Source organism: Scyliorhinus canicula, chromosome 18 (genome assembly GCF_902713615.1).
Source record: "Scyliorhinus canicula chromosome 18, sScyCan1.1, whole genome shotgun sequence".
NCBI classification, from domain to species: domain Eukaryota; kingdom Metazoa; phylum Chordata; class Chondrichthyes; order Carcharhiniformes; family Scyliorhinidae; genus Scyliorhinus; species Scyliorhinus canicula.
Genome location: NC_052163.1, coordinates 110,621,084 through 110,686,941, shown reverse-complemented (window position 1 = coordinate 110,686,941; position 65,858 = coordinate 110,621,084). Strand labels below are relative to the sequence as shown.

General features: G+C 46.4%; 3 protein-coding genes across 3 annotated transcripts; 1 reads left to right on the top strand and 2 right to left on the bottom strand.

Moving 5' to 3' along the window:
• Positions 1-5,408: 5,408 nt before the first annotated feature.
• LOC119953697 (proteinase-activated receptor 3-like) lies at positions 5,409-11,198 on the top strand. Its single transcript, XM_038778242.1, has 2 exons — positions 5,409-5,540; positions 9,954-11,198. Exons 1-2 carry the CDS (start codon positions 5,513-5,515, stop codon positions 10,901-10,903), a joined length of 978 nt encoding a protein of 325 aa, XP_038634170.1. The 5' UTR covers positions 5,409-5,512; the 3' UTR covers positions 10,904-11,198.
• Positions 11,199-19,162: 7,964 nt separating this feature from the next.
• Positions 19,163-20,866, bottom strand: LOC119952942 (mucin-2-like; the record flags this gene model as incomplete). The annotated part of the gene is made up of 2 exons (XM_038776579.1): positions 19,163-19,573; positions 20,231-20,866. Coding segments are annotated over 2 exons (1,047 nt in total), but the record flags the coding sequence as incomplete, so codon positions are not given.
• A 6,635-nt stretch (positions 20,867-27,501) lies between these two features.
• Positions 27,502-34,240, bottom strand: LOC119953682 (proteinase-activated receptor 3-like). Its single transcript, XM_038778209.1, has 2 exons — positions 34,159-34,240; positions 27,502-29,015 (listed from the first exon to the last, which is right to left on the bottom strand). The coding sequence occupies exons 1-2, from the start codon at positions 34,160-34,162 to the stop codon at positions 27,976-27,978; spliced, it is 1,044 nt and encodes a 347-aa protein (XP_038634137.1). The 5' UTR covers positions 34,163-34,240; the 3' UTR covers positions 27,502-27,975.
• Between the last annotated feature and the right edge of the window lie 31,618 nt (positions 34,241-65,858).

Sequence of the window (65,858 nt, the reverse complement as noted above, 5' to 3'; positions counted from 1 at the left end):
CAACTTCCTGTGTCGCTGATTGAGACATTCCGCAAATGTTCAAAGTGGAACACTCGGAGTGAGTCGCTGGCAGAAAAGTTCAGTGGGGCCGTGACCTTCAATGCCACTCGCATGGGATGTCCTCCAAGTCTGTACAGTGTGTGTTCATCATGGAGAAAGTGGTGAAGGTATCTGTGGCCTTTCACCCTCCTCAAGTTATGAGCTGCAGCTTCTGGAGACTTGTCTTTTGCAAACTTTTTTTTCTGGGGACCCATTTTTACCAACTGGCCAACCTTGGGGACCCACGCCAGCCGAACTTCGTGACCCAACATTTTCACTTACCTTTAATGCGACAGGTGAGCCTGCTTGGTTCTCACGGTCTCACTTGCTTTGTCATTCAATGTTACGTTTCTGTATGGGTTGGTTGATGTGACCATCAATTCACTCGGAACACTATTGGAAGTAAACTGTGGTTTTAATAGTCTTACAACTGTGCCTGCCTGCAACCAGAAGAACTGAGGGCAGGCTCACACGGCTGCAGCACTTTATACTTCCGGTAGTGGGAGGGGCCATGGGCGGAGCCATGGGCGGAGCCGAGGGTGGAGCCCTGTACAAGCTCCTCATCTCCCCCTATGGGCAGAGCCATGCAACGGCTCACAGACAGAGCCCACAAGGGCACAATACCATTCAATACAATACAGTGTGAATTACATTCACCACATTGGTCACTAGAGGCCCTGAAGCTCACACCAGCACTGCTTTGTCCTGCTGTGGATTCTCCTGAACAGCTCACACCACCACTGCTTTGCCCTGCTGTGGACTCTCACCATGCTCCAGCACTTACCATCCTGCAGCCCATATCATGGTGTAGCCCTTACGATGCTCCACCCCTTGCCGTGCTTCAGCCCACACAATCCAGCAACCCTTACCATCCTGCAGCTCCTACCACAGAGTACAGCAGCGCAGCAGTGTCTGACCCAGATCTTTGCAAAGACGCCACCTTATAGTACAGATTTCTAACCAGTGTGTTTTTAAATAAGAAACTGGCTCACGAATCAGGACATGTTAGTACGCAAATAAAGCAAGTGGATACAAAGACGAATGGAATGTTGTTATTTATTCCATGGAATGGAATCTACAAGTTGTGAGGTTTGGCTGCAGTTGTACAGGACCTTGTCGAGGCCACAAATGGAATACTATGTACACTTTCGGTCTCCTTATTTGGAAAAGGATATAATTGCGTGAGAAGCTGTTTAGAGAGGATTCACTCAACTGAAACCTGGGTTGGCAAGTTTATCTTGGGTAGAAAGGTTGAACAGGTAGGGTCTGTATCCACTGGACTTCAGAAGAATGAATGGTTATCTCACTGAAACGTCTAAGATCCTGAGTGGACTAGATAGGGTGAATACTGGGAGGATGTTGCCACTTGTGGGAGAGACTATAACCAGGGAACACAGTTAAATAAAGGGTCTCCTTTTAAGGCAGGGATGAGGAGAATAGTTCTCTCTCAGACAGTGCTTATTCTTAGGCAGTTTTTCCCCCATGGAGCAGTGGAGTCTGAGTCATTGAGTTAATTATAAGGCTGAGTTAGGCAGATTTTTGTTAGAGAAGGGAGTTAAGGGTTATGAGGAAAGGGAATAAGTGGAGTTGAGAAGACAACGACATCAGTCATGATTTTACTGAATGCCGGACAAGGCCAAAGGGCTGAATGGCCTACTCCTGCTCCTCAGTCCTATGTTCCCATTTCCTATGTTCTAACTCAAAACCTGCTCCAATCTCACCAATGACCCCTTTACACTTCCTTAGTGTTACAATATGGCCGGTGGTAGTAGCCAGGTTTCCCAAATCCCAAAGGGAAGCTTGGACAAGCCGTCACAACTATTTGCAGCTTGTATTTTACTACAGCGAGATATAATAATAATAATAATAATCGCTTATTGTCACGAGTAGGCTTCAGTGAAGTTACTGTGAAAAGCCCCTAGTCGCCACATTCCAGCGCCTGTTCGGGGAGGCTGGTATGGGAATTGAACCCACGCTGCTGGCCTAGTTCTGCATTACATGCCAGCTGTTTAGCCCCTGCGTTCTGAAGTCAGGAGCAAGAACTGCAAGAACAACTTTTAGAGATTTTAAACATGAAATAAAAACAATTATTAATGGAAATAAAATAAAACTTAAACACACAAGATTACATTTACACAATTAAACTAATTCTACTGACATTTCCAAAAATATTTCTGCTTAGTTAAATTCAGAGCTAAATACCCCTTTTCGGGCAGCAGTCCCTATGGATTTTTAGAACATAGAACATAGAATATACAGTACAGAAGGAGGCCATTTGGCCCATCGAGTCTGCACCGACCCAATTAAGCCCTCACTTCCACCCTATCCCCGTAACCCAATAACCCCTCCTAAGGGCAATTTAGCATGGCCAATCCACCTAATGTGCACATCTTTGGACTGTGGGAGGAAACCAGAGCACCTGGAGAAAACCCACACAGACACAGGGAGAATGTGCAGACTCTGCACAGACAGTGACCCAGTGGGGAATCGAACCTGGGAACCTGGCGCTGTGAAGCCACAGTGCTATCCACATGTGCTACCATGCTGCCCTTAACCTATAAAAATCCCAGCAAGATTATCACAAAACACCCACTGTTGCAACATGGGAAGTATTTCACAGAGGTTGTCTCACTCTCACTTGATAATGGAAATCCAAGACTTATATAAAAACCTTGCAAACAAAACTTTTTTCTCTGTGAAGGTGGCTGACGTTCATTGTGCGTCTTTCACAGCTTTCTCAAAGTATAGCACATCCTTTAGGATATCATGGACACTCCCATCCATACAGCTTCCAATCTCTCAATAAATATGTTTCTTCCTCTTTCATGTTTAAACCCATTGTTCTTAAATTTATTTGGAAGTTTCCTTACCAGGATAGGAAAAAAATTAAAGTCGGTTTTGCGGTTACTACTTTTGGGTGACTCATTTATTCATTGACAATCCTTGCCAGTTCAAAATTTTCTCTTTGAAATACAACAGCTGAAATTCCTTATCTTCTAATGCAAATTTCTATTCTTGCTACTCACTGGCATCCCATCTTAGCTTTTCTCATCTCCACTTCAACATGCTTGCTTTCACCCCAACCCCCTTTCTAACCTTGCAGTCTGCCTTCAGATTAGTTAACTTTGTCACAAATCTCCACCGTCCCCCCCCCCCCCCCCCCAACACGCACGTGCGCACACACACACATCCCTGTTTCACAGTATTCCACGGAGATAATAGAAAATATTTATTTACATTAGGAGTGAGTGGAGGTCAAAGGGATTCTCCGGGCAATTAATTTTAATGTGAGTCCTGGAACTCTTGTTAAAATCCAGCAATATAGTTGGGCAATATCAATCTGAATCCACCTTGTTAATTTCACATAAGAGGTAACAGGAATGTAGTGGGATGGGAAGGAATTTAATATTAACTCTTGGGGAGATCGCGATGCAAAGATAATCTGGTGGATACTCAATGACCGGTCTACAAAGAACAAAGAAAATTACAGCACAGGAACAGGCCCTTCGGCCCTCCCAGCCTGCGCCGATCCTGATCCTTTATCTAAACCTGTCGCCTATTTTCCAAGGATCTACTTCCCTCTGTTCCCCGCCCGTTCATATACCTGTTTAGATGCATCTTAAATGATGCTATCATGCCCGCCTCTACCATCTCCGCTGGCAAAGCGTTCCAGGCACCCACCACCCTCTATGTTGCTCAGTTATCCGAGAGTCTGTTCTCCCTCTGCCACACCATACCTTCAGAATTGTCTCTGTCCAGCAAAAGAGAGATCTTCCCGGTGAACACGCAAGGGGGAGGGGCAGTGCCGTTTAAACAAATTCCGCTACCTGGGGACCCAAGTCGCTCACGACTGGACAGGGGTTAACAAGTGGAACCTGACAAGTCTGACAGAGGAAGTTAAAAAGAACCTGCAGAGGTGGAACACACTCCCACTCTCAGAGAGTACAGGCGATCAAAATGAACGTGCTGCCCAGGTACCTCTTCCCACTTAGATCTATCCTGATCTATATCCCCAAGGCCTTTTTCAACTCACTGGAAAAACTAATTGTGGCATTTGTATGGGGCGGGGTGGGGGGGTGGGGGGGGGGGGGAGGGGAAGAATGCTAGGATCCCAAAGTAGGTCCTACAGAAAACAAAGTCCATGGGAGAGTTAGTGAAAAATGAAATGAAATTTAAATTGCTTATTGTCACGAGTAGGCTTCAAATGAAGTTACTGTGAAAAGCCCCTAGTCGCCACATTCCAGCGCCTGTTCGGGGAGGCTGGTAGGGGAAGTCCTCCCAAACTTACAATATTACCCCGAGGGGGTGACAGCAGAATGAGTAAGGGGATGGATTAAGGAGCCAGAAGCCGAGTGTGTGCGCGTAGAGCAGGCCTCCTGCAGGGGGGGCCTTGATCCGGGCCGTCTCCACGGCGGCACTCCCATCCCCACCCAAAAAACACTCCAGCAGCTCAGTGCTGGTAGCCACCCTCAAGACCTGGAACCAACTACGGCAGCAATTCGGCCTGATGGAAATGTCCGACAAAGCCCCCATCTGCAATAAGCATAGGTTTGTGCCAGCGCTCACTGACGCCACCTGTAAAAGGTGGAGACAGGTCGGGGGGGACACTGACAGTCAGGGACCTATATAGTGACGGCAGGGTCACAACACTGGACGAACTGACGGAGAGGTTCCAGCTAGCTAAGGGCAAAGAACTCAGCTACCTGCAGGCTCCATGGTGCTGTGAGGCTTCAGTGCTAACCACTCTGCCACTGTGCTGCCCCAGTTTGGAGTTTCAGCCGAAACCCCTTTTATATGCCAAACTTTGGCCAATGGATAGACTTGTGATCGGGCGGCACGTTGGCACAGTGGTTATCACTACTGCCTCACAGCGCCAGGGACCCGTGTTCAATTCCGGCCTTGGTTGACTGTGTGGAGTTTGAACTTTCTCCCCGTGTCTGCGTGGGTTTCCTCCGGGTGCTCCGGTTTCCTCCCACAGTCCAAAGATATGCAGGTTGGGTGGATTGGCCATGCTAAATTGCCTGTTAATGTTCAAAGATCAGTAAGTTAGATGGGGCAACAGGGATAGGGCGGGGGAGTGGACCTAGGGCCTAGGTAGATTACTCTTTCGGAGTGTCGGTGCAGACACGATGGGCTGAATGGCCTCGTTCTGCATTGTAGAAACTCCAGGATTCAATGGCAACGTGGCTTTCCCCGCCAACTACCTCTTCCTCTCACGTTGTTATTTCTCGTTATCCTTAATTCCACCTTTGTTCTTCCTTCCCATAATATTTATTTATTTGCATGCTCTGGCTTGCCTGTGTTCTAAAACTTGCGAACTATAAATGAAACAACCTTTACAGGAAGTTCGTCTGACTTTGCATCATCTCTGTTAAGAATCGCTTGTTGCAAAAGGTTTACTTGGTTCAATAGCAGGAGTAATGGTGACACAAGACTTCTCTCTCGCCAGCAAGTTCCAACCTGCCGTTTTGCAATGTATAATTCTCCCATATTCGATTCCGGTAGGTTTCCTGAGTAATTCTGTCCTCCAGCGGCTTTAACAGAGATTGTATTTGTCTATTTGGCTATGGAATATCAGCTTGCTGTGTCGAACAGGAAAAGAGCAATGGGCCGGGCCATGTGTTAGAAAACCCATATCTTCTCATCGCGAATGCAGTTGTTTGCGACATGATAAGTTCCTTCATTTGCTGCAATGTCTCAAGTGAAATGAGCTTAGAGTCAACCCAGGCTTTAGTGCGTGCAGCCTCCAGCATAGTGAGTGCTCTGGAATGATTGGAGAGCAAAGGAATTTCCCGGGCAGTGAGTTTTTCTGAAATTATTGATGATGGGGTAACTTCCCTTTCCAGTTCTCAGGGTGGGGACATCACTGACAAGGCGGGCATTTTATTGCCCACCCTGAGCTTCCCTTATGAAGGTGGTGGTGAGCCTCGTTCTTGAACCGCTGCAGGCCATGTGATGGAGGTTCACCCACAGTGCAGTTAGGCAGGGTGCTCCAGGATTTTACCACAGTGACTGCGAAGGAGCGGTGACGGAGTTCCAAATTGGGAAAGTGTGCGATGTAAAGAGCAGAGATTCCCATGTATGTGCTACCTTTATCCTTCCAGATGGTAGAGGTCAGGGATTTGGAAGCTGCTGCTGAAGGAGCCTTGGGGTGTCGCTGCTGTTCCTCTTGGAGACAGTATTCCCGCAACAATATTCTGGGGCTGAGGTGATTGACCATCTTCCCTTGCACCCGGTATGACTCCAGCCAGCGGAGAGTTTCCCTCCTGACCCCCGTTGACTCCAGTTTTGCGAGGGGTCCTTGATGCCACGCTCGGTCAAATGCTGCCTTGATGTTAAGGGCAGTCACTGTCACCTCACCTCTTGGGTTCAGCTCTTTTGTCCATGTTTGTACCAAAGCTGTAATGAGGTCAGGAACTGAGTGACCCTGGCGGAACCCAAACTCAGCATTAACTAAACATTTGGCAATATCCTGGATGTGGTTGAGCTTCTTGAGCATTTCTGAGCCTCTGCTTGTGTAGGTGAGTAGAGTGTTTTGAATTTCAATTCTGTGGGGATACGTTGGCAGAGTGGTAATGTCACTGGGCCACGGGCCTCTTATCCAGAGCTAATGCTCTGGGGATACAGGTTCAAATCCCACCAGGGCAGCTGGTGAAATTTAGGTTCAATTAATTAATCTGTATTGTTGCAAAAAACAATCTTGTTCACTAATAGTCTTTCGGGATAGAAATCTGCCGTCCTTACCCAGTCTGTGACCAGACCCACAGCAACGTAGTTGACTCTTAACTGCCCCTCTGAAATGGCCTCGCACTCCAATCAATTCACAGGCAATTAGGAATGGGCTAACAAATGCTGGTCTTACCAACGATGCCCACATCCAGTGAAAGATTGATGAACAAAAAAGAACATAAGAACTAGGAACAGGAGTAGGCCATCTGGCCCCTCGAGCCTGCTCCGCCATTCAATAAGATCATGGCTGATCTTTTTGTGGACTCAGCTCCACTTATCCGCCCTCTCACCGTAAGCTTTAATTCCTTTACTGTTTAAAACTCTTATCTTCCTTTGTCTTAAAAACATTTAACGAGGTAGCCTCAACTGCTTCACTGGGCAGGGAGTTCCACAGATTGAGATGAGTATACTCTGACTGTACTGGGGCATAAAGTATTTGTTTAGTTCCTTGTTCCCCATTTCCTTATTCCCCATTATAAATTCTGTCGACTCCGGGAGAAGTAATAGGCTCACATTTGTTTTTGCTCATCTTTTCCTTTTTACCTATAGAAGCTTTCACAACTCATTTTTATGTCTCTTGCAAGTTTACTCTCATATTCTATTTCCCCTTTCTTAATCTTTTTCCTGAACTTTAAAGAATTTTAAAATGCTCCTTATTCCCAGGCATCCCATCTTTTGTTACTATTTACGACTCTTCCTTTGATCCAATGCAATCCTTGGTTTCCTTCCTAGTCACAGTTTGAACACTTACCCTATGAGGTTTTGCGCACTCAAGGAGTATAACTTTGTTGCTAACTATGTATTAGTTCTTTAAGTATTCGCCAATGCCTGTCTACCATCATACCATTTAACAGTTTCCCAACTTACCACAGCCAATTTGCCTCTCAACTCCTCATGGTTTTCTTTGTTTAGGTTTAAGACCCTAGTCTCTGATTGAAACACAAAGTTAATGTAAAATTTAGCATGTTATGATCACTCTTTCCTCAAGGCACTATTAATTAGCCATTTTTCATTGGACAGTGCTAAATTTAAAATACCACATTTTAAAATCATTAATAATAATCTTTATTGTCACAAGTAGGCTTACATTAACACTGCAATGAAGTTACTGTGAAAAGCCCCTAGTTGAAACACTCTGGCGCCTGTTTGGGTACACAGAGGGATAATTCAGAATGTCCAAATTACCAAACAGCACATCTTTCAGGACTTGTGGGAGGAAACCGGAGCACCTGGAGGAGACCCATGCAGACACAGGGAGAATGTGCAGACTCCACACAGACAGTGACCAAAGTCAGGAATCAAACCTGGGACCCTGGCTCTGTGAAGCAACAGTGCTAACCACTGCTTCCTAGTTGGTCCTTCATCATTCTGTCCTTAAAAAACATCTTGCAAACATTCCAGGGATTTATTCGCCACTAAAGGTTAGGACTACTTAGGATACTCAGACTATATGTAGATTGAAAACCCCATGGTCACTGTATCACCCTTGTTAGACACACCTCTCATTCCCTGATTTATACTGTGATGTACATCGTCACAGTTGTTCGGTGGTTGGAACAAATCCCATTAATGTTTCTGCTCCGTGCTGTTTCTCAATTCCACCCAAACTGATTCTTCATCTTCATCTTTAAAGCCAAGGTCACCTGTCAATACAGCACTAATGACCTCTTTAATTAACAGAGCTGACCTACCACTTTTTCCCAGCCTCACGACTTACCTGAATGTCACAAACCCTTGGATATTAAAGTCGCAGCTTTGGTTTCCCTGTAGCCAGGATTTCGTATGGCTATCAGCCCATACACGTGGATTTCTATTTGAGCTGCCGATTCATCTGTTTTGCTGTAAATACTGCGGATATTTGGATACAGAATTCAGCTTCTTTACTATTTTTGTAAACTCTGACCCTATCTGCTGGCGCACTCTGAAGTTGGCAATTACTGACGCTTCCTGCCATATGTTGATTATCATTAACGTCCATTAGCTTCATCTATTGCCTTGTCATTTCCCTTGCATTTACCTAATCTTCCTCTACATGATTCCTTCCCTCCACTATCCAGTTTAAAACCCTCTGCATTTCCCTCGTAATGTGATTTTCTCGAACACTGGCACCCTGCACAGTTCAGGTGAAGTCCATCCCAACAGTATAGCTCCCATTTTTCCCAGTACTGGTGCCAGTTTCCCACAACCCCCATACCAGCCTTTGAGCCACGCATTAATTTCTCCAAACATATCTACCATATGTCAATTTGGACGTGGCTCAATAATAATCCTTTGAGGGTCTCCTTTTTAATTTAGTGCCTAGCTCCTCATATTCTCGATGAGGAACCTCTTTCTTAGTCTTGTCTATGTTGTTGGTGCCCCCATGGACCACGATGATGGGATTCTCTTCTTCCCACCTGTAGGTTCCAATGTCTCAAGCCCTAGCTCTGGGCAGGCAACACAGCATTCAGGATTCTCACCCACTGCCACGGAGAACTGTGTCTACTTTCTAGACTACGCTATAACCTTGCCACCACTACATTCCTTCCAACTATTCCCACTTGAATACCATCCTGCCCAATGATGGCCTATCCATACTGTAGCCCTCACTCTTGTCCATGTTGTTCAGTTGCAAGGACTGAGGCTCCTCCACCCCCACTTTCTTGATCCCCTCACTTATCTGACTCACAATCACGCCCATCTGTCCCTGACCACTGACCAAATCAGATGATCCTAACCCTAAGGCGTGTGACTGCCTTCAAGAGCAGCGTGTACAGGTATCTCTTCTCCTCCATGATTCATTCTGCAGTCTGCTCAGTCTCCATCTCATCAACTCTGAGCAGAAGGTTCTCAAGGTGCAGATATTTACTATCAATGTGTTTGCCAAGGAGTGCAGTGGAATTCAGGAGCTCCCAAATGTTGCAAGGATGAAACATCACCTGTCCTGCCATCTTTATTGTGTTCATTAGAGTTATCTTTCTTAATTCATTTATACTTAACTTTCTATCAAATTCGCTCACTCACCAAACTCCCGGCTTCACACGCTGTGCCTAAACAGCACTCAGTGCAGACAAGCAGCACTCAAAGAGCCCTGTATTTCATACTCTCTGTAAAACAATGAGTCAGCTCTGCTGGAGCTCAGACCAGTCTATGTTATCTATCTAATTAACTACTTACAGAACAACCAGTCTGCTTCACATTTTTAGGTGAAAGTGATGAGCCGTGGGCGGGAGGAGTCCTTGGAGAGAAGGCTCCAGGTTTGTCCGCAGTTATAATAAATGACCAGAACAGACCTCAACTGATCAATCCCTTCACCACAACGTTGATCCCGGCCTTTTACATCCTTGTGTTTGTCATCGGGCTCCCAGCAAATGCTCTGGCCCTTTGGATAATGGCTGCAAAAAGCAAGAAGCCTTCCACCATCTTCCTGATCAACCTGGCCACCGCCGACCTTCTGCTGATCCTGGTGCTGCCGTTCAAGATCTCCTACCACCTCCTGGGCAACGACTGGCTCTTTGGCGAGGGTCTCTGTCGGGCGATGACCGCCTTCTTCTACGGGAACATGTACTGCTCCATCCTGCTGCTCACCTTCATCAGCATCGACAGATACTTCGCTCTGGTCCACCCATTCCTCTCCAAGCGCTTCAGGGACAATAGATCTGTCTTTGGTGTTTGTGCTGCCATTTGGGTCACAGTTGTTCTCTTTGTTTTGCCTTTTCTTTCAGTTCAGCAGTCATATGAGATCCGAGATCTAAACATCACCACCTGTCATGATGTGTACCTCGAGGATAAACAGATTGTGTATTTCTATTACTGGTTAATTGTTGTGATATTAGGATTTCTCATTCCAAGCCTCACCACGATATTTTGTTACAGTGTTGTAATCAGGTCTTTAACAGTAAATGATATAAAGTACAAAAAGGCGGCAAAAATCACTCTTTTAGTACTCTTTATATACCTGGTGTGTTTCACCCCCAGTAATATAGTGTTGCTGGTACACCAATGGAGCCCTGGGCTCCATAAATATTACATGTTCTTACTGTCTCTCAGCAGCTTTAACAGCTGCTTCGACCCCTTCCTCTATTATTATATTTCTGAGGATTGTAGAAACCGAGTGAGAAAGGTGTTCAGTTTTCAGACTGTAGGCACCTGGTAATTACTTGATGAACTTGCCCTGGTTTGCTCACTTTCTGATATGCACAGAAGCACAAGGTGGGAACCATAAATTATGCCAAAATTGGACTGGGAATACCAACCCCCACACTGTAGTATGAGGGGTTAACAGTTATGGTAATGAATTAGTGATGTGCATCATGATGTAATGGTGACATCAGCGGTCATGTGCTCGAGGCCCTGTGGAGTAAATGGAATCGTCTGTATTCATGGGAGATGTACCTATTCTGTAACCTTATCTTGTATATCATGTCAATAAAGCCGTTTGAATCAGACCAGAATTGCTTGAGATAAGATAACCACATGACCAACATACGACCGCCATCAGGATTCACAGGAAGCTTCTGCTCGAGGCTGGAGAATTCCCAGTTGGGTAGAACAAAGAACAAAGTCCAATACAGCCCAGAAACATGCCCTTCGACCCTCCAAGCCTGTACCAGACATGATACCAACCTTTGCCAAAACCCTCAGCACTTCATTGTGCCGTATCCCTCTATACCCATCCTATCCATGTGTTTGTCAAGATGCCTTTTGAACGCCGTTAATGTATCTGCTTCCACAGCCTCCCCTGGCAACGCATTCCAGGCACTCACCACCCTCTGCGTAAAAAACCTGTCTTGCACATCTCCTCTAAACTTTGCCCCAAACCTATGCCCCCTGGTGACTGACCACTCCACCCTGGGAAAGAGTTCCTGGCCATCCACTCTATCCATGCCCCTCATAATCTTGTAGACCTCTATCAGGTCACCCCTCAACCTCCGTCTTTCTAATGAAAACAGTCCGAGTCCATTTAGCCTTTCCACATAGCTAACACGCTCCAGACCAGGCAACATCCTGGTAAACCTCCTCTACACCCTCTCCAAAGCCTCCACATCCTGGTAGTGTGGTGACCAGAATTGTGCGCAATATTCCAAGTGCGGCCTTCCCGAGTTTCTATACAACTACAGCATGACTTGTCAGTTTTTATACTCGATTCCCTGTCCAATGAAGGCAAGCATTCCGTATATTTTGTTGACTGCCTTGTCCGCTTGTGTTGCCACCTTCAAAGATCTGTGGACCAGCACGCCCAGATCGCTCTGACTTTCTATATTCCTAAGAGTTTTGCCATTTACAGTATATTTCTCCTCTATGTTAGACCTACCAAAATGCATTACCGCATATTTGTCCGGATTAAACTCCATTTACCATTTCTCTGTCCAAGTCTCCAACCTATCTATGTCCTGCTGTATCCTTTGACAATCCGAAACACCATCTGCCACTCCACCAACCTAAGTGTCAGCCACGAACTTACTAATCATACCGGCTACTTTTTCCTCCAAATCGTTTATGTACAGTACAAACAGCAGAGGCCCAAGCACAGATCCCTGTAGAACACCACTAGTAACAACCCTCCGAAAAACAGCCTTCTACTGCTACCCTTTGCCTTCTGTTACCAAACTAGTTCTGTATCTATCTTACCACCTCACCTCTGATCCCGTGTGACTTCACCTTTTATACCAGTCTGCCATGAGGCACCTTGTCAAAGGCTTTACTGAAGTCCATGTAGACAATATCCACCGCCCTCCCCTCATTAATCATCTTTGTCACCTCCTCAAAAAACTCGATCAAGTTAGTGAGGCACAACCTCCCCTTTACAAAACCATGCTATCGCGAATAAGTCCAGTTGTTTCCAAATGGGTATAAATCCAGTCCCTGAGAATTCTCTCCAATAATTTACCTCCTACTGACATGTGGCTCACCGGCCTATAGTTTCCAGGATTATCCCTGCTACCTTTCTTAAACACCGGACCACATTAGCTATTCTCCAGTCATCTGGGATCTCACCTGTAGCCAATGAGGATACAAAGATGTCAGTCAAGGCCCCAGCAAATTTCTTCCCTTGCTTCCCTCAGTATTCTGGGGTAGATCCCATCCGGCCCAGGAGACTTATCACCCTTAATATCTTTTAAAAGACTCAATACCTCCTATTTTCCAATGTTAACATGATCCACACTGTGCACACACCCTACCCAAGAATCATCTTCCACAAAGTCCCTTTCTTTGGTGAACACCGATGCACAGTACTCATTTAGTACCTCGTCCAGTTCCTCTGGCTCAACACATAGATCACCCCCACTGTCCTTAAGTGGTCCAATCCATTCCCTGGCCACCCTCTTGCTTTTTACATGTGAATAAAAAGCTTTGGGATTCACCTTAATCCTACTTGCCAAGAACTTTTCATGACCCCTCCTAGCTCTCCTAATTTCCCGCTTAAGTACCTCCCTACTTTTTTTATACTCCTCAAGGGTTTCGCCTTATCTCCCTTCTAGACCGTACAAAAGTCTCTTTTTTCTTTTTGACGAGGTTTACAATAACCCTCGTTATCCAAGGCTCCCTAAACTTCTCGTACTTATCCTTCGTTCTCTCAGGAACATGACTTTCCTGAATCCTCATCAACTGTCGCTTGAAAGACTCCCACATGTCCGATGTTGATTTACCATCCAACAGCCGCACCCAATCCAAATTCTTCAATTCCTTTCTAATGTAAGTTTAGCACCTTAACGCGAGGGTTACCCTCATCCCTATCCAAACGTACCCTAAAACTTACGGAGTTGTGGTCACTACTCCCAAAATGTTCCCCAACTGGAACCTCAACCACCTGTCCAGGCTCATTCCCCAATACCAGATCCAGTACTGCCCCTTCCCGAGTTGGATTATCTACATATTGCATCAAGAAGCCTTCCTGAATACACCTTACAAACTCTGCCCCATCCAAACCCCGAGCACTAAGTGAGTCCCAGTCAATATAGGGGAAATTAAAATCCCCTACCACAACTACCCTGTTACTTTTGCACCTATCCAAAATCTCTCTATCTATTTGCTCCTCTATCTCTCGCTGGCAGTTGGGGGGCCTATAATAAACCCCCCAACATTGAGATTGCCCCCTTCCTGTTCCTGAGCTCTACCCAGATTGCCTCAGTGTATGAGCCCTCCGAGGTGTCCTCCCGCAGTATGGCTATAATATTCTCCTTAACCAGTAATGCTACTCCCCCACCCCTTTTACATTCCCCTCTATCTGTCCTGAAGCATATATCCTCCAACATTCAACTGCCAATCATGCCCTTCCTTTAACCACGTTTCTGTGATAGCCACAACATCATAATTCCAAGAACTAATAAATGCTCTAAGTTCATCTGCCTTACCCGCTATACTTCTGGTCTTGAAACAGATACACTTCAAATCACTGCGTTTGAGCAGACATGGTGATGTTCTCTTATTTTTGTTCTCTATTTCCCTTTCACTTATTACACCTTCCAAGCAAACAATCTGGTTCCCACCCCCCTGCCATACTAGTTTAAATCCTCCTGAGTGACTCTAGAAAACCTCCCAGCCAGGATATTTATGCCTCTCCAGTTTAGATGCAACCCACCCTTCTTGTACAGGTCACACCTGCCCCAGAAGAGATCCCAGTTGTCCAGAAATCTGAAAGCCCTCTCCACCACCAGTTTAGCCACATATTTAGATGCTCTATCTTCCTATTTCTAGCCTCCCTGGCACGTGGCACAGGGAGTAATCCTGAGATTACAACCCTAGAGGTCCTGCTTTTTATTGCCTAACTCCCTGAACTCCTTCTGCAGGACCTCATCATTCTTCCTGCCTATGACGTTACTACCTATGTGTACTACGACCTCTGGCTGTTCACCCTCCCCCTTCAGGATGTCCTGTGTTCGTTCAGAGACATCCTTGACCCTGGCACCAGGGAAGCAATGTACCATCCTGGAGTCTCTTTCCTGTCCACAGAAGCATCTATCTGTACTCCTTACTATAGAATCCCCTGTAACTATTGCTCTCTTGCACTTTGCCCTCCCCTGCTGAGCAGCAGAGCCAGTTGTGGTGCCACTGTTCTGGCTGCTGTTGTTTTCCCCCGATAGGCTAGCCCCCCCCCAACAGTACTCAAAATGGTATACTTGTTAGAGAGGGAGACAGCCACAGGGGATTCCTGCACTGCCTGCCTGCCCTTTCTAGCAGTCACCCATCTGTCTGCCTGCACCTTGGGTGTGACCGCATCTCTATAACTCCTATCTATGATGCTGTCTTCCACCTGCATGGTCCTAAGTGCATCCAACTACTCCTCCAACCGAACCACGCGGTCTGTGAGGAGCTGCCATTGGTTACACTTTCTGCAGACGTAGTCGCTGGTAGCATCACGGATCTCCCACATCTCACAGTTCGAGTATTACGCCGTGCTGAGTGACTATTAAGCATTAGGTAACTAATTCAAAATAAATACTTAAATCGTTATTAGATTAAGTTACGATTAACTATATGGTCCCTGGCTCCAGAGTTTTACTGTAATATTAAATGCTAATCTCTGTCCTCAGGATTAGTTACTCCTTGATGGGGGAGGGGGCAAATCTCAAGGAGCCAGACCTTTTGTTGGGGGGGGTTCACTGTTAAAACAAGACTATTCATAGAGGTGCCCCTGCTCAAGCCGGAGTATGGTTACGATGGGCTCCCCCACCCGCCCCTGGACCCGCCCCACCAGCCTGAAAGTTGAGGCTGGTGCTAAATGGCCCTTAAGTGGTCAATGCTGGGTACTTTAGGGCCTCAACTGGGGCAAGGGTTGGTAGACGTGCCAAAGCCTCGGGCACTGTGAAGTTGCGGAGTGGTCGGGTGGACAGAAATCTGGTGGGCGTGCCATCCAAGAAATCTACAGCCACCCTCCACCTACAAACCCCTTGGCGGGATCCGGAAAATTCTGCCCCAACCACCAGAAGCTGATCGAATGAAAAGACTGAGAGAAGAGCAATGAAGAGAGTGGGGCAGACCAAACCAAATACAGAAAAATCTCAGGAGTGGTGGGGTTGGGGGAGTGGGGAGGTGGGGGGGGGGGGGGGGGGGGGGGGGGGCCTGGCTGGAGGGGGGAGGGGTGGTTGGCAGAAAGGTGAAGACTTCCATAAACATAAACGTGACCGTGAACGTGAGGCTCTCTTCAGTCTTCAAGACGGAAGTTTTGCCTCGGCAAGTGAGGAAGAGGATATACTGGGGCCAAAGGTCACTCTCCAGGAGACATTATCAACAAAAAGGGGGAAATCAGTCAGAAGTTGGGATATTGCAGAGGTTTGAAATGAATCCTTTGAGTCTGTAATTCAACGCAAAAGATAATGCATTGTAACCAAAGTGGATGCAGGTGGTTTTGACGATATTGCTTGTATCCACCTGACAGTGCTATTAGCACTGTGAGAAGGCAGGTGAGTACAGGTGAACTATGTCGCCCAGGCACCATGGGCCCTTCGAGAAGTTTAACAGACTCTGGGCAGGATCCTCCAATTTGGAGATTCTCCTCTCCCTCTGGAGCTGAATTGCTGCTGTTTTGGGCTCACATTGGGAGCACGAACCAGGAAGCAAGTGCCAATCCTGAGCCATGCAAGGGGATCCTTGAGCATGTGGCCTGATAGCGAGGTCCTGCGGCTGCCTCCCTCCCCATCGCAGCGCAATTCAGCTCCCCGTCCCCTCCCCGGGACTCCCCCTAAATAAAGAGCCCCCCCACAGAGACCCCCTCAATAAACAGACCTCCCCAGGAAGACCCGCTAAATAAAGAACCCCCCCCCCCCCAAGAGACATCTTAAATAAAGAGACCCACCACCTCCACAGACAAACCTAAATAAAGAAAAACCCATAACCACCCCCCCCCCCCCCACCCCCCCCACCGGACGGGAAACCCATGTCGAGAAGCCACCCCAGGAAAGAGAGCCCTGTCAGGGACCCCTCACCCCCAAGAAAAGTGAGCCCTGTTGGAAGCCCCCCCCCCCCAAGAAAAGAGAGCCCTGTTGGAAGCCCCCCCCCCCCCCCACCCCCCAAGAAAAGAGAGCCCTGTTGGAAGCTAGAGAACAATGCAGACAGAGACAGTGGAAAATACTCTGCTTTAAAACGCACCTGGGCCCAGGCAGAGGAAACAGCACCTGTCAATTCCTCAAAAGAGAAAGCCAGTCAGCTGGCTTTAAACTCCTTCAGAGCCTTGATGTGCAAGCCATTCATTCATTTCTCTTTGATATTGATTTGACTCGGCTGCGATTGACAGCTTCCTCGCACACTCAGCTGCCAGCACTATCCCATTCATCTCCCTTCATGGTTGAGTAACTTGGAAGTGGTCAGCTGTGAAACTAACAGGACATAACTCCATTTGAAATGGTCCAGAAGGTCGGCACAGTGGTTAGCACTGCTGCCTCACGGCACAGAGGACCCGGGTTCAAACCTGGCCCCAGGTCACTGCCCATGTGGAGTTTGCACATCTCCCTGTGTCTGCGTGGGTTCCACCCCACAACCCAAAAATGATGTGCAGGGTAGGTGGATTGGTCACGCTAAATAGCCCTTTAACTTGAAAAACAAATTGAGTACTCTAAATTTATTAACAAAACAGCAATAAGTGGTCCAGGAGCTGTCAATCAAAGTTGTCAGGGGTAGGGTGGGTAGGTCTTGCAAAATGCAGGTAGGGTGGCCCTCTGAGGGACTTGGGAAGCAACTCTTGGTAATTAACAAAGCAAAATGGAGCAGAATTTGAAAAAAAAAAATTCAGCAGCCAGTTTCCTGGGTATGGATTGTGATTAAGTGGAACCTCATCTTAGTTCCAAAAATATAAAACTTAAACGTTTGAACATGATCGATCCAACTCAATATTCCACCCAAATTGAACCTGCAGATCAGGTACAAAGTCATTGGGCTCGATCTAACGGAAAGGTAAGTGTCATTTGTGGCGTATTATGCTGGGAGTTTCCCACTGGCTCTGTTGGCAATTTCCCCAGCGCTATCGAACAACACTTAGGGTTCGATTGAATGACCACTCTGCACCTGAAAAGCAGCTCGGCGTGGCACAGCTTGGCTGATAGAAGTTGCAAGACCATGCTCCACGGATCTACCTGGACTTATAAGGCTTTGCGATGTAAATCCTGCCCAATACCGGTGCGATCTCTTTTTGGCAAATCTGCATTTTAAAGATAGACAGCCAGTCTCACTTTAATCTGCAGTTACGCAAGGAACCTGAGGATTTGGGACATTCCCTTTGCCTTCGAGACCTGGGGCGAGTTCCTCAGTGCACAAAACGGGGCGACCATACATTCCTTGCTGATGTTGGTGTTGGTGTTGATGTTGGTGTTGGTGTTGGTGCTGATGTTGATGTTGGTGCTGATGTTGGTGTTGGTGCTGATGTTGGTGTTGGTGTTGGTGCTGATGTTGATGTTGGTGTAGATGTTGGTGTTGGTGCTGATGTTGGTGTTGGTGTTGGTGTTGGTGTTGGTGCCGATGTTGATGTTGGTGTTGGTGTTGGTGTTGGTGTTGGTGTTGGTGTTGGTGTTGGTGTTGGTGCCGATGTTGATGTTGGTGTTGGTGTTGGTGTTGGTGTTGATGTTGATGTTGGTGTTGGTGTTGGTGCCGATGTTGATGTTGGTGTTGGTGTTGGTGTTGGTGTTGGTGTTGATGTTGATGTTGGTGTTGGTGTTGGTGCTGATGTTGATGTTGGTGTTGGTGTTGGTGTTGGTGTTGGTGTTGGTGTTGGTGTTGGTGCCGATGTTGATGTTGGTGTTGGTGTTGGTGTTGGTGTTGGTGTTGATGTTGATGTTGGTGTTGGTGTTGGTGTTGGTGTTGGTGCCGATGTTGATGTTGGTGTTGGTGCCGATGTTGATGTTGATGTTGGTGTTGGTGTTGGTGTTGGTGTTGGTGTTGGTGTTGGTGTTGGTGTTGGAGTTGGTGCCGATGTTGATGTTGGTGTTGGTGCCGATGTTGATGTTGGTGTTGGTGCCGATGTTGATGTTGATGTTGGTGTTGGTGTTGGTGTTGGTGTTGGTGTTGGTGTTGGTGTTGGTGTTGGTGTTGGTGTTGGTGTTGGTGTTGGAGTTGGTGCCGATGTTGATGTTGGTGTTGGTGCCGATGTTGATGTTGATGTTGGTATTGGTGCTGATGTTGGTGTTGGTGTTGGTGTTGGTGTTGGAGTTGGTGCTGATGTTGGTGTTGGTGTAGATGTTGGTGTTGGTGCTGATGTTGATATTGGTATTGGTGCTGGTGTTGATGTTGGTGTTGGTGCGGGTGTTGGTGTTGATGTTGGTGTTGATGTTGGTGTTGATGTTGATATTGGTATTGGTGCTGGTGTTGATGTTGGTGCTGATGTTGATGTTGTTGGTGTTGGTGTTGGTGCTGGTGTTGATGTTGGTGCTGATGTTGATGTTGTTGGTGTTGGTGCTGATTTTGGTGTTGGCGTTGGTGCTGATGTTGGTGTTGATGTTGGTGTTGATGTTGGTGTTGGTGTTGGTGCTGATGTTGGTGCTGATGTTGGTGTTGGTGTTGGTGCTGATGTTGGTGTTGGTGCTGATGTTGGTGCTGATGTTGGTGTTGGTGTTGGTGCTGATGTTGGTGTTGGTGCTGATGTTGGTGTTGATGTTGGTGTTGGTGTTGGTGCTGATGTTGATGTTGGTGTTGGTGCTGATGTTGGTGTTGGTGCTGATGTTGGTGTTGGTGTTGGTGCTGATGTTGGTGTTGGTGTTGGTGTTGGTGCTGATGTTGGTGTTGGTGCTGATGTTGGTGCTGATGTTGGAGTTGGTGCTGATGTTGGTGTTGGTGTTGGTGCTGATGTTGATGTTGGTGCTGATGTTGGTGTTGGTGCTGATGTTGGTGTTGATGTTGATGTTGGTGTTGGTGCTGATGTTGGTGTTGGTGCTGATGTTGGTGTTGGTGTTGGTGCTGATGTTGGTGTTGGTGCTGATGTTGGTGTTGATGTTGATGTTGGTGTTGATGTTGATGTTGGTGTTGGTGCTGATGTTGGTGTTGGTGTTGATGTTGGTGTTGGTGCTGATGTTGGTGTTGATGTTGATGTTGGTGTTGGTGCTGATGTTGGTGTTGATGTTGATGTTGGTGTTGGTGTTGATGTTGGTGTTGGTGTTCGTGCTGATGTTGGTGTTGATGTTGATGTTGGTGTTGGTGCTGATGTTGGTGTTGGTGTTCGTGCTGATGTTGGTGTTGGTGTTGATGTTGGTGCTGATGTTGGTGTTGATGTTGGTGTTGATGTTGATGTTGGTGTTGGTGCTGATGTTGGTGTTGGTGCTGATGTTGGTGCTGATGTTGGTGCTGATGTTGGTGTTGATGTTGGTGTTGGTGCTGATGTTGGTGTTGGAGTTGGTGCTGATGTTGATGTTGGTGTTGGTGTTCGTGCTGATGTTGGTGTTGGTGTTCGTGCTGATGTTGGTGTTGGTGCTGATGTTGGTGCTGATGTTGGTGCTGATGTTGGTGTTGATGTTGGTGTTGGTGTTCGTGCTGATGTTGGTGTTGGAGTTGGTGCTGATGTTGGTGCTGATGTTGGTGCTGATGTTAGTGTTGGTGTTGGTGCTGATGTTGGTGTTGATGTTGGTGTTGGTGCTGATGTTGGTGTTGGTGTTGATGTTAGTGTTGATGTTGGTGTTGGTGTTGGTGCTGATGTTGGTGTTGATGTTGGTGCTGATGTTGGTGTTGATGTTGGTGTTGGTGTTCGTGCTGATGTTGGTGTTGGAGTTGGTGCTGATGTTGGTGCTGATGTTGGTGTTGATGTTGGTGTTGGTGTTGATGTTGGCGTTGGTGCTGATGTTGGTGTTGATGTTGATGTTGATGTTGGTGTTGATGTTGGTGCTGATGTTGGTGTTGATGTTGGTGTTGATGTTGGTGCTGATGTTGGTGCTGATGTTGGTGTTGGTGCTGATGTTGGTGTTGGTGTTGATGTTGGTGCTGATGTTGGTGCTGATGTTGGTGTTGGTGTTGGTGTTGGTGCTGATGTTGGTGTTGATGTTGGTGTTGGTGCTGATGTTGGTATTGGTGCCGATGTTGGTGTTGATGTTGGTGTTGATGTTGGTGTTGGTGCTGATGTTGGTGTTGGTGCTGATGTTGGTGCTGATGTTGGTGTTGGTGTTGATGTTGGTGTTGATGTTGGTGTTGGTGCTGATGTTGGTGCTGATGTTGGTGCTGATGTTGGTGTTGGTGTTGATGTTGGTGTTGGTGTTGGTGTTGATGCTGATGTTGGTGTTGGTGTTGGTGTTGGTGCTGATGTTGGTGTTGATGTTGGTGTTGGTGCTGATGTTGGTGTTGGTGTTGGTGTTGGTGTTGATGCTGATGTTGGTGTTGGTGTTGGTGTTGGTGCTGATGTTGGTGCTGATGTTGGTGTTGATGTTGGTGTTGGTGCTGATGTTGGTGTTGGTGTTGATGTTGATGCTGATGTTGGTGTTGGTGTTGATGTTGGTGTTGGTGTTGATGTTGGTGTTGGTGTTGGTGTTGATGTTGATGCTGATGTTGGTGTTGGTGTTGGTGTTGATGTTGGTGTTGGTGTTGATGTTGGTGTTGGTGTTGATGTTGGTATTGGTGTTGGTGTTGATGTTGTTGCTGTTGGTGTTGGTGTTGATGTTGATGTTGGTGTTTGTGCTAATGTTGGTGTTGATGTTGATGTTGGTGCTGATTTTGGTGTTGATGTTGGTGTTGGTGTTGGTGCTGATGTTGGTGTTGGTGTTGATGTTGGTGCTGATGTTGATGTTGGTGCTGATTTTGGTGTTGATGTTGGTGTTGGTGCTGATGTTGGTGTTGGTGTTGATGTTGGTGCTGATGTTTATGTTGGTGTTGGTGTTGATGTTGGTATTGGTGCTGGTGTTGATGTTGATGGTGTTGCTGTTGGTGTTGGTGTTGATGTTGGTGTTGGTGCTGATGTTTATGTTGGTGCTGATGTTGGTGTTGGTGTTGATGTTGATGCTGAGGTTGGTATTGGTGTTGGTGTTGATGTTGGTATTGGTGCTGGTGTTGATGTTGATGGTGTTGCTGTTGGTGTTGGTGCTGATGTTGATGTTGGTGTTGATGTTGGTGCTGATGTTGGTGCTGATGTTGGTGTTGGTGTTGATGTTGGTGCTGATGTTGTGGTTTGTGTTGCTGTTGGTGTTGATGTTGATGTTGGTGTTGGTGCTGATGTTGGTGTTGGTGTTGGTGTTGATGTTGGTGTTGGTGTTCGTGCTGATGTTGGTGTTGGTGTTGATGTTGGTGCTGATGTTGGTGTTGGTGCTGATGTTGGTGTTGGTGTTGGTGTTGGTGTTGGTGTTGGTGCTGATGTTGGTGTTGGTGTTGGTGCTGATGTTGGTGTTGATGTTGGTGTTGGTATTGGTGTTGGTGCTGATGTTGGTGTTGGTGTTGGTGCTGATGTTGGTGTTGGTGCTGATGTTGGTGTTGATGTTGGTGTTGGTGCTGATGTTGATGTTGGTGTTGGTGTTGGTGCTGATGTTGGTGCTGATGTTGGTGTTGATGTTGGTGTTGGTGCTGATGTTGGTATTGGTGTTGGTGTTGGTGTTGGTGTTGGTGTTGATGTTGGTGCTGATGTTGGAGTTGGTGCTGATGTTGGTGTTGATGTTGGTGTTGGTGCTGATGTTGGTGTTGATGTTGGTGTTGGTGCTGATGTTGGTGCTGATGTTGGTGTTGGTGTTGGTGCTGATGTTGGTGCTGACATTGGTGTTGGTGTTGGAGTCGGTGTTCGAGTTGGTGCTGATGTTGGTGCTGATTTTGGTGTTGGTGTTGGTGTTGGTGTTGATGTTGGTGTTGGTGCTGATGTTGGTGCCGACTGAACTGGCTTGGGACAATTCACACCTCTTTAACCTGGAGTTACCTCTCTCTCTGCATCTTTGATGATTTGATTGCCTGCAGGTGCTCGCATTCCGGGGCATCTCTGACTGTGTCTATATAAACATTTCTGGAACAAGCCTTTCCATTCACCTGAAGAAGGAGCCGTGCTCCGAAAGCTCGTGTTTGAAACAAACCTGTTGGACTTTAACCTGGTGTTGTAAGACTTCTTACTGTGCTCACCCCAGTCCAACGCCGGCATCTCCACATCGATGTTGGTGCTGACATTGGTGTTGGTGTTGGAGTCGGTGTTGGAGTTGGTGCTGATATTGGTGCTGATTTTGGTGTTGGTGTTGGTGTTGGTGTTAGCGCTGATGTTGGTGTTCGTGCTGATGTTGGTGTTGATGTTGGTGTCGGTGTTGGTGCTGATTTTGATGTTGGTGTTGGTGTTGATGTTGGTGTTGGTGCTGATGTTGGTGTTTCATAGAATAGAACAGTACAGCACAGAACAGGCCCTTCGGCCCTCAATGTTGTGCCGAGCCATGATCACCCTACTCAAACCCACGTATCCACCCTATACCCATAACCCAACAACCCCCCCCCCCCCAACCTTACTTTGGTGTTGGTGCTGATGTTGGTGTTGGTGCTGATGTTGGTGTTGGTGTTGGTGTTGGTGTTGGTGCTGATGTTGATGCTGATGTTGGTGTTAATGTTGGTGCTAATGTTGGTGTTGATGTTGGTGTTGGTGTTGGTGCTGATGTTGGTGTTGGTGCTGATGTTGGTGTTGATGTTGGTGTTGGTGTTGGTGCTGATTTTGGTGTTGGTGTTGATGTTGGTGTTGGTGTTGGTGTTGGTGTTGATGTTGGTGTTGGTGTTGGTGTTGCTGTTGGTGTTGGTGCTGATTTTGGTGTTGGTGTTGATGTTGGTGTTGGTGTTGGTGTTGGTGTTGATGTTGGTGTTGGTGTTGGTGTTGGTGCTGATTTTGGTGTTGATGTTGGTGTAGATGTTGGTGTTGGTGCTGATGTTGGTGTTGGTGTTGGTGTTGCTGTTGGTGTTGGTGCTGATTTTGGTGTTGGTGTTGATGTTGGTGTTGATGTTGGTGTTGGTGTTGATGTTGGTGTTGGTGTTGGTGTTGGTGCTGATTTTGGTGTTGGTGTTGATGTTGGTGTTGGTGTTGGTATTGGTGTTGGTGCTAATGTTAGTGTTGATATTGGTGTTGATGTTGGAGTTGGTGCTGATGTTGGTGTTGATGTTGGTGTTGGTGTTGGTATTGGTGTTGGTGCTAATGTTAGTGTTGATATTGGTGTTGATGTTGGAGTTGGTGCTAATGTTGGTGTTGATTTTGGTGTTGGTGTTGGTATTGGTGTTGGTGCTAATGTTGGTGTTGATATTGGTGTTGATGTTGGAGTTGGTGCTGATGTTGGTGTTGATATTGGTGTTGATGTTGGGGTTGGTGTTGGTGTTGGTGCTAATGTTGGTGTTGGTGTTGATGTTGGAGTTGGTGCTGATGTTGGTGTTGGTGCTGATGTTGGTGTTGATGTTGGTGTTGGTGTTGGTGCTAATGTTGGTGTTGATATTGGTGTTGATGTTGGAGTTGGTGCTAATGTTGGTGTTGATTTTGGTGTTGGTGTTGGTGCTGATGCTGGTGTTGGCGCTGATGTTGGTGTTGATGTTGGTGCTAATGTTGGTGTTGATATTGGTGTTGATGTTGGAGTTGGTGCTAATGTTGGTGTTGATTTTGGTGTTGGTGTTGATGTTGGTGTTGGTGCTGATGTTGGTGTTGGTGTTGATGTTGGTATTGATGTTGGTGTTGATGTTGGTGCTAATGTTGGTGTTGATATTGGTGCTGATGTTGGTGTTGGTGCTGATGTTGGTGCTGATTTTGGTGTTGATGTTGGTGCTGATGTTGATGTTGGTGCTGATTTTGGTGTTGGTGTTGGTGCTAATGTTGGTGTTGGTGCTGATTTTGATGTTGGTGTTGATGTTGCTGTTGGTGTTGATGTTGGTGGTGATGTTGGTGTTGATGTTGGTGCTGATGTTGGTGTTGGTGCTAATGTTGGTGCTGATTTTGGTGTTGATGTTGGTGTTGATGCTGATGTTGGTGCTGATTTTGGTGTTGATGTTGGTGCTGATGTTGATGTTGGTGTTGGTGTTGGTGCTGATGTTGGTGCTGATGTTGGTGTTGGTGCTGATGTTGGTGCTGATGTTGGTGCTGATGTTGGTGCTGATGTTGGTGTTGGTGCTGATGTTGGTGCTGATGTTGGTGTTGGTGCTGATGTTGATGTTGGTGCTGATGTTGGTGCTGATTTTGGTGTTGATGTTGGTGCTGATGTTGATGTTGGTGTTGGTGTTGGTGCTGATGTTGGTGCTGATGTTGGTGTTGGTGCTGATGTTGGTGCTGATTTTGGTGTTGATGTTGGTGCTGATGTTGATGTTGGTGTTGGTGCTGATGTTGATGTTGATGTTGGTGTTGTTGTTGGTGCTGATTTTGGTGTTGGTGTTGGTGCTAATGTTGGTGTTGATATTGGTGCTGATGTTGGTGTTGGTGCTGATGTTGGTGCTGATTTTGGTGTTGATGTTGGTGCTGATGTTGATGTTGGTGTTGATGTTGGTGTTGTTGCTGATGTTGGTGTTGGTGCTGATGTTGGTGCTGATTTTGGTGTTGGTGTTGGAGTTGGTGCTAATGTTGGTGTTGATATTGGTGTTGATGTTGGAGTTGGTGCTGATGTTGGTGTTGGTGCTGATGTTGGTGTTGATGTTGGTGCTGATGTTGGTGTTGGTGTTGATGTTGGTGTTGGTGCTGATGTTGGTGTTGGTGTTGGTGTTGGTGTTGATGCTGATGTTGATGTTGATGCTGATGTTGGTGTTGATGTTGATGTTGATGTTGGTGTTGGTGTTGATGTTGTTGTTGATGTTGATGCTGATGTTGGTGTTGGTGTTGGTGTTGATGTTAGTGCTGATTTTGGTGTTGGCGTTGGTGCTGATGTTGGTGTTGGTGTCGTTGTTCATGTTGGTATTGGTGTTCGTGTTGATGTTGGTGTTGGTGCTGATGTTGGTATTCATGTTGATGTTGATGGTGGTGCAGGGTCCCGAGTTCAATTCCGGCCTCGATGTCTATCTGTGTGGAGTTCGCACGTTCTCCCCATGTCTGCATGGCTTTCCTCCGGATGCTCCGGTTTCCTTCCACAGTCTAAAGACAAGCAGGTAAGTTGGATCAGCCATGCTAAATCACCCTTTAGTGTCCAATAGATTGGGTGGGGTCATGCAGATCGGGTGGAGGCATGGGCCTAAGTAGGGAGCCCTTTCCAGGAACCAGTACAGACTCGATTTGCTGAATGGCCTCCTCCTGCACTCTAAATTCCATAATTATGTGTCCCAATCCACTGGAGTCATTTGAGGAAAGTTTAAACTTTTCTGATAAAATATCACTAACTCTCGGTGTGAAACACTTTAAAAACACATTTTAATAAGAACTCACATAACAGCTTGGAATAAATAAACAGAAATACATAGTCATACTAAAGCAAATTGATGCAAATTAAATATACATGATAGCCAGTCTTTAGTCAAAGGATGTGCAGGCTGGGTGGATTGATCGTGCTAAATTGCCCCTTATTGTCGAAGAATGTGCAGGCTGGGTGGATTGGCCATGCTAAATTGCCCCTTAGTATCTCGGACGTACAGATTAGATTACAGGGTTGCAGGGATAGAGCGGAGTGGGCGGAGGGGTGGACCTGGGTGGAGTGCTCTTTCGGAGGGTCGGTGCAGGCTCGATGGGCCGAATGGCCTCCTTCTGCACAGTGGGGATTCTATGATTCACAACTGTTCTTTTTTTTAAAAAACTGCAGTTTCAATTTGCTCAATTAGAACACACAGCATTAAAATTACACCAGCCGCAGGCTGCAACATTTTTACATTGATCAGTTTTCTCCAATTCTAATATGTGATAGAGATTCCTGAAAATCACGAACAAAAGTGGCTCATGTTGTAAAAAATTGATTTTTGATAAATTTGCTTTCCTTCCGTTGTGACCTTCTCAGATTCTGATTCTGCATCAATATAATCCCACCACCATGGCCTTTTTGTGTAAATGTTCTTAACCGGTCGTTGCTTCCGAGGCTATATTATTTAAAAACTGGCTTCAATTCAAAAGTAAACCAGTCTCATACAAGTTGTAGTAACAGTAAAACCCAGCACTGGACACCAGTTGTGTTTCTCCTCGTTTGCCTCTGGCGTATTGATGCAGAATTTGCAGAACTGAACAGCCCCCCCCCCCGGGTGTTTTTTGCTCCTCCACTTTGAACATAGAACATACAGCGCAGAAGGAGGCCATTCGGCCCATCGAGTCTGCACCGACTCACTTAAGCCCTCACTTCCACCCTATCCCCGTAACCCAATAACACCTTTGAATCTTTTTGGTCAACAGGCCAATTTAGCACGGCCAATCCACCTAATCTGCACATCTTTGGACTGTGGGAGGAAACCGGAGCACCCGGAGGAAACCCACGCAGACACGGGGAGAACGTGCAGACTCCACACAGACAGTGGCACAGCAGGGGAATCGAACTTGGAACCCTGGCGCTGTGAAGCCACAGTGCTATCCACTTGCGCTACCATGCTGCCCTGTACTTTATTATATAGAACCTAATGAACATCGTCAAATAAGCATTCTGGTAAATGCTAGTGTCGATTCACCACTGGAGGTGGACAGTTTGTAAAATTCACTGCAGCATATCTCTAGCACAGTGGTTAGCACTACTGTCTCATAGCGCCGGTGACCTGGGCTTGATGCCGCCAACCCGCCGACTGTGTGGAGTTTGCACATTCTCCCCGTGTCTGCGTGGGTTTCCTCCGTGTACTCCGGTTTCCTCCCACAGACCAAAGATGCGCAGATTAGTTGAATTGGCCGTGTTAAACTGCCCCTTGGTGTCCAAGGATTGGTTGGGGTTACAGGTATAGGTGGGGAGGGAGGGGGTGGGTGCGTATGGGCCTAGGCAGGGAGCTGTTTCAGCGGGTCGGTGCAGACCCGATGGGCCGAATGGCCTCCTTCCGCACCGTAGGGATTCTACGGGTTCTATGAGTTGCGACTCACAAGCAATGGCCCCTCTCAACTCTGTCTACTGAAGGCTAACTGATTTACCTCATCTTGTTTGTCTATCTGTCTTCATGTACCTCTCTTGTGGAGAGCATGAATTGGATTCAATAGGAATTTGTTTTTTTGGAGCAAGCAAGGAGTTGGATTAAGGACCTGCCCTGTCCTTGCACACAGACTTTGCAACCGTGAGAATGGAAAAACGTTAAAAAAATATATATATATATTCAGTCAGTTTACATGTGCAGCTGACAGAGTGTTTGAGATGCGGAAGTGCGTTGCCCCTTGTGTCTCTGTCTAACATGTGCTGATGCGAGTAAATGCCAATCCCCTCTGCCGCTGCCCTGGCTTCAAAGTAGCTAAATACGGTTTGCGGTGGCTCAGGCCGGGGGTTTTCGTTTCTGAAATGAGGAACTGAGTGAAGAAAGCGTGGAAGAAATGAATTCCAGTCTTGTGGATGGCCAGAATTTCAAGCTGGAACGAGCAGTCTGAAGACTGAACACCTTTCTCACTCGGTTTCTACAATCCTCAGAAATATAATAATAGAGGAAGGGGTCGAAGCAGCTGTTAAAGCTGCTGAGAGACAGTAAGAACATGTAATATTTATGGAGCCCAGGGCTCCATTGGTGTACCAGCAACACTATATTACTGGGGGTGAAACACACCAGGTATATAAAGAGTACTAAAAGAGTGATTTTTGCCGCCTTTTTGTACTTTATATCATTTACTGTTAAAGACCTGATTACAACACTGTAACAAAATATCGTGGTGAGGCTTGGAATGAGAAATCCTAATATCACAACAATTAACCAGTAAGAGAAATACATAGTCCATTTACCCTCGAGGTACACATCATGACAGGTGGTGATGTTTAGATCTCGGATCTCATATGACTGCTGAACTGAAAGAAAAGGCAAAACAAAGAGAACAACTGTGACCCAAATGGCAGCACAAACACCAAAGACAGATCTATTGTCCCTGAAGCGCCTGGAGAGGAATGGGTGGACCAGAGCAAAGTATCTGTCGATGCTGATGAAGGTGAGCAGCAGGATGGAGCAGTACATGTTCCCGTAGAAGAAGGCGGTCATCACCCGACAGAGACCCTCGCCAAAGAGCCAGTCGTTGCCCAGGAGGTGGTAGGAGATCTTGAACGGCAGCACCAGGATCAGCAGAAGGTCGGCGGTGGCCAGGTTGATCAGGAAGATGGTGGAAGGCTTCTTGCTTTTTGCAGCCATTATCCAAAGGGCCAGAGCATTTGCTGGGAGCCCGATGACAAACACAAGGATGTAAAAGGCCGGGATCAACGTTGTGGTGAAGGGATTGATCAGTTGAGGTCTGTTCTGGTCGTTTATTATAACTGCGGACGAATCTGGAGCCATCTCTCCAAGGACTCCTCCCGCCCACGGCTCATCAGTAGCGGCTAAAAATGTGAAGCAGATTGTTTATTCCTTTTGGTTTTTATTGCAGTTTCACAGCCATTTGTCTATCATCATTGTGAAATGAAGCAATTTGTCCCCAACCACAACGACAGAACCTTCCTTCGCACTATGTGAGTGTCAAATCTCAAGAGTTGCTGGAGTACACACTGTATAAACACTAAGTACTGATTGACAATGAAAGAATTTTAGATTAATAACTGATTGGACAATGTGAAGGAGCTGGGTTATACATGTTTGACTCATTGTATTCTATCTAGGGTCCCTCTCCTGGCAGTGAATCCCATCAAATCAGGAATCACAGATTGGTCACCCAATGATAAACTCCCAATATTCCTGTGGGATTTTCTGCCCCCTCCTGCCCCCGTGCCAGGTTTTTGTGGAAATGGAGGCTGCCCGGCATTGGCTGATGGTAGGATCTCCCAGTCCCGCCGTTGTCATCTGGGCTTTCCCAGTGTTCGTACCTTCCGCTGAGAGGAGGGGGTGCTCACTGGCACTGGAAGATCAACAAAATATAGATAGATTGGAGAGTTGGGCAGAGAAACGGCAGATGGAGTTCAATCCACGCAAATGCGAGGTGATGCATTTTGGAAGATCAAATTCAAGAGCGGACAATATGGTCAATGGAAGGGCCTTGGGCAAAATTGATGTACAGAGAGATCTGGGAGTTCAGGTCCATTGTACCCTGAAGGTGGCAACGCAGGTTGATAGAGTGGTCAAGAAGGCATACAGCATGCTTGCCTTCATCGGACGGGGTATTGAGTACAAGAGTTGGCAGATCATGTTACAGTTGTATAGGACTTTGGTTCGGCCACATTTGGAATACTGCGTGCAGTTCTGGTCGCCACATTACCAGAAGGATGTGGATTCTTTGGAGAGGGTGCAGAGGAGGTTCACCAGGATGTTGCCTGGTATGGAGGGTGCTAGCTATGAAGAAAGGTTGAGTAGATTAGGATTGTTTTCGTTGGAAAGACGGAGGTTGAGGGGGGACCTGATTGAAGTCTACAAAATTATGAGAGGTATGGACAGTGTGGATAGCAACAAGCTTTTCCCAAGAGTGGGGGTGTCAGTTACAAGGGGTCACAATTTCAAGGTGAGAGGGGGAAAGTTTAAGGGAGACGTGCGTGGAAAGCTTTTTACGCAGAGGGTGGTGGGTGCCTGGAACGCTTTGCCAGCGGAGGTGGTAGAGGCGGGCACGATAGCATCATTTAAGAGGCATCTAGACAGGTATATGAACGGGCGAGAACAGAGGGAAGTAGACCTTGGAAAATAGGAGACAAGTTTAGATAAAGGATCTGGATCGGCGCAGGCTTGGAGGGCCGAAGGGCCTGTTCCTGTGCTGTAATTGTCTTTGTTCTTTGTTCTTTGTTTACTTCTTTTATGATTCCTAGGAAATCCTAATGCTCTCAGATAATAGAAAAACAGGCGCTTACGGGAAGGGAATCATACTCTTGACGAACTTCCCAACATGAGTGTAAGGGCCCGGCCGGAAGTTAAGTGGTTTCCTCCACATTTCCCATCTTGGCAGACAGGCTGACTCAGTTTACAACACAGGGTGTGGGACAGGTTGTGATCTGTGATCGGACTCCCGAGTCTGAACTAACAAATGACTGAAGAACAGTAATGACGGGATATCTAAACTGTAGGCCGGAACTGTAATAGCAGAGTGGGGCAAGAGTTTCAAAACGCGTTCAGGAGACTTTTTTAGATCAGTATCGGCCTGATTTTCACCACAACAGAGACAGCTTCTGGCTTTGCCAAAATGGCGCCAGATGCCTGAATCCAGTTTTCCCAACCGAAATCCAACCCCCACCATTATTTTCGGAGTTGGAGGCGGATGAGCGGGGAACGGGGAGGAAGGAGGGGGGAGGGGGGGCGGGGGGGGGGGGCTCCACGAGTGTATATTTCCTACTTGACTTGTGAGTTGTGAGGTCTAACAATGCAAAGTCCTTTGGAGAGTTTGGGTACTCGTTGGATAGGTCAGGAGAGAGGTCAAGTGTACTTTGGGATTGTTAAAAGTAGGTATGAATGTGGATAAAGAGTGGATAACGCATTGGAATTGTAAAGCTATCAAGGGAATTGTCAAGCCTCAAGATCCCGATCATGTATTAATTTTAGGATTTTATATCATTTTGGACTAATATTTTTGGAATCTCATATTACCTACTTAAATAGGCCAGCTTACGTCGATGGCTGTTGAGACAGGGAATTAAAGAGTTAAGACAAGCTGCCGGCAATTTCCAGCTCCGAAATAATTTAAAATGATTCACTGTTGTCAGCAAGGTAAAGAGCTGCCTGACTGATAAGTGATAGCTGAGCGACCAGTAACCAGCTCAAACCCACAGCTTGAATGCACACATATAGTGAAAAGAGCTAGTTCAACACATGTACCTTCTTATTAGAATAATTTTCAAACACATTGATCATTTCAGAATATTCGGAGAGAAAGTTGTTTGAGCCATTTTCTTTGCTTCTCTTTCACCAACAGAGACACCATTTACCATCTGATTGATACGGGGTTATAAGGCGAGAGCAGGGCATTTGGATTAATCTGGGGTGATACAGGGCTGTCGGGAGAGAGAGCGAGAGAGACAGTGGAATTAGTTTGGGATTGATACAGGGCTATAGGGAGAGAGTGAGGCAGTGGTATTGATACAGGACTATTGGGAAAGAACAGGGTAATGGAATTAGTTGGGGATTGATACAGGGCTATGGGGAGAAAGTGGGACAGTGGGTTTTGTTGGGGATTGATACAGAGCTATTCGGAGATGGGGACACGGTGATTAGTTTGGGATTGATATAGGGTGATAGAGAGAGGGGGCAAAGGGATTAGTTTGGGATTGATCCAGGGATATGGGGAGAATGTGGGGCAGTGGGATTAGTTTGGGATTGATACAGGGCAATGGGGAGATAGTGGGGTAGTGGGATTAGTTTGGGATTGATACAGGGCAATGGGGGAGAGTGGGGCAGTGGGATTAGTTTGGGATTGATACAGGGCTATGGGGAGAGAGTGGGGCAGTGGGATTAGTTTGGAACTGATGCAGATCTGTGGCAAGTGAGATTAGTTTGGTATTACGATAGCCTCATGCTAATCCAGACACAATGGGCCAAATAGCCATTTTGTTGCATTCAATAGATTGGCAGTATGTGTTCAATTTGCTATTTTCTTATCTGGTAACTTGTCGCTTTTTACAAAATTGATATGTAGCAGAAATGGCAATTATTATGATGGGTTCTGTCATGGTCCTCCCAGCCTCATACAATGCTGCTTAGAATGCAGTGTCCACCAACCCACTCTCACATCTGAGAGTATAGTCAAGCAATGTTGACGGAATGGAACTCTGGCTCTCTGAGATGCTATTCCATTCTTGACAGACCCTCCCTCACTGAAAATTCCCCTTACTACTGCTAAAATACTGGCAGTGTCTAAACAACGCCCTCTATCTCTACATCCTAACCCTGATTCTAGCCCTAACCCTAACCCAAACCCAAATACCGAACACTAATATCCTAACCTTAACCATAATAACCTCAATCCTAATGACCTAACACTAATGCTAATGCCCTAACACTAACACTCTAACCTTGTCCCTGACTCTCTCTGCTTTACCATCCAACTTCATCTCTCTCAGCCCCCACATCAAACCCTATTGTCCTATTGTGGACCAACTCAAAATAAAAGGCACTCGGAAACAATACAAGAGAGCATAGGAGATGCAATTACCGTGGGCAGCACGGTAGCATTGTGGATAGCACAATGGCTTCACAGCTCCAGGGTCCCAGGTTCGATTCCGGCTTGGGTCACTGTCTGTGTGGAGTCTGCACATCCTCCCCGTGTGTGCGTGGGTTTCCTCCGGGTGCTCCGGTTTCCTCCCACAGTCCAAAGATGTGCAGGTTAGGTGGATTGGCCATGATAAATTGCCCTTAGTGTCCAAAATTGCCCTTAGTGTTGGGTGGGGTTACCGGGTTATTGGGATAAAGGGAGGTGTTGACCTTGGGTAGGGTGCTCTTTCCAAGAGCCGGTGCAGACTCAATGGGCCGAATGGCCTCCTTCTGCACTGTAAATTCTATGATAATTAGCACTATGTCTTCACAGTGCCAGGGTCCCAGGTTCGATTCCCGGCGTGAGTCACTATTTGTACGGAGTTGTACGTTCTCCCTGTGTCTGTGTGGGTTTCCTCCGGGTGCTCCGGTTTCCTCCTGCAAGTCCCGGAAGACGTGCTGTTAGGTAATTTGGACATTCTGAATTCTCCTTCTGTGTACCCGAACAGGCGCCGGAATGTGGCGACTAGGGGCTTTTCTTCACAGTAACTTCATTGCAGTGTTAATGTAAGCCGGCTTGTGACAAGAAAGATTATTATTATAAACACCTGGAAATAAAGGCTGGGCCAGCAAACTCAGGGAGGGAAGGCAACCACAGAAAATTTCTGAAGTCAAAATATTCTAGGAAGACAAAAAAGTTGGGCATGGACCAAAAAAGCTGACAGGACCATATGCTAAAACCACGAGAGCTGGAACACCCAAGCATGAGAGGGGGCTGTCCCCCATTTCTGCCAACCCCTAAACTCTACCCCTAACCTGAATGCCAATAACCCTAACTCTTAAGCCTAACCACCCCCAGCCTATCCACAATTAATCAAAGGGAATTTGATATATTTAACCTGACGTGTACAGGACATGTGCGGGAACTGAGAACGAAACAACTGTTCAACATCGGCAACAGAAAGTAGAGTGAAGTATCACCCAGTAACTGCGGAGAGAACACATGGGTTAATGTTCAGAGCATAAAGCCACCACTCGGGCAAACGTGGGGCCACAGCTGAGATATGAACCCCACTGTTTTCTCCACAGGCTGATGTGCTGAACACTTCCACCATTTTCTGCTTCTGTTGAATGCATCCTTGACCTGATCTTGTTTTCGGTCTGGGAATCACATTCCATTGCATTCGGAAAGAGTCCATTGTTCCCCATTATCTCGTAAAGTCAAACACAAGCACAAATTGTCATTAAATTGTGTTTGACACTGAGATACAAATGCGGTTAACTGAACTGCATAACACCACATTTCATTACTTTCTGTACATAGTTGCATTTTAAACAGTTCCATGAATCATTTTGGTCACTCACCCATGTTGAAGGATGGAGAGAGAATTGATTAAACCTGCACTCTCTTTCCGACTGTCTGTCCCACACCAGTTGTAACTCTGCCACTGAGTAAACATGCCTCTGAGTTTCCTTAAAGAAGGGAGGAACTGAGTTCAGTGTTAGTGCCAAAAAATTAAATCCTGTCATGCGTTCTAGTTACAGCTGGCCATATGCCTAGTATTTCAAACCTGTCTCTCCGAAGCCGACAGGCAGAACGGATCTGCAGTTTGCAACACGCTTGACCTGGAAACTGCTGCATCTTCACAACAATGCACAAGGCACAAGGAGAACATTATAGCACAGGAACAGATCCTTCAGTCCGCCAAGCCTGCACCGATCCAGTTTCCTTATTGAGACCTGCTACTTATTTCCCAAACGATCAGTATCCCTTCATTCCCTGCCCGTTTATGTGCCTATCAAGATACATCTTATTTTTTTTTTATTTTTTAAATAATTTTTATTGAAAAATTTTGATTTTATACAACATTGACGCACCTTAGTAAAATACCGAAAATAACAATAATATTAACAATCATATACATTCGCCCCATCCCCATGAACAACCCAGCATTTTAACAACAACGCAAATTAACACACTATAAAGTTACAGAATAAACACTACAATAATGCACCCCCCCCCCCCCCCCCCCCATGACCAAGTTACCTATCTCTGAGCCAGGAAGTCCAGAAAAGGCTGCCATGTTTATAGAACCCTTGTATTGATCCTCTCAGGGCAAATTTGGCCTTTTCCAATTTTATAAATCCCGCCATGTCACTGATCCAGGTCTCCACGCTTGGGGGCCTTGCATCCTTCCATTGTAACAGAATCCTTCGACGGGCTACTAGGGACGCAAAGGCCAGGACACCGGCCTCTTTCGCCTCCTGCACTCCCGGCTCTACCGCAACTCCAAAAATCGCGAGACCCCACCCTGGTTTGACCCTGGATCCAACCACCCTCGACACCGTCCCCACCACCCCCTTCCAGAATTCTTCCAGTGCTGGGCATGCCCAGAACATATGGGCGTGGTTCGCTGGACTCCCCGAACATCTGGTGCACCTGTCCTCACCCCCAAAGAACCTACTCATCCTAGTCCCGGACATGTGGGCCCGGTGCAGCACCTTAAATTGGATGAGACTAAGCCTCGCACATGAGGAGGAAGAGTTGACTCTCTCCAAGGCCTCCGCCCAAGTCCCGTCCTCTATCTGCTCCCCGAGTTCCTCCTCCCATTTAGCCTCCAGCTCCTCCACTGACGACTCCTCCACCTCCTGCATTACCTTATAGATGTCAGACACCTTCCCCTCTCCTACCCACACCCCCGAAAGCACTCTGTCCATCGTCCCCTGCGAGGGCAGCAAAGGGAATCCCTCTACCTGCCGCCTAGCAAACGCCTTTACCTGCAGGTATCTGAACATGTTCCCTTGGGGAAGGCCAAATTTATCTTCCAGTTCCCCAAGGCCCGCAAACCTCCCGCCAATAAACAGGTCCCTCAATTTGCTGATGCCCGCCCTTTGCCACCCCCTGAATCCCCCATCCGTGTTCCCCGGGATGAACCGATGGTTGCCACCCAGTGGCGCCTCCATCGAGCCCCCTGTTTCCCCCAGATGCCGTCTCCACTGTCCCCAGATTCTTAGGGTCGCCGCCACCACCGGGCTCGTGGTAAACCTCTTAGGGGAGAGCGGCAACGGTGCCGTTACCATGGCACCCAGGCTCGTACCTCTACATGACGCCATCTCCATTCTTTTCCACGCCGCCCCTCCCCCCTCTATCACCCATTTACGCACCATTGACACATTGGCTGCCCAATAGTACCCCAGAAGGTTGGGCAGCGCCAGCCCGCCTCTATCCCTTCCTCGCTCCAGGAACACCCTCCTCACTCTCGGAGTCCCATGTGCCCACACAAAGCTCAGAATACTGCTGGTCACTCTCCTAAAGAAGGCCCTGGGGATAAATATGGGCAGGCACTGAAAAAGGAACAAGAACCTCGGAAGCTCCGTCATTTTGACGGACTGTACCCTCCCCGCCAATGACAATGGCAGCATGTCCCACCTCCTGAACTCCTCCTCCATCTGATCTACAAGTCTGGTGAAGTTATGCTTGTGAAGAGACCCCCAGTCCCTGGCCACCTGCACCCCCAGGTACCTAAAGCTCTCCCCTGCCCGCCTAAGTGGGAGCCGACCAATTCCTTCCTCCTGGTCTCCAGGGTGCACCATAAACACCACGCTCTTGCCTAAGTTTAATTTATAACCTGACAAGGTCCCAAACTCGGCTAGCAACTCCATCACTCCTGGCATCCCTCCCACCGGGTCCGCCACATACAGTAACAGGTCGTCGGCATACAACAACACCCTATGTTCCTCTCCACCTTGCACCAAGCCTCTCCACCTCTCTGAATCTCTCAACGCCATCGCCAGCGGCTCGATTGCCAGTGCAAACAACAAGGGGGACAGGGGGAAACCCTGCCTGGTCCCTCGGTAAAGCCGGAAGTACTCCGACCTCCTCCTATTCGTGGCCACGCACGCCATCGGGGCCTCATATAGCAGCCTTACCCATCTAATGAACCCTTCACCAAATCCAAACCTCCCCAACACCTCCCATAGGTACCCCCCACTCCACTCTATCGAAGGCCTTCTCCGCATCCAGCGCCACCACTATCTCTGCCTCCCCCTCAATCGCCGGCATCATGATGACATTCAACAATCTCCGCACATTCGTGTTCAGCTGCCTTCCCTTCACAAAACCTGTCTGGTCCTCGTGTACAACCCCTGGCACACAGTCCTCTATCCTGGTGGCCAGGATTTTTGCCAGCACCTTAGCATCCACGTTGAGGAGAGATATGGGCCTGTATGAACCGCACTGCTGGGGGTCCTTGTGCTTCTTTAAAATTAACGAGATCAGCGCCCGCAACATCGTCGGGGGCAAAAGTCCCCCCTTCCCACGCTTCGTTGAGTGTCCGCACCAGCAAGGGGCCCACTAGGTCCACAAACTTTTTATAAAATTCCACCGGGAACCCATCCGGCCCCGGTGCCTTCCCTGACTGCATCTGCCCGATCCCCTTAACTAGCTCCACCAGCTCAATCACCGCACCCAGCCCCTCCACCTTCTCCTCCTGCACCTTCGGGAAAGAAAGCCTGTCAAGGAACCTCTCCATTCCCCTCCTCTCCCCCGTTGGCTCCGACCGGTACAGTTCCCCGTAAAAGTCCTTGAAGACCTCATTCACCTCTACCCCCTTCCGCAACTCATTCCCACTCTTGTCTCTCGCTCCAGCAATCTCCATAGCCGCATCCCGCTTACGGAGCTGATGAGCCAGCATCCTACTCGCCTTTTCACCATGCTCGTACACTGCCCCTTGTGCCTTCCTCCACTGTGCCTCCGCCTTTCTAGTGGTCAGCAAATTAAATTTAGCCTGCAGGCTGCGCCTCTCCCCCAGCAGTCCCTCCTCTGGTGCCTCTGCATACCTCCTGTCCACCTCCAGCACCTTCCCCACCAGTCTATCCCTCTCGCTCCTCTCCCTGTGTGCCCGGATGGATATCAGCTCCCCACGAATTACTGCCTTCAGGGCTTCCCAGACCATCCCCACCTGAACCTCCCCCGTATCATTCACCTCAAGGTACCCCTTAATACTTGCCCGGACCCTCCTACACACCTCCTCCTCCGCCAACAACCCCACATCCAACCGCCACAACGGACGTTGGTCCCGCACCTCCCCCATCTCCAACTCTATCCAATGCGGAGCGTGATCGGAGATTGCAATACTCGGCCTCCTCCACTCTCGGAATCAGTCCCCTACTCACCACGAAGAAATCTATCCGAGAGTAGACCCTATGTACGTGGGAGAAGAAAGAGTACTCGCGTGCCCTCGGCCTCACAAACCTCCATGGATCCACTCCACCCATCTGATCCATAAACCCTCTCAGTACCTTGGCCGCCGCCGGCCTCCTACCCGTCCTAGAGCTTGACCGATCCAGTGAAGGATCCAACACCATATTAAAGTCCCCCCCTATGATCAGACCTCCCGCCTCCAGATCTGGGATCCGTCCCAACATACGCCTCATAAAGCCCGCATCGTCCCAATTTGGGGCATACACACTAGCCAGTACCACCTTCTCTCCTTGTAGCCTGCCCCTAACCATCACATACCTACCCCCCTTATCCGCCACCACCTCCGATGCCTCAAACAACACATTTTTCCCCACCAGAATCGCCACTCCTCGGTTCTTGACATCCAACCCAGAGTGGAAAACCTGCCCCACCCATCCCTTCCTCAGGCGGACCTGGTCCGCCACCCTCAGGTGGGTCTCCTGAAGAATTGCCACATCTGCCTTTAGCCCCTTCAGGTGAGCCAGTACCCTCGACCGCTTCACCGGCCCATTCAACCCTCTCACATTCCAGGTGACCAACCGGATCAGAGGGCGTCCCGCCCCCCTCCCCCGTCGGCTAGCCATAGCCCGTCGACTGCCCGCCCCAGGCCAGCACACCCTGCCCGACCCCGTCCCCATAGCGACAATCCCTCACCTCTGTCCCCCCAGCCTCCACCAGCTCCTTCTTGACCCTACCAGCAGCAACCCGGTATTCCCCTTTCCCCCCCTCCCTCCCCCCCCCCAGGCTAGGAACCCTCCCAGCCGCGAACCGTCCTCCATTGTACTTCCGTGGGTCAGCTAACTTCTGCTGACCCTGGAAACTCCCACCAATAGCCCGACCCCTCCCGAAGTGGGATCATCCCCCAATCTATCCCTCCTCCAGGCACCGCTCCAGCGCGGGGAAGAACCAGTTAACGCCCCGCCTCCCCCGTCACCGTCTCCACCCCCCAGCCCCGCAGCGCGGGAAACCAGAGGAAAGCCCGCGCTTTCGCACTGCCCCACCACACCCTTCTGACGCAGCTCCCAAATACCAGCCCCACTCCGACATAGAATACAACATACCCCCCCGACCCTCCCCTCAAGATACACAGCCCAAACAATGCCTCACAGCACAAGAACAAAAACATAGCAGAACAACCCCTCCGTAAATAACCATATCAAAATTGCAAAAGTACTAAAACAAGAAGAAAAAAACCAGAAGAAAAAGAGAACACAGCAACAGCAGAATCCAGCACTAATATCTTACAGCCGACTTCGCAACCCCCAACCCCTAGTTCAAGTCCAGTTTCTCCGTCCGCACGAAGGCCCACGCCTCCTCCAGGGAATCGAAATAACGGTGCCGGTCCAAATAAGTTACCCACAGGCGCGCAGGCTGCAGCATTCCGAACTTTATCTTTTTTCTATAAAGCACCTCTTTCGTCCGATTAAATCCGGACCGCCGCTTAGCCACCTCCGCACTCCAGTCCTGGTAGATCCGTACTACCCCATTCTCCCAATTGCTGCTCTTCACCTTCTTGGCCCAGCGCAGCACGCACTTCCGATCACTGAACCGGTGGAACCTCACCAGCACCGCACGCGGGGGTTCATCTTCCTTGGGCCTCCTGGCCAGCACCCTGTGCGCTCCCTCCAGCTCCAAGGGCAGGTGGAATGACCCGGCCCCCACTAGCGAATTCAGCATTACAGCCACATAGGCTGTCAGGTCCGATCCCTCCAGCCCCTCCGCAAGGCCCAAGATCCGCAGGTTTTTCCGCCTCATGCGGTGATCCAGCTCCTCGAAGCGTTCCTGCCACTTCTTGTGGAGTGCCTCGTGCCCCTCCACCTTACTCACGAGGACCACAGCCTCCTCCTCTCGTTCAGTGGCCTGCGTCTGCAACTCCTTGATGGCAGCACCCTGGGTGGACTGAATCTCTGACGGCCTTCTGTTCGTTTCCTGCAGAGAGCTCAGTACCTCATCCTTGAATTCTTTAAAGCAGCGCAGGAGATCAGTTTGTTGCTCCTGGGCCCAGAGCCTCCATTCCTCTGGAGCTTTGTTGGTGGCCATCTTGGATCCCTTCCCCCATTTTTTCTGAGGAGCTGCTGCTGTTTTTCCCCCTTTCCACTCCGAGTTCTAGGCATGGACTGCGGGGAAAGTCGTTCAGCACACCTTCCCCCACCGGGAGACGTCGAAAAATTTCCGTTTTGGGCTCTAAAAAGAGCCGAAAAGACTCTTTAAAACGGGAGCTCCCAAATGTGTGGCTTCCTACTCCATCACAGCCACCGGAAGTCCCTATCAAGATACATCTTAAACATTACTATCGTGCCTGCCTCCACCACCTCCACTGGTAACGTGTTCCAGGCACCCACCACCCTCTGTGTGAAACACTTTCCACGCACATCTCCCTTATACTTTCCCCCTCTCACCTTGAACCTGGGCCCCCGTGTAATTGAGTCTTCCACCCTGGGAAAAAGCTTCTGATTATTCTCCTGGTCTATACCTCTGGTAATTTTGTACACCTCAATCAGGTCTCCCCTCAGCTCCATCTTTCTAATGGAAACAATCCGAGTTTATTCAACCTCTCTTCATAACTAATACCCTCCAGACCAGGCAACATCCTGGTCAACTTTTGTTGCATTCTCTTCAAAGCCTCCACGCCCTTCTGGTAATGTGGCGACCAGAACTGCACGCAATATCCCAAATGTGGTCTAACTAAAGTTTTATACAACTGCAACATGACCTGCCAACTCTTGTACTCAATGCCCCGGCCGATGAAGGCAAGCATGTCTTATGCCCCCTTGACCACCTTATCCACCTGCATTGCCACTTTCATGGAACTATGGACCTGAACACCCAGATCCCTCTGTATGCCAATACTCCCAAGGGTTTTGCCATTTACTGTGTAATTCACACCTGAATTTGATCTGCCAAAATGCATCAGCTCACATTTGTCCAGATGGAACTCCATCTGCCATTTCTCTGCCTAACTCTCTAACCTATCTATTCTGCTGTATTCTCTGACAATCCCTTCACTATCTGCAACTCCACATATCTTAGTGTCATCTGCAAACTTGCTAATCAGACCATCTACATTTTCCTCCAGATTGTGTTGTTATATTACTTTGAGTAACATAAGCTGCTACTTGGTGTAGGCGTTGCTGAAGGATACTCCAGACTCTGAGGTAAGTTGAACATATTTATTGAGCGATTAACAAAGCTCCTAAATGAGTTCTACACTCTACTAATCTGACTCTAGTAACACAGTATACTCTACTAACTATATGAGCTTGCTCTAGACCACGTGCTATGGTGTGACGGTGCTGCTAACCACACACGCCTTGCTCTCTAGGTTTCTGTCAGTGGAAAGGGGCAGGGCCTGTGTGCCTTGTCCTTTTTATAGTGGTCGTGTGGTGCCCTCTGGTGGTGATGCCACCTCTGGGTGTCCTGATTACCCATTGGTTGTGTCCTGTTTTGATGGCCCATTGGTTACATGTCTGCATATCATGACACAGATAATTTATATATATTACAAACAAAAGTGGTCCCAGCACTGATCCCTGTGGAACATCACGACTTACAGATCTCCATTCTGAAAAACTCCCTTCCGCTGTTATTCTGTCACCTGTTGCCAAGCTAGTTCTTTATCCATCTAGCTAGCACACCATGTGACATTACCTTTTGTACCAGTCTGCCTTGAGGGGCTTGTTCAAAGGCCTTATTAAAGTCCATGTAAAGAACATCTGCAACCTTCTCCTCATCAATTAATTTTGTCACCTCTTCAAAAAACTCCATCAAGTTGATATGACATGACCTCCCCACACAAAACCATGTTGCCTATCAATAACAAGTCCATTCACTTCTAAATGTGAATAAGTCCTGTCCCTCAGTATCTTCTCCAACAGCTTCCCCACCACTAATGTCAGGCTCACCAGCCTATAATTATCTGGATTATCCCTGCTTCCCTTCTTAAACAAAGGGCCTGTGGTCAAAGATGATGCAACGATTTCTGTTAAGACCCCAGCTTTTTCCTGTCTTGCCTCCCACAATAACCTGGGATATATCCCATCCAGCCCAGGGGACTTGTCTACCTTCATGCATTTTAAGATATCAAACACGTCCTCCTTCATTATGCTGACATGTCCTAGAGTATTCACATACCCATCCATCGCCTCCACATCCATCATGTCCCTCTCCTTGGTGAATACTGATGCAAAGTACTCATTAAGGATCTCGCCCACGGGCAGTACAGTGGCGCAGTGGTTAGCATTGCTGTCTCATGGCGCCTAGGTCCCAGGTTCGATCCCGGCCCTGGGTCACTGTCCGTGTGGAGTTTGCACGTTCCCCGCATGTTTGCATGGGTTTCCACCGAGTGCTCCGGTTTCCTCCCACAGTCCAAAGATGTGTAGGTTAGGTGGACTGGCCATTCTAAATTGCCACTAGTGTCCAAAAAAGGGTAGGTGGGGTTACGGGGATTGGGTGGAGGTGTGGGGATAGGGTGGAGGTGTGGGCTTGGGTAGGGTGCTCTTTCCAAGGGCCGGTGCAGACTCAATGGGCCGAATGGCCTCCTTCTGCACTGTAAATTCTATGATCTATGATCTATGTGTCGGGTAGGCAGATTGGCCATGCTAAATTTCCCCTTAATTGGGAAACAATAATGATTGGGTACTCTAAATTGTTTTTAAAAAGGATCTCACCCATTCCTCTGTCTCCACACATAACTTCCCTCCTTTGTCCTCAAGTGGGCCTACTCTTTTTCGATCCACCTTCTTGCTCCTTAGACATGTATATAAGGCCTTGGGATTTTTCTTCGCCCTGCTTGCCAATGGCATTTCATGGCCCCTATTAGCCCTCCTAACTCCCAGTTTGAGTTCGTTCCTAATTTCCCTATATTCTTCAAAAGCTTTGTCTGTTTTTAGTTGCCTAAACATTATGGGCAAGATCAACCAGGCATGCTGCGCTGGAAAAGCAGCTCACCTCAGTGCAGCGTGGCTGTTGAAAGCCGGGGGACCCTGCTCCCAGGGTCCACCCAGCTCACAATGCCTCACGAGATCTATCGCAACCTCGTGAAACTTTGCAATGTGAATCCCTCCCCCCCTGTACAAAACGGGGCTATATGTGGTCTCAGCTGTGCTTTCCCCATTCAGGCCCCTTATTCAAAGTGAGTCGCGTTTAGCCATGTGTTTCTCGGCACTGCAAGCACCGGGAAACACGGGGTTAAACGTGCTCGCTAAGGGACTTTGTTCCCTTTTAGGAGAATCGTGCCCTATGTATGCTTCCTCTTTCTTTTTGACTAGTCTCACGATTTTCCCTGTGATCCACGGTTCCCTAATCCTGTCATTTCTATCCTTTGCTTTCGCAGGGAGATGCCTTGCCTGCACTCTAATCACTGATCTTTAAAAGACTCCCACGTATCAAAGGTTGATTTCCCCTCAAATAGCCGCTCCCAATCCACATTCTCTAGCTCTTGTCGAATTCTGTTGTCGTTAGCTTTCCCCCAGTTTAGCATCCTCACTCGAGGACCACTCTTGTCCTTATCCATGAGCATTCGTAAACTTATGGAATTGTGATCACTATTTCCAAAATGTTTCCCTACTGAAACATTGGCCACCTGGCTCGACTTATTCCTCAATACCAGGTCCAGTAAGGGCCCCACCCTGGTTGGAGTATCAACATACTGTTTCAAAAAACCCTCCTGGACACACCTAACAAATTGTTCTCCATCCAAACTCCTGGCACTCAGAGAATCCCAATCAATATGTGTCCAAAAACCCTGCTATTTTTACATCTTTCCACATAACTGTTCCTCAGTATCCCGCTGGCTGTTGGGAGGCTGATAGTACAACCCCAACATTGTGATTGCACCATTCCTGTTTGTGAGCTCTACCCATAATGCCTCACTGCAGGATCCCTCCTAAGATACCCTCCCTCACCACAGCTGTGATATGTTCCCCAACCAGTAATGCAAGTCCCCCACCCTTTTTGTTATCCCCTCTGATTCGTCTGAAATACCAATATCCCAGAATATTAAGCTGCCAGTCCTGTCCCCCCTTTAACCATGTCTCCATAAGAGCAACAATATCATACTTCCCTACATTAATCCAGGCTCTACGTTTGCCCGTCTTACCTGTTATGCTTCTTGCATTGAAGCAAACGCACTCCGGACCTCCAGACCAGCTGAGTTCAGTGACTTCCTCCTGTCTGCTTTCACTCTTTGCTATATTTGTCTTCGTCTCAAGCTCTTCCAAAGTCTCTACACTTGCTGGCCTGCTGCTCCGGTTTCCACCGTCCTACCATACTAGTTTAAACCCTCCTGAACCACATTAGCAAACCTCCCGGCCAGGATATTGGTGCCCCTCCAGTTTAGGTGTGATCTGTCCTTCTTATACAGGTCCCACCTTCCCTGGAAGGCATATCAATGATCCACATAACTGAAGCCCTCCCCACTACACCAGCTCTTGAGCCATGTGTAAACTATAGTATCTCTCTGTTCCTAGCCACACTAGCACGTGGCACAGGGAGTAATCCTAAAATTATGACTCTATGCTTTTTATCCTACTACCTAACCCCCTGTAATGACTTTGCAGGATCTTGCTGCTCTTTCTACCTGTCATTTGTACCAATGTGGACAATGGCATCTGTCTGTCTGCCCTCCCATTTCAGGATGCCCTGTACCCGCTCAGAGACATCCATGACCCTGGCACCAGGGAGGCAACACACCACCCTGGAGTCTCTTTAGCGACCACAGAAGCACCCATCTGTGCCCCTGGCTATTGAATCCCCAATTAGTATTGCTCCATTATGCTTTGTCCCCCCCCCCCCTTCTCTGTACAGAGGGCCAGTCATGGTGCCACCACCTGGCTACTGCTGCTGGTATCACCTAATGAACCATCCCCCTTACCAGTATCCAGGAGGGAATACTTGTCAGAGAGTGGGACAGAGAGGGGGCTCCTGGACTCACTGCCTACCCCATCTATAGGTCACCCATCCATCTTCCTGTACCTTGGGTATGACCACGTCTCTATAACTCCTATCTATGATACTTCCCACCATTGCTCCTTAGTACCTCCAGCTGCTGCTCAAACCAATCCATTCATTCAGTCAGCAAGTGCAGCTGAATACATTTCCCACAGATGCAATTGTCAGGGATGCTGTCAGCATTCATGATTGCCCACGTGTCGCAGGAGGAAAACCAAACCCCACCCTCTGTTGAATAGTAAATTACTTTAATAGTTTGATAATACTCACGAGGACGTACTGTAATTGAAAATACAGAAAAATGTGTCATTTGAAACATGAAAGTCTGGCAATATCTGGTCTGAGAGGATACAGGGAAAGATCCCACAAAAGGGTAATAGCAGCTGCAAACAGCAGGATTATAAAATGCAGATTCTTGCTCACAAGCAGGTTTAGCAAACACACAGGTTTCATGTGGTAAGCTAAAACAATGGCTCACACCTTCATTGAAGGTAACTATCTCAGGAAGCATCTGGAAAGGTATGGATGAGAGTTTCAATTGAATTAAGTGACGAATGTTTAAAACAGGCAGGTCTTTCAAGTCATAACCAAGTTAAATTTTAGCATACAGCTAAAAGCAAAGTTTCACACCTTAATTGAAATAAACTCTCTTAGTAAACAGCTGGAAAGGATGGGTGATGCTCAGTCGAATTTGGTGTTAATTCTAAAGTGTAAAATTCTACGAACATCAAGTCAATTAAAAAGAATTGGAGATGACCTGTCTACAAGAGACATAATTTAAAGTCAAAATCAAAGGCAAAGTTATGAGCTGGGGACAATTGGAAAATTAAACGATTTGAAATCACAGAATTAAAAGTAACACCTATTGAAACCAAAGGAACTTTGAACATCACAAAGCATTTTGTAATCAGATCTGAGAGGTGACGTTATGCCCAAAATGAATAATTAGTGGTATTCAAATGTTTACATCAAAGATACTTTTTAACAATCAAAGGGAAATAAGTTCATTTAGAATAAGGCTCTAAAAACTTAATAATTGTTAGAAAGAGAATATAAACCCAGGGAGCAGAAGCAGAAGAGAAACAACAACAGAGAAACAGCAACAGGAGAGAAGGGGAGGAGAACTCAGAGAGAGTGAGAGAGAGAGAGAGAGCTCGGTCATGGGAAAGACAAGGCAAGCAGCCGAGTTTAAACAGCTATACATCTAAGGAAGACTAGAATTTAAACAGGAGTCAGAGTCAGCTTAGAGATAGCTAGCAGAGTTAGCTCTTATAGCTCAGTACATGGATCAACAAGACACAGCAACAGAACTAACCAGCGAATACATCCCAAAATGACCAGAATTTAAAGAAGATTGAGTGTCAAGGTGGGCCTGAAGGTCCCTACAACCAACCAGCAGGATCCAGAAGCAAGATCTTTTTACCTTTTTGTAAAGAAAGTGTTTGCAGCTTTTAAAAGAAAAAATATAATAATAAAATAACTTAACTTAACCTGAAAAAGTGGTTTATTCCTGAAAGTCTACGTTACTTACTTAGCAATGCAGGACCCAGGACATCGATGCTACTAAGTGGTAAGTAGATAAAATCTTCGGTGAAGGTATGGGTTATACTGGGGGATAACTTGAAAATATAGTTTGACCTGAATAGCACCCACTGAAGCCTGCATCGGAGTCAGGGAGTGAGAATCCCTGTTCACCATTTAGAATGTCGGCCCTTTTTGGTATAGGGGGAATTCTAAGAAGAGTGGTGAGTTTTCAAAAACAGTACCCACCAATCAGCGGCCTTCTTAAATCCACACTCAGGAGAGTGTTCCTCGCAGGCGTGATTGCTCTCCGAAAGTACTGTCTCTCTCCCTCTTTTTTTTTTGGTTTGAGGAGGAGGGAAGAATGGAAACACTACAGCAATGTAATGTTTGGGGCTATTCCATTCTTTGGCAATGGATCCTCCTCAATCTCCTTCCAAGTTCTCGCCGCTGTGTGCGCAGGGAAACACACGGCTTTATGCGCTCGCTATGGGACCTTGTTCTCATTTAGTTAAATCCTGCCCAATGTGTTTTTGCCGAGACAGTTGACTTTGCTGTGATATGTTTTTGCTGTACGTCAGTGCCTGATATAAGCCAATTAAACTTCTGCTAAATATAACAGAATACGTTCAACTAACAGATATTAAAATGTAAAAGAACTACAGAGTTGCAAAAGTTAATTACAGAACTTAATTTCAAACTTACAAAATCAAAGATGGTTACTGTGGAATAAACACCACCATAAACACCACAAGTTAAGCTGCACCAATTTAATGCACAAGGTTGAATGTTTTAATACTTGTTTCTCTGCACAATAGGACTTTGAATTTAGAGAACGGAGCTGATAATTTTAATTACTGGGGTGGCAGGGGTGGTGGTGGGTGTGGTTTCATGGTCATCTTTAGACTTTTAATTCCAGATTTCTATTGAATTCAAGTTTTACCGTCTGCCGTGGCAGGATTTGAACCTGGGACCCCAGAGTACTCTGGGTCTCTGGATTACTCTGGATGAGCTTCCGCTCTCCAGCAGGAAATCCCTCCAAAGTGCGGCCTGGGCGGAGAGAATCCTGCAAAGTGCTGTTGAATAGCAAAATGTTTCTTGGTACTGCAAGGTGCCAGGAAACACCCTGCTAAACGCACCATTCAGCGGACTTTAACTCAGGTCCGCTGAATGTCGCCCTTTGTTTCTTCACAAGTGACTCCTTCCTGTTACCCAATTACCTTGACTATTAATTGTCCCACTGATGCACGATCAATCACTACTGAAGCGAGATTGTAGTCCAATTGAAGGCTTTAATGAACAAGTAGTTACCCCAGCAGCTCCGGTACAGAATGACTGCTGTGGGTAAAACACAGACTCTGATGCTCTGCCTGCTGGGCGGAACCAGCAGGCAGGTTCTACCACTCATACTACAGTATAAAGTACATCCCACCTAGGTACCGCGATACCCCTAATATAGCCTACCACACCCACAAATTTTGAAACTGAGCCTTTCAAAGTGGGTAAGGAATAAAATCCAAATAGGTTACAGACTCTAAAATAAGTTGAATGTTGAAAATCTCACAAGGCTCGCACATTCCAAAACGCAGGATTACATGTTGAGGGATGTGCGAAAGTCACCAGGTTTGTACATTTAAACACAATTACTGTTTCTTTATAACTAGAACAAATGTGTAATATGCAGTGAATACAGCTGCTGAATGTTGAGCTAATACCTGATCTACCACTCTAACTACGCCACCCTCGCCCCACACACGCAAGACAGACAAATGCAGAGAGCTGGAAAGGGGTAAAAACAAAAAAGATTGTTCAAAGGATAAGAGTTGTTGCTTCAGGCGGTGTTTTGCTCCAAGCTCGGCCTTCAGTTCAAGGCTTTTCCTGTGGATTCATTCAGGTACCTGTGGTTTCAGAGATAAACACTGACAGTCTCTCTGGATAAAAAGTAAAACCTCTGTCTTTGGCCCACAGCCCGTGATGACATTCCTGATCAATTCAGTCAGATCCTCTGCGGTTTCAAGAATGCAGTTTTCACCGCTTTTAGCAGCTTTCTGGAGAAAACGGTGAGGGGGAGGACAGCAATCCTTTCTCAGGGCTTCGAGATCAAACAGAAACCAAAACCAGCCTTCTGACTCTGACAAACATCTCAGTGGGGTTGGATCCAATTGTCACCTGTTGCTGGGCAGAGCACTGCCTTTGAGGCCAATTCACTGACCACCAGCCACATCAATCAATCTGAGTCATCACTGATGTGAGCTTAAAGCATCACAGCTTTCTGGATCCTCCTGTTAAAATTAAAGGGGCAGCCTGCTTTGCCTTAAAGTCCATAAACCATCCATGGATCAAAAATGTGATGGCAAAAATAAAAAGGAAGGGAAATAAGGGAATAAACAGGAACAAACTGGAAGGACCCTTACACAACTGGTGGGTTGGCCAGGAACAGTGTTCTATCTGACAATGGTCAGTGATTGGTTGCTGCATGGTGCTTTCTGAGAGAACTTGGCAGAAATGTTTAGACCTTGGAAGTGAAAGGAACCTAAGGGGGAAATAAATAGTATCGGACAAGATTTTAGTATGATTTAAGAATTAGGTTTGAGGACTAATAAAATAACAGGAAAGGGGTTATGGATTGTTACAAAACTTCGAATTGACCATGTAAAACTTAAAGCAGAAGTCGGAAGAATTTGCAGCTGGGCTCTCACAAGGTCAGCGAGCTCCAATCACATGGAACAGAAGGTGAAGGCTGTCTCAGTAGCAGATCAGGACACTAGACAATACAAAGATAAGAGGTCCCTGCAAGGGTGGGTGAGAGTGTGTGTTTATGTGCAATATCAGATCGAAACTTAAAACAATGACTGCATGTGTTAAAAAAAGGTATAAATATATACCACTTAGTGTAATCAACATAGTTGGTTCAGTCAGAATGTTTTTTGAGCTATCTCTCCCTGCACGTGCCTGAATAAACTCTTGTGCATCATTCATTCGTAGAAGTTAGCGATGATGGATTGACAAGCAATAACAGAACTCTCTCTCTCCTGCTTGCTGAATGAAAGAACTGCTGTACTGTTATGAAAACTGAGTGCCCAGCACATCCTTTTCTGTAAACCTGAAATGATGCTGAATCTGCAGAGAAGGAAGAAGTACTAAAACGGAAGACTGAACTTCAGAAAGACATTGACTGGAAGTCATCCCAGTGCATCAAAGATCCTTATGCTTCTATTTTTATTAATATTTTCTTTCCCTTTCCACCACCCTTTCCCCCTGTGTTGTTTGCCTGTGTGTGTGTGTGTGTGTGTGTGTGTGTAGTGAGGTGGTGAGTTAAGAAGGAAGTGGGGAGGGGAGGTTTAACTCACCACCTGATGCAGTCCCAGTCTAGCAGCTATGTCCTTTAGGACCTGGCCATCTCAGTCTGTGGTGGTGCTATCGAGCCACTCTTGGTGATGGACATTGAAGTCCCCCACCCAGAGTATATTCTGTGCCCTTGTCACCCTCAGTGCTTCCCCTAGTGGTTTTCAACATGGAGGATTCATCAGCTGGCAATGGATGGTGCGTGGTAATCAATAAGAATAAGAATCTTTATTATTGTCACAAGTATTGTCGCAATGAAGTTACTGTGAAAATCCCCCAGTCGCAACACTCCGGCGCCTGTTCAGGTACACAGACGGAGAATTCAGATTGTCCAATTCACCCAACAGCACGTCTTTCAGAACTTGTGGGAGGAAACCGGAGCACCCGGAGGAAACCCACGCAGACACGGGGAGAATGTGCAGACTCCGCACAGACAGTGACCCAAGCCGGGAATCGAACCTGGGACCCTGGTGCTGTGAAGCAACAGTGTTAACCACTGTGCTACCGTGCCACCCAGGAGGTTTGCTTGTCCATGTTTAACCTGAAGCTATGCGACTTCATGGGTTCCTGAGTCAATGTTGAGGACTCCGGTGGCAACTCCCTCCTGACTGTATACCTCTGTTGGATCTATCCTGTCAGTGGGACAGAATATACCCAGGAATGGTGATAGTGCTGCCTGGGACATTGACTGTAAGGTATGATTCTGTGAATATGACTATGTCAAGTTGTTGGTTGACTAGTCTGCGACACAGCTCTCCTAACTTTGGCATAAGCCCCCAGATGTTAGTAAGGAGGACTTTGTAAGGTCGGCAGGGCCTGAGATCGACTTAATCATTTTCTCAAGGGTGTCGTTCACTTTTCTCCTGAATTTTCTCAGCTCACTCAGGATGGTGCTGCTCAGACCATTCCATCCCAGAATATGGTGCCTGGTGGGCCTGTTGCTGTGGAGAGCGGCTGTGGCTTTATGCTGCTTTATTTCTGTCACCCTGAAGTATTTTTGATTCACCTCACGTACGTCTCGTACTTTGGTTCATTCCGTGTCTATCTCTGCTCTCTGTTAAGTATTTTGGGGGGGTTTAATTAGTGGAGGTGAATTCATGTCAGAGGAACACTCAACCATTCGCCTCACGTCACTTGAGGAAAAAGCCCTTGAGTTGGCTGGCAAAGAACAGATCCGCACCTGCGCAGACAAAAGTGAGAACCCTCAAGACGCAGTCATAGTTCAAGCCTCACCTGAGTTAACTTTCTCCCATCAGTTATTCCCCCTTGATGCACTAGTGCCATCTCCCCTCCTATGCAAGTCAATCAGTGGACCAACCCGGACCATCCCGCTTCCCTCTGGAGACCATAGACCAGAGTAGTTCCGAGGGAGACAATTCAGAGACAAGCATTGAGGAGGTGTCACAGCTGGCACCTACACCCGCCCACATACTCACACTTGGTGCGATTAATTAGTAGGCAGGTTTCTGGATCACTCAATGATGAGCATCTCAAACCTGATGATTCACAGTAGGCAGGATGTGAAGGAGCAGCTTACGGATAAGTTTCCAAACACCCGTCTGAGATGCTGAGAGTCCATCTCGAGGATGGAAGCAAGACCTTTTCGTCAGCACACGAGGCTGCAAAGGGACTGAAAGGTCCAGGCCTCACCACGTGTCTCTCGGAGGGCAAGCGGCTGGAGAGATGTGCATCGCACCGGATGGCACTCTGCTGGCAGAAATCAGCTCTGACGTGATTCCTTGCTCAGCTGCCCGATGGTTCGTGGTGGTCAGGGCCTGCTTCAGGGACATGATGAGGGAGGGTGGTGCGAAAACAGTGGTGAGATACGTCTCAGGCATCAGTGGGAACAAAATGAAGCTGTTCCAATTGCAAACTCACTGGGAGGGTGGGAAATGGGGGTGGTGGGTGGGTAACGATGTGACGATGGACCAGGCCATGTCCTAGGTGAATCAGGCCAGTATGAGGACCTACATGGCCTTCTGCGCTTGCCGCACCCTCACCACAGCCGCCTGTCCTGCAGCCTCAGGCTGGGCTTCAGGTTCCTCCCCAGCCCCGTCCTCCAGCCCCTGCTGGTCCTGCACCTCCTCGTCATCCTCATCCCCGTCCCCCTCCTTCTCCTCCTCCCCCTCCTCTGAGGTGGCCACATGTTCCTCGTCACCAACCTCCAGCCCATCGCCCCACTGCTGTGCCAGGTTGTGGAGGACACAGCAGACCACAACAAAGCGGGCGACCCTCCAGGCCGTGCACTGCAGGGCATCTCCAGAGCGGTCGAGGCATCGAAACCCATCGTGTGGAGTCCGAGGCACCACTCGATGCCACCCCGGGTGACTGCATGGGCCTCGTTGCACCGGGTCTTTGCCTCAGTCGCCGGCCTCAGTACTGGTGTCATTATCCAGATCCTCAGCAGGTAACCCTTATCCCCCATGAGGGTGGGGATGACTGACTGCCCCAGGATGTAGCTGTCATGCACACACCCCGGGAAGCGGGCACACACGTGCATTATCTTTACCTAGTGGTCGCACACACACTGTGTGTTGAGGGAGTGGAACCCCTTTCTGTTAACATAGGGCACCCCCAGACGGCCCAGTGAGCACAGGGCAACCTGCACGCGGTGACATACGAGGTATTAACCCCTGGACCTGGGGCATCCCGGCAATGGTGGAGAAACCTGCAGAGAGCTGACCATTGGGTCTATAAATAATTTCATGCTCTCCATGCATGAGAAGGGCTTTAGAAAATGGTCTGAATCTAGTCTCATCCTCCTTCACCAGCTTTTCCAGCAGGAAAATCTAAAACCGTTTGAGCAGATCAGAGGGAATTTGGCCTTCCAACTACTGACTTTTTTTAGATATCTACAGATAAGACATTTTCTTTTAAAACATGAAGACCAAAACAAGGTAAGTCGTCCATCTTCAATAGAGTACTACAATCCTAGACCAAACCCCTACAGTGGCTAGGATACTGGACAGAAACCCCAATATTTTAGTTGAACTTTGTACGGCTGTGAGGAAAGAATACCTCGCCCCAGGAGTGATTTCACACAAACAGGGGTGGGGTACATTCAAACAAACTTTATTAATAACACAGTATTAACATATTGTTAACATCACACCAGCAAATAACTTACAATTACTCCTTTAACAATACTACCCAATGCAGTGAATACAATGCCCTTAATTCAAATCTTTATTCCCATTGAAACCACAAGAAAACAAATCCCAACTCTCAATCCACTATTAAATACCACTAGCATTCAGGAATACTTGCTTTACAGAGATGTTCTTTGAGAAGGAGAGAATTCATGACACTGCTTTAAAGACAAGATCTGACTCCTGTCAGACCCATGCAGAAACCCTGGCTGTATTTCGTCCGAAGCTGTTTCAGCTGGTTTATTCACCTTTCCAACCACACTGCTCTTGTGTCTGCATACATATCTTTTAACTGAGCTGCAGAGAGCAAATTGCTTGACTCTTGGTCACAGTTTCATCTAGAACCGCTTTCTGCAAAATGCCCGATGTCTTAGCTCCACCCAGCAACGACATCATCGAACCAAGCTCAAATCTAATGAACTCCACAGGGAATTCCCTTCATCCAATCAAAATTGCATTAGCCCAAGCCTTTTATGATGCTTTAATTACACCCCTGGCACCCGAAATATATTTGCCTTCCAAACTAGGAGTTCTTCTAAAGTATGACTGCAGCACTCACACACACACACTAACCCAGGCTTTTAACCCTTACTGCACCAAACACCTAGAATACAATGTATCTGAAATTCCTACATTCATCACAAGAGTCATACCTCAGAAACATCCAACGAGATGTCACTCAGGGAGAAGTAATAACCTGTATACATCAGACATGATCTCCATGGTGACAAGCAATTTCTTATACGTTAAAAGAAAATGGGAGGTTGAACTGTATCAGGAGATCCCGGTGGGAGGCTGGAATGAAATGTGTTGTGAGGTCCACCTTATCACCTCCTCAAGTATCTGGAGACAATCCAAATGGGTACTTCAGAACATCACACAGTGCTGTAAAAATTGACACCTCCCCACAAGAGAGACTGCGGGGCGCCACTTGGTCATCGCTTAAATTCTGGTCATGCCTCAAGTTGAGGAAGATCTCATTATATTTACCGTGCTTTCCTATATATTTCCGATCACCATTTTACACTGGAAACTATTTGTGCACAGAACAGCTATCATCATCAAATTCTTGTTTATCTGTTATATGGATGCTTGTCTGTACATGTAACGTGATTTTCTAAGCTAAAAGTGCTTTTGTATTATTGCTTCTTTCACATTTCTGTCAACATCGCTGATGATTAAAGTGATATACAATGCAAACTCTTTTAAGATGTTAATCTTTTCTTTCTGTGCACTGTGAGAAAAGAAAAACAAAAACAGTAAGTTCCAAAAGCACAAAGGCGTGAGGCATCGGAACGCGAGCAGGACCCTGGCTGTGCCCACTCACACCGGTTATGTGCGGGTTTGCCCTGCAATGGACAGAAAGGCAGAGTGTCGGCAGGGGTCCGACCAGTTCAGATGGTGATGAAGTCTGGCAAACGTGGGTCTTGAGTGGGAGCGGGGATGAGAACTGCAGTTTAGCTACTGGTGTGAACATGGGGAGTTGGCGGGGGGTGGGGGGGGGGGGGGGGCGGTCGCTGAGGACTGCAAGAATGGTGTTCAGAACCTGTGAGATGGCTGGGTGAGAGATTACTCTGGAGGTATGAAGGGAGTATGATTGGGGGCAGCGGGAGACATGAGGAGGCAGATTTATTCTGGCCACGTGTAGAATGTCATTCACCTTCTTGTGGAATTGTTGCTCTGACCTCTTCTGTAGTTAGCTGGCACTCACTGAGGCTGCCACTGCCTCCCAGGTGGGCGTGGTGACCTTGGTAGAAGGATGTATGCAGAAATGTGGGTATAGGATATCTAACAACGTTTGGAACGGTGTTTTCACAGCCCATGTCACAGAGAAGCAGTCTAGGAACAGTGGCCTTGCAGTCAGCATCACAGTGAAGTAGTCTGTGAACAGTGTTTTTGCAGTCAGCATCACAGTGACTGATGTTTTTGCAGTTAGTGTCGCAGTGATGTGGTCTGCGAATGGTGTCCTCACAGTTAGTATCCACATATTGAGCATCGCAGTGAAGCAATCTGGGAATGGTGTACTCGTACTGAGCGTTGCAGTGAAGTGGTCTGGAAATGGGGCCCCTGCAGCCAGTTGCAGTGAAGCAGTTTGTGAACGGTGTCCTCCTCGTCAGCATCACAGAGAAGCAGTTTGTGAACGGTGTCCTCCTCGTCAGCATCACAGAGAAGCAGTCTGTGAACTGTGTCCTTGTAGTCAGCCTCACAGTGAAGCAGTCTGTGAACTGTGTCCTTATAGTCAGCGTCACAGTGAAGCAGTCTGGGAAAGATGTCCTTGCTGTCAGCGTCACAGTGAAGCAGTTTGTGAATGGTGTCCTCCCAGTCAGCATCACAGAGAAGCAGTCTGCGAACTGTGTCCTTGTAGTCAGCCTCACAGTGAAGCAGTCTGTGAACTGTGTCCTTATAGTCAGCATCACAGTGAAGCAGTCTGTGAACTGTGTCCTTATAGTCAGCATCACAGTGAAGCAGTCTGTGAACTGTGTCCTTATAGTCAGCGTCACAGTGAAGCAGTCTGGGAAAGATGTCCTTGCTGTCAGTGTCACAGTGAAGCAGTCTGGGAACTGTGTCCTTGTAGTCAGTGTGAAGTTAAAACTCACCACTATTCTTAGAATTCCCCCTTCTTAGATATTCTAAATGGTGAACAGGGATTCTCACTCCCTGACTCCGATGCAGGCTTCGGTGGATGCTATTCAGGTCAAACTATATTTTCAAGTTATCCCCCGGTATAACCCATACCTTCACCGAAGAATTTTACCTACTTACCCCTTAGTAGCATCGATGTCCTGGGTCCTGCGTAGTTAAGTCAGTAAAGTAGGCTAATAACTACTGTTTCAGGTTAAAACTTTTAAGTTATTTTATTATTATATATTTTTTTAAAGCTGTAAACACTTTCTTAACAGAAAGGTAAAAAGGTCTTGCTTCTGGATCCTTCCTGTTGGTTGAAAGGACCTTCAGGTCCACCTTGACGCTCAATCTTCTTTAAAATCTGGTCTTCTTGAGATGTATTCGCTGGTGAACTCGGTTGCTGTGTCCTATCCTTCCCATGTACCGAGCTGTGAGAGCTGGCTCTGGCTCTGCTGGCTGTCCCCTTTCTTCGGGTTTATATTCTATTTCAAAGAGTTATTAAGTTTTAACGACTTTATTGAGCTATTTTTACTTTGATTGTTAAAAAGTATCTTTGATGTAAACATTTTAATACGACTAATTATTCATTTTGGGCATAACGTCACCTCTCAGAACTGATTTTAAAATGCTTTGGTTTCAATAGGTGTTACTTTTATTTCTGTGATTTCTAATTGTGTAATTTTCCAATTGTCCCCAGCTCATAATTTTGCCTTTGATTTTGACTTTAAATTATGTCTCTCGTAGACAGGTCGTCTCCAATTTTATTTTAATTGACTTGATGTTAGTAGAATTTTACACTTAAAATTGACACAAAATTCAACTGAGCATCATCCATCCTTTCCAGCTGTTTACTAAGAGAGTTTATTTTAATTAAGGTGTGAAACTTTGCTTTTAGCTGTATGCTAAAATTTAACTTGGTTATGACTTGAAAGACCTGCCTGTTTTAAACATTCGTCACTTAATTCAATTGAAACTCTCATCCATGCTTTTCCAGATGCTTCCTGAGATAGTTACATTCAATGAAGGTGTGAGCCATTGTTTTAGCTTACCACAAGGATCCTGTGTGTTTGCTAAGCCGGCTTGTGAGAAAGAATCTGCATTTTATAATCCTGCTCTTTGCAGCTGCTATTAACCTTTTGTGGGATTTTTCCCTGTATCCTCTCAGACCAGACATTGCCAGACTTCCATGTTTCAAATGACACATTTGTCTGTATTTTCAAGAACACCCCATCTTGACATTTGAAACATAACTATATCATTTGGTTAATTGTCCCCCCCCATCCAATTGTACTAACTAACATATATCCCCGATCTTTGTCATTTTGTATGCATGTGTTGGAATTTTAAATTGTGCACCAAAATCAATTTGTAAATGTATCCATATCTCAGACCAGTGTCGATAAGAGTCTTTTTTTTCATTCCAGTCCAATTACCGTGAACCATAGCCATAGCCGCTCAGGAAGGTAACACAACGTGTGTTCCACAACCTCCAAAGCATTTTACTTCCTTGGGGTAGCAGCACCGTAGAAGCTTCCTCATGTCCCTTAAAAACAGCACACAACAAACGGGCCTCACGGTAGCATGGTGGTTAGCATCAATGGTTCACAGCTCCAGGGTCCCAGGTTCGATTCCCGGCTGGGTCACTGTCTGTGTGGAGTCTGCACGTCCTCCCTGTGTGTGCGTGGGTTTCCTCCAGGTGCTCCGGTTTCCTCCCACAGTCCAAAGATGTGCGGGTTAGGTGGATTGGCCATGCTAAATTGCCCGTAGTGTAAGGTTAATGGGGGGATTGTTGGGTTACGGGTATACGGGTTACGTGGGTTTAAGTAGGGTGATCATTGCTCGGCACAACATCGAGGGGCGAAGGGCCTGTCCTGTGCTGTACTGTTCTATGTTCTAACTCAGTCCATCAGTAACCAAAAAGGTCTTTTGTCCATCACTGGCTGTTACGTGTCCCATTTTTCCGTCATCCAAATTGCTTTCCGTTTCTGATTGGAATGGTAATTATGATATCATGTACCACCCACTGATCCCCTTGCTTCATTAATTTAAAAGGTTCAATTCATCCTGCTTGTATTCCTAACTTCTCCACATTAATGTCTAACATTGTCGTGAACCATGTATGTCTGCCAGTTTACATGCGAGAATATCTTTCTGACAAATTTCCTTCAAGTCCCTTTCTTCTGTCATCATCTCCCTTACAACATGAAAGTGTATATTTTCCATTACAGCATTTGCAAAACCACATTGAACTGCCACTTTTCCAAATAAATTCTCCCTATTGTTAAATACATAGTAAAAAAAATTAAGTCTTATCTTAACACATTACTCATTACCTAACCACACAAATAGACTGTGTTAGATAGATAGATAGAGAAATACAGCACAGAACAGGCCCTTCGGCCCACGATGTTGCGCCGAACTTTTGTCCTAGTTTAATCATAGAATTTTGGACAATGTTTCATGGCCAATCCACCCAACCTGCACATCTTTGGACTGTGGGAGGAAACCGGAGTACCCGGAGGAAACCCACGCAGTCACGGGGAGGATGTGCAGACTCCACACAGACAGTGAACCAAGCCGAAATCGAACCTGGGACCCTGGAGCAGTGAAGCAATTGTGCTATCCACAATGCTACCGTGCTGCCCTTAAGAAGTTAACCTACACTCCATTATTCTACCTTAATCCATGTACCTATCCAATAGCCGCTTGAAGGTCCCTAACGTTTCCGACTCAACTACTTCCACAGGCAGTGCATTCCATGCTCCCACTAATCTCTGGGTAAAGAACCTACCTCTGACATCCCCTCTATATCTTCCACCATTTATCTTAAATTTATGTCCCCTTGTAATGGTGTGTTCCATCCAGGGAAAAAGTCTCTGACTGTCTACTCTATCTATTCCCCTAATCATCTTATAAACCTCTATCAAGTCGCCCCTCATCCTTCTCCGTTCTAATGAGAAAAGGCCTAGCACCCTCAACCTATCCTCGTATGACCTACTCTCCATTCCAGGCAACATCCTGGTAAATCTCCTTTGCACCTTTTCCAAAGCTTCCACATCCTTCCTAAAATGAGGCGGCCAGAACTGCACACAGTACTCCAAATGTGGCCTGACCAAGGTTTTGTACAGCTGCATCATCACCTCACGGCTCTTAAATTCAATCCCTCTGCTAATGAACGCTAGCACACCATAGGCCTTCTTCACAGCTCTATCCACTTGAGTGGCAACTTTCAAAGATCTATGAACATAGACCCCAAGATCTCTCTGCTCCTCCACATTGCCAAGAACCCTACCATTAACCCTGTATTCCGCATTCATATTTGTCCTTCCAAAATGGACAACCTCACACTTTTCAGGGTTAAACTCCATCTGCAACTTCTCAGCCCAGCTCTGCATTCTATCTATGTCTCTTTGAAGCCGACAGCAGCACTCCTCACTATCCACAACTCCACCAATCTTCGTATCATCTGCAAATTTACTGACCCACCCTTCAACTCCCTCATCCAAGTCGTTAATGAAAATCACAAACAGCAGAGGACCTAGAACTGATCCCTGCGGTACGCCACTGATAACTGGGCACCAGGCTGAATATTTGCCATCCACCACCATTCTCTGACTTCTATCGGTTAGCCAGTTTGTTATCCAACTGGCCAAATTTCCCACTATCCCATGCCTCCTTACTTTCTGCACAAGCCTACAATGGGGAACCTTATCAAATGCCTTACTAAAATCCATGTACACTACATCCACTGCTTTACCTTCATCCACATACTTGGTCACCTCCTCAAAGAAGTCAATAAGACTTGTAAGGCAAGACCTACCCCTCACAAATCCGTGCTGACTATCCCTAATCAAGCAGTGCCTTTCCAGATGCTCAGAAATCCTATCCCTCAGTACCCTTTCCATTACTTTGCCTACCACCGAAGTAAGACTAACTGGCCTGTAATTCCCAGGGTTATCCCTATTCCCTTTTTTGAACAGGGGCACAACATTCGCCACTCTCCAATCCTCTGGTACCACCCATGTTGACAGCGAGGACGAAAAGATCATTGCCAATGGCTCAGCAATTTCATTTCTTGCTTCCCATAGAATCCTTGGATATATCCCGTCAGGCCCGGAGGACTTGTCTATCCTCAAGTTTTTCAAAACGCGCAACACATCTTCCTTCCTGACAAGTATCTCCTCGAGCTTATCAGTCTGTTTCACACTGTCCTCTCCAACAATATGGCCCCTCTCGTTTGTAAATACTGAAGAAAAATACTTGTTCAAGACCTCTCCTATCTCTTCAGACTCAATACACAATCTCCCGCTACTGTCCTTGATCGGACCTACCCTCGCTCTAGTCATTCTCATATTTCTCACATATGTGTAAAAGGCCTTGGGGTTTTCCTTGATCCTACCTGCCAAAGATTTTTCATGCCCTCTCTTAGCTCTCCTAATCCCTTTCTTCAGTTCCCTCCTGGCTATCTTGTATCCCTCCAGCGCCCTGTCTGAACCTTGTTTCTTCAGCCTTACATAAGTCTCCTTCTTCCTCTTAACAAGACATTCAACCTCTCTTGTCAACCATGGTTCCCTCACTCGACCATCTCTTCCCTGCCTGACAGGGACATACATATCAAAGACACGTAGTACCTGATCCTTGAACAAGTTCCACATTTCACTCGTGTCCTTCCCTGACACCCTATGTTCCCAACTTCTGCACTTCAATTCTTGTCTGACAGCATTGTATTTACCCTTCCCCCAATTATAAACCTTGCCCTGTTGCACGCACCTATCCCTCTCCATAACTAAAGTGAAAGTCACAGAATTGTGGTCACTACCTCCAAAATGCTCCCCCACTAACAACTCTATCACCTGCCCTGGTTCATTACCAAGTACTAAATCCAATATGGCCTCCCCTCTGGTCGGACAATCTACATACTGTGTTAGAAAAGCTTCCTGGACACACTGCACAAACACTACCCCATCCAAACTATTTGATCTAAAGAGTTTCCACTCAATGTTTGGGAAGTTGAAGTCACCCATGACTACTACCCTGTGACTTCTGCACCTTTCCAAAATCTGTTTCCCAATCTGTTCCTCCACATCTCTGCTGCTATTGGGGGGCCTATAGAAAACTCCCAACAAGGTGACTGCTCCTTTCCTATTTCTGACTTCAACCCATATTACCTCAGTAGGCAGATCCCCCTCGAACTGCCTTTCTGCAGCTGTTATACTATCTCTAATTAACAATGCCACCCCCCCCTCCCCACCTCATTTACCACCCTCCCTAATCTTGTTGAAACATCTATAACCAGGGACCTCCAACAACCATTTCTGCCCCTCTTCTATCCAAGTTTCCGTGATGGCCACCACATCATAGTCCCAAGTACCCATCCATGCCTTAAGTTCACCCACTTCATTCCTGATGCTTCTTGCATTGAAGTATACACACTTCAACCCATCTCCTTGCCTGCAAGTACTCTCCTTTGTCAGTGTTACCTTCCCCACTGCATCACTATGTGCTTTGGCGTCCTGAATATCGGCTTCCTTAGTTGCTGGACTACAGATGTGTGTTACAACTTTACATATTTGCAACTGTTATCACAATTTAAATACTAGAAATAAGGTACAATATCGATACATCCCTTCGTGGCTTTGGGACCAATAGTCATTACATACTAAATATGGCATATAAACAACATCAATATTATTCGTAATGTTCTATGCAGTTAAATCAAGAATACACACTAAACTATGACTATTCCACCTCTATTAAAACATTCACACAGTTTAGAAATGTGGATCAAGTTCTTTAATGGCACACATACCCCCCTTATTATATATATATAGCAGTCCCTACCAATTTACATGAAATTTCTTTCTTTAATAACGATTACAGCTCTTCAATGCAATATTGTTTGCTGCATTGGTAACATTTTTCCCGCCGTGGCATCAAGCTACAAAAATTCTTAAATGATTGTGATTTATCATGTTGGGGTTCCTCGTCAGTCGCTGCTGTCTGCCGAGACCCTTAATAACTCCACTGCGTAGTACATACCCCGTGGAGACCACAGATCATTCATCAGCTAATGTCCAGTTAGATGTCTGACCGGAGGTTTCACTGTTCAGTAATAATTTGATATTTTGATTTGTTTCTAACCCGTAAAGTTGTCCTCCGGGCTCTGTCATTTAATTCCCTCAAATATGTAGCCAATTATATCCTTAGTTTTCTCCCAATCCTGTCTAAAAGATTCTTCTCTGGAGTGTAGTTCTCTTCCTTCTTGTAAACTGGTTTGTTATTTATTTTTTCCATCTGAAAAATCAAATAAACAGATCAAGGGTGGAGAGGGCCCTAAACTTTAATTTGTACTTTTTATTTTCATTTGGATTCTCCAGAAGTGCCCTCTCCAGGACTTCCGGATTTCTTTTGCCACCATTTCTTTTTGAACTGGTTTATTTTCCTTATCATTGATGTACATCATATAATTAAGGCCTGTTCAGCCTCCTCCTTCTGTCATTGCACCCCTGAGTGAGATGCGAAGAATCTCAAACTCCTCCTCTTTTGCTCACCCAGTGATCCAATCTGGTCAAAACCTTACCCTAATACTTTCCTGATATTTCTACTGCATTTACTTTAATTACTTTATTTTGATTACGACCGGATTTTTATGAAAGTAAGATCCAAACATGACATTTGAACTTTATCATCTGTCCAATCAATGCTGCTAACAGGTATTAACTCACTGTCTTCCCACCAATTGGGCCATGTGTTTTAATTGTGATGCAATTTCTTTTGCTCCAGACACCATGCTTCTCTAATTCAACTGTACGTTTACCCAGATTCTGAACAATCTTGTCTTTACATTTTACAGCTTCACCGATTTATTTTTCCTGCAGTTTTAGTTGGTAGCTTCACCCAAACGTCTTCTGTATTATCAATTCGTTTTAATATCTTAATTTTTCTGCATCAAATTTTCATTAAATCTTTTCCTACCAATCAGATTCTCATTTCCTGATATTGCAAGTAATTCTCCTAATCTAATTTCTGGTCCAATATCTTTATTCTCTAAAGCTCCTTCTTCAATGTGTTTAACATTCTAAACATCATTATTTTTGCTCGTGACTTTTTGTGACGGTCGAGCACTAGGACCCTGCGGAGCTATGCAGTGTCAATTTCAACGCCGCAGTTTCAAAGCCTGCAGCCGCTGACTGCTGCCCAGTAAAAACTTCTGTATCTGTTTATTCTGAGACCAATTTAGTTCTGAACATAGCGATTCACTATCCCATAATACTGATCACATTTCTACCTGCCATTTATAACTTCCAAGTTATGTGAAAATCGGTTTTGTAAAACACAACATTTTTTTAAAAAAATACAAACATTAACGGAAATTTGCAATTCCTTATTAGACATACACACACTCATTCATCCACTCAGATCTTGGATCTCTACTCTGTATGATTTCACAAATCCTTATTAAACACACACTCACATTTATCCACTGAGATCTTGGAACTCTATTTAGGGTTTTGGTTACTCTTAACAAAAATTGAGACCCTTCCATGCTGATAAGTTTCACTTATGCAGGAGTTTTTTTGCCTCTGTTAAGCTTTTCCACCCTTGTTTCATTGTTTCAACTCTCTTGACCGTGTTTCAGAGCAAGAGGATTATTCTCATTGCCATTTTTCGGAATTCAAGTTCTGTTCCTGGTTGTCCCTTTCAGGTGCACTCTGACATTAAGGATAAGTACCCTTTCTGGGCCCTATCCAAGGCTGACTAAGGCACTATCTTCCTGTTTTAGTTAAGGGTCGATTGATTATTAGTCTCTGAAGATTCTATGCGCCCCTATTTTCCAGAAAATGTCCGCACAATCTGCCTTACTCTGAGGATTATTTATTCTTTGGCCTCCTTTTGCCAGTAATGGATGCAAGATTTTAGTGCTGTCACCAAAATGTCTTGCAGATTTTTTCTCAGGGTCAGTATCTTCTAGTCTACTGATTTTCACACCCAACCTGAGTTTTATGTCCCCTCGATCCACAGAATATCCTTACAAAAGTCAATCACACATGACTTTCCAAACTAAACACGGCAGGTAAAGTTTGACTCACACATAGACTAGAAGCTTCTAATATTCTAGCCTTTGTGCCAGTTAGAAACTTCTAATATTCCAACCGTTTCTTGGGAACTAGAAACTTCTAATATTCTAGCCCCTACTCTGCTTAACTAGAAACTTCTAATATTCTAGCCTCGCTTTACCTAGAAACGTCTAACATTCTAAGCACCACGTTGGGCGCCATGAAGTTAAAACTTACCACTATTCTTAGAATTCCCCCTATACCAAAAAAGGGCCGACATTCTAAATGGTGAACAGGGATTCTCACTCCCTGACTCTGATGCAGGCTTCAGTGGGTGCTATTCAGGGCAAACTATATTTTCAAGTTATCCCCCGGTATAATCCATACCTTCACCGAAGAATTTTACCTACTTATCCAAGGACAGCATCGATGTCCTGGGTCCTGAATTGTTAAGTAAGTAAAGTAGGCTAATAACCACTGTTTCAGTTAAAACTTTTAAGTTATTTTATTATTATAATTTTTTTTTTAAAGCTGTAAACACTTTCTTAACAGAAAGGTAAAAAGATCTTGCTTCTGGATCCTTCCTGTTGGTTGAAGGGACCTTCAGGCCCACCTTGACAATCAATCTTCTTTAAAATCTGGTCTTCTTGAGATGTATTCGCTGGTGAACTCGGTTGCTGTGTGTAGAAGCCAGGAAAAGCAGGATCTGGGATACCAGATGTTTCCGTTGAAGATATGTTGGGGGATTTTGGGTCCTTCTTTCGTAAACAATTTGACCTATGTGAAACCTCAAGAAAAATTGAATCAAAGTATAATATCCCCAGAGGACAGTGGTCCTTTGATAATATCAAGAGAGCATGGGGAAAATGCACACGATTGCACAGTGCAGAACGTGTTAAATGGTCCCTGGCAATTATGGGACAATTACGCAGACAGCAAGAGATAATTACTAAAAATAAAACTGATCATGAATATAGGACCACTAAAAACCAACTAATTGCAGTTGTTGAAGAATTGCAAGATGCAAAAGCAAAACTTGAATCTGACGATGAAATTAGAACTGATTTGGAAAACAAAATCTCTGAACTCCAGCAGTTGCCTGTTCAAATAGCAGAAGTACAAAATCAAATTTCTGAAGTGGAGTTAAAATACCAACAGTTGCAATTAAAAACTGAGCAAATTGAACATGAAAATTGCAAATTAATCGAAGGAATTGATGAAAGATGTGTTTTAGAAAAAGAATTGCGAGATGCAAAATTCAGATTTGAACAGGATGATGCCAAACTCCAACAGTTATCTGTTCAATTAGCAGAATTCCACTGTGTCCTATCCTTCCCATGTACCGAGCTGTGAGAGCTGGCTCTGCTGGTTGTCCCTTTTCTTCGGGTTTATATTCACTTTCGAACAGTTATTAAGTTTTAACGACTTTATTGTAATTGAGGTTGTTTCATTTTGATTGTTAAAAAGTATCTTTGATGTAAACATTTTAATATAACTAATTATTCATTTTGGGCATAACGTCACCTCTCAGATCTGATTTTAAAATGCTTTGGTTTCAATAAGTGTTACTTTTATTTCTGTTATTTCTAATCGTTTAATTTTCCAATTGTCCCCAGCTCATAACTTTGCCTTTGATTTTGACTTTAAATTATGTCTCTCGTAGACAGGTCATCTCCAATTTTCTTTTAATTGACTTGATGTTAGTAGAATTTTACACTTAAAATTGACACCAAATTCGACTGAGCATCATCCATCCTTTCCAGCTGTTTACTAAGGGAGTTCATTTCAATTAAGGTGTGAAACTTTGCTTTTAGCTGTATGCTAAAATTTAACTTGGTTATGACTTGAAAGACCTGCCTGTTTTAAACATTCGTCACTTAATTCAATTGAATCTCTCATCCATGCTTTTCCAGATGCTTCCTGAGAAGTTACTTTCAATGAAGGTGTGAGCCATTGTTTTAGCTTACCACAAGGATCCTGTGTGTTTGCTAAGCCGGCTTGTGAGCAAGAATCTGCATTTTATAATCCTGCTCTTTGCAGCTGCTATTAACCTTTTGTAGGATCTTTCCCTGTATCCTCTCAGACCAGATATTGCCAGGCTTCCATGTTTCAAATAACACACTTTTCTGTATTTTCAAGAACAAGCGTCATAGTGAAGAATTCTGAATTGCTGTCAGA

Coding starts and splice junctions, on each gene's coding strand:
- LOC119953697 (XM_038778242.1), top strand. CDS start 5,513: ATGTATAATTCTCCCATATTCGATTCCG. Junction 5,541..9,953: donor TTCTCCCATATTCGATTCCG/GTAGGTTTCCTG, acceptor TCACATTTTTAG/GTGAAAGTGATGAGCCGTGG.